The sequence below is a fragment of the Melanerpes formicivorus genome, unplaced genomic scaffold (genome assembly GCF_026170545.1).
Source record: "Melanerpes formicivorus ecotype bairdi unplaced genomic scaffold, bMelFor1.0.p_v2 SCAF_13, whole genome shotgun sequence".
NCBI lineage: Eukaryota > Metazoa > Chordata > Aves > Piciformes > Picidae > Melanerpes > Melanerpes formicivorus.
The window spans coordinates 17986492-18058103 of record NW_027142365.1 but is presented as its reverse complement, the minus strand read 5'-3'; positions in this window follow the sequence as shown (position 1 = coordinate 18058103).

Sequence of the window (71612 nt, the reverse complement as noted above, 5' to 3'; positions counted from 1 at the left end):
TCAGACTCTGCACTCCCCAAAGACAAAAGAGAGCTCTCATTTCTCCAAGCAACGATTAACCAAGCAGAGACTCCTTCCTAGCCTCAGCCCTCCACATAATATTCCCACCAGCTGTTGGAATATGAGCCATTTAGACTGATATCTGTCAGAATGTGGTTCTTGATGGCTCCCCAGTGCATTTGCCTGAAGAGATAGCTCTTCCTGATAAATGATAACATTATCTTATACTCACACTGAACACTGCCAGCCAGACGCGATTGAGCCCACCACAAAAGCCCACGGCTTGGATGGGAGCACACTGTGTTGGGTTAGGAACGGGCTGGAAGGACAAGCCCAGAGAGTGCTGGTGAATGGTGCCACATCCAGCTGGCAGCCAGGCACCAGTGGTGTGCCCCAAGGATCAGTGCTGGGCCCCATCCTCTTTAACATCTTTACTGATGATCTGGATGAAGGCATTGAGTCCATCATCAGTACGTTTGCTGATGACACCAAGCTGGGGGCAGGAGTTGATCTGCTGGAGGGTAGAGAGGCTCTGCAGAGGGACCTCGACAGGCTGGACAGATGGGCAGAGTCCAAGGGCAGGAGATTGAACACATCCAAGTGCCAGGTTCTGCACATTGGCCACAACAACCCCATGCAGTGCTACAGGCTGGGGTCAGAGTGGATGGAGAGCAGCTGTCTCACCATTCAGAGGAGTGTGTCCAGCAGAGCCAGGGAGGTTCTCCTCTCCCTCAGCTATGCCCTGGTGAGACCTCTCCTGAAATATTGCATCCAGATCTGGGCTCCCCAGTTCAGGAGGGACAGGGATCTGCTGGAGAGTGTGCAAGGGAAGGCTACAAGGATGCTGAAGGGACTGCAGCACTGCCTGGGGAGGAGAGGCTGAGAGCCCTGGGGCTGTTTAGTCTGGAGAGGAGAAGACTGAGAGGGATCTGATCAATGTCTATCTGTATCTGAGGGCTGGGGGTCAGGAAGGAAGAGACGGGGACAGGCTCTGCTCACTTCCACCCTTTGATAGGACAAGGGGCAATGGATGTAAACTGCAGCACAGGAGGTTCCACCTCAACATGAGGAGGAACTTCTTCACTGTGAGGGTCACAGAGACCTGGAGCAGGCTGCCCAGAGAGTCCAGTGGAGGGCTACAAGGATGGTGAAGGACTGGAGCACTGCCTGTTGAGGAGAGGCTGAGAGCCCTGGGGCTGTTTAGTCTGGAGAGGAGAAGACTGAGAGGGAATTTAATAAGTACTTATAAATATCTGAGGGCTGGGGGTGAGGAGGGAGGGGACAGGGACAGCCTCTGCTCACTTGTGCCCTGGGGTAGGACAAGGGGCAATGGATGTAAGCTGCAGCACAGGAGGTTCCAACTCAACACAAGGGGGAACTTCTTTACTGTAAGGGTCCCAGAGCCCTGGAGCAGGCTGCCCAGAGAGGTTGTGGAGTCTCCTTCTCTGGAGCCTTGGCAGCCCTGTCTGGATGTGTTCCTGTGTGACCTGTGCTGGATTCTATGCTCCTGCTCTGGCAGGGGGGTTGCACTTGTAGATCTCCAGAAGTCCCTTCCAATCCCTATCACCCTGTGATCCTGTGATCCATCATACCTCTCCACCCTTCAAACTCCTTCCACAGTAATTCTTTTTTTTTTCACCTGTTTCTTTTCTTCTCTAAATTAATTACTTTTGTAGTAACAAAGATATGTGCAATCACCCAAACTCCACCACAGACCAAAAGGCAGGGCTTTAACACTGCCCACCCTACCAGAACAGGCTGTGGAGCATTCAGCTTTCAGGGCCACACTTCAGTTTCCATCATGGCAATCTCAAGACTCTCATCAGCCTCCAGGCTTCTGGAGCTTTGTAGTTGGAATATCAAGTTTCTCCAATCCTGACAAAATCATTTCACAGTCTCACAGTATCACCAAGGTTGGAAGAGACCTCAGAGATCATCAAGTCCAACCTGTCACCACAGACCTCATGACTAAACCATGGCACCAAGTGCCACATCCAATCCCCTCTTGAACACCTCCAGGGACAATGACTCCACCACCTCTCTGGGAAGGGAGGTGCCAGAGGTGGCACATCCATGAAAAGAAGGGGGGCTACAAGAAGGCTGGGGAGGGACTTTTTAGGATATCAGGTAGTGATAGGACTAGGGGGAATGGAATGAAGCTGGAGGTGGGGAGATTCAGGCTGGAGGTGAGGAGGAAGTTCTGCACTGTGAGAGTGGTGAAGCCCTGGAATGAATGAAATGGAATGAAGTCCAGGGAGGTGGTTGAAGCCCCATCCCTGGAGGTGTTTAAGCCCAGGCTGGATGAGGCTGTGGCCAGGCTGATCTAGTGTGGGGTGTCCCTGCCCATGGCAGGGGGATTGGAACTAGATGATCCTTGTGGTCCCTTCCAACCCTGACTGATTCTATGATTTGCCCTATTAAATCAGTTCATTATTTTACAGGAGCCATTGACTCCTAATAGTAAAGCCCCACCACTGGTAGCATCATCTGCTTCAGGAGCAGGGGGTGGCTTGTTTGTCAGACTTGATTGCTCAGTGTGGCTTGAAGGGGGAAAAAAAAAGCTCTGTCCCCATTTTTAATTTGATTGAACTGTTCTTCATCTCTGAGGAGGCTGCTGGCAGTGAAATATGCTGTGTAGCTGCTGTTGCTATTATCTTGCACTCATGTTACCCACTGGGTTATTTTGGTGTCTTTTTTCTTTCAGACTGAAGCTTTAATTTTTATAGACTGCGATCCCAGTATTAATGGCTTAATAAATCAACAAGGAAAAAAATACTCAGGAAAGAAGGCTCAGGACTGCTCAGAGAATGAAAGGAAACACAAGAATAGCTTTTCTTACAGCTGGTCTTTAAAGTGAAAGAGCAGTTGAGATGTTCCCTGCTCAGAGGGCCCATGGCATGAAAGTAGAGTGCATGAATCCTGGACTGCTAGGGGCTGGAAGGGACCTCCAGGATCACCTAGGGCAGGGCACACAGGAGCACATCCAGGTGGGGTTTGATTATTTCCAAACAAGAAGACTTTACTACTGTGTCCAGTTCTGGGCCCCTTAATTGCAGAAGGACATTGAGACACTTGAAGGTGTCCAGAGAAGGGCAAGAAAGCTGGGGAGGGGTCTGGAGCACAGCCCTGTGAGGAGAGGCTGAGGGAGCTGGGGTTGCTTAGCCTGGAGAAGAGGAGGCTCAGGGGAGACCTCATTGCTCTGTACAACTGCCTGAAGGGAGGTTGTAGCCAGGTGGTAGTTGGTCTCTTCTCCCAGGCAACCAGCACCAGAACAAGAGGACACAGTCTCAAGCTGTGCCAGGGGAAGTTCAGGCTGGAGGTGAGGAGAAAGTTCTTCCCAGAAAGAGAGATTGGCCATTGGAATGTGCTGCCCAGGGAGGTGGTGGAGTCCCCATCCCTGGAGGTGTTCAAAAAGGCTTGGATGTGGCACTTGGAGCCATGGTTTAGTTAGTCTTGAGGTATTTGGTAATAGGTTGGACTTGATGACCTCTGGGGTCTTTTCCAACCTTATTGATTCCATGATTCTAAGATTCTATAATGCTACAACCTCTCTGCGCAGCCTGCTTCAGCACTGACACAGTCAATAAGCATTTTCTCCCATGTCACACTGTGCCCTCAGCTGCACCCAAGAGGGCTTCCATCGACTCCAATCAGACCCAGATACCAAAATATTATGGCAGAATTTAACCTCAAGCAACCTTCAGACCAAATTGTGATTTCAGATACAAACACACAGCTCCCAAACGAGCCAGAGGCTGCAGGTGCCTTGAATTTCTCACTTGCTTTCCAGCCCTGCCTTTCCCCACCAGCGACCTCTTCTTGGCTTAAGCCTGAACTTCACTCACAGGCTGCATTTGCAGGCTGCTTAGCACTGCTAAGCCCTCTCTAATCTGCACCTGTGCTGGGTTACACCATCCCGGGGTTGGGTTGTGAGAGCCCTGCCTCCCCCAGGGGACAAAAGAAACCTGATCCAGGTGGATGTGGCTTCTCCTTCCTGGGAGGAGGGGGTCCCCTGGGTCTTAGCCTGGAGAAAAGGAGGCTCAGGGGTGACCTTATTGCTCTCTACAACTACCTGAAGGGAGGTTGTAGACAGGCAGAGGTTGATCTCATCTCCCAGGCACCCAGCACCAGAACAAGAGGACACAGTCTTAGGCTGCACCAGGGGAGCTTTAGGCTGGAGGTTAGGAGGAAGTTCTACAGTGAGAGAGTGATTGCCCATTGGGCTGTGCTGCCTGAGGAGGTGGTGGAATCACCATCACTGGAGGTGTTCAGGAGGAGACTTGATGGGGTGCTTGGTGCCATGGTTTAGTTGATTAGGTGGTGTTGGATGATAGGTTGGACACGATGATCTTGAAGGTCTCTTCAAACCTGGTTTATTCTATTCTATTCCATTCCATTCCTTTCCATTCCATTCCATTCCATTCTATATTGGTCTGTTCTGCTCCCCCTTCCTGTCCAGCAAGGGGGAGGGTGTGCTCCTGCCTTGCCTGTTGGAAAGGACCCACAACTGCTGCCAGCCTCCTGGCTGTGCCATATGGCCAGGGCTGGATCTTCTCTCTGCTGCATCCAGGCTTCTCTAAAGGGCTGAGATCCAGACACACTGAGGGGGATACAAGGCCATCCACATTTGGTTTTGTATATTCACCTATTCACCCTTATTACTCCCCCTTGTGAATCCCCCCTGTTACTGCTAGAGATGTATTGTGTTAAAAAATTTACTTCTACTTCCAAACCAACTCCAGATTATTCTTGGGTAGATTAAACTCCAGTTAAGGCTTGAAGCACCACAGCACCACCTCCAAAATCAGAGCTACACTAAAAAGCTTTCACAAAAGCACACAATGCATCAGGTTGTAGCCAGGTGGGGGTTGGTCTCTTCTCTCAGGCAACCAGTACCAGAACAAGAGGACACAGTCTCAAGCTATGCCAGGGGAGGTTTAGGCTGGAGGTGAGGAGAAAGTTCTTCCCAGAGAGAGTTGTTAGCCACTGGAACGCGCTGCCCAGGGAGGTGGTGGAGTCCCCATCCCTGGAGGTGTTCAAGAGGGGATTGGATGTGGCACTTGGAGCCATGGTTTAGTAGTCAGGAGGTGTTGGGTGACAGGTTGGACTTGATGACCTCTGAAGCCTCTTCCAACCTTACTGATTCTATGGCTCTATTCTATGGTTCTATATTGAGCAATACTGCTCCCAGAACTGACCCCTGAGGGACTTGACTAGACACAGGCCTCCAACTAGACTCTGTCTCATTGACCACAACTCTCTGACTCCTTCTCTTCAACTACATTTTTTTCCTCAGTGGAAAAGCCAAGGGAATATGATTCATTCTTCTTTAAAATTCTCTCTCTGTGTTTCTAAATGTTGCAAAAAGTGAGGGAATCCAGGGGAATTCAGGTAAGTCCTGACACATTCCTGTGTTTATGGCAATGTTTACCTCCTGAGCAAGTCTCATCTCACACAATCACAGAATGTTAGGGGTTGGAAGGGACCTCAAAAGCTCATCCACTCCAACCCCCCTGCCAGAGCAGGAGCACCCAAGGTGAGTCACACAAGAGCACACCCAGACATGTTTTGAATGTGCCCAGAGAAGGAGACTCCACAACCTCTCTGGGCAGCCTGCTCCAGGCCTCCAGCACCTTCACAGGGACAAAGCTTTCCCTTCAGGTCCCACGGCACTTCCTCTGTGCCAGCTTGCCCCCAGTGCCCCTTGTGCTGGCCTTGGACATCCCTGAGCAGAGCCTGGCTCCAGCAAAGAGGAGGCTCAGGGGTGACCTCATTGCCCTCTACAACTGCCTGAAGGGTGGTTGTAGCCAGGAAGGGGTTGGTCTCTTCTCTGTAGCAACCAGCACCAGAACAAGAGGACACAGTCTCAAGCTGTGCCAGGGGAGCTTCAGGCTGGATGTTAAGAACAAATTCTTCCTAGAGAGAGTGATTGGCCATTGGAATGTGCTGCCCAAAGCAGCCTGCACCAGGACCTCAAATGCTGCCATCAGAAGGATATTGTGTCCAGTTCTGGGCCCCTCAGGTCAAGAGAGACAGTGAGCTGCTTGAGAGAGTCCAGCACAGAGCCATGAGGATGATTAGGGGAATGGAACATCTTCTGTACAAGGAGAGCCTGAGGGAGCTGAGGGCTCTTAGGCTTGGAGAGGAGGAGCCTGAGGGTGACCTCCTTGCTGTTGATCAAGATGTGCAGGGGGAGTGCCCAGAGGCTGGAGCCAGGCTCTGCTGGGTGATGCCCAATGCCAGCACAAGGGGCAGTGGTGGAAGCTGAGGCAGAGGAAGTGCCATGGACACAGGAAGAAGAATTTTTTTCCCTGTGATGGTTCTAGAGCCTTGGAACAGGCTGCCCAGGGGGGTTGTGGAGTCTCCCTCTCTGGAGATATTCAAAACCCACCTGGATGTGTTCCTGTGTGACCTGCTCTAGGTGCTCCTGCTCTGGCAGGGGGGTTGGACTGGATGAGCTTTTGTTGTCCCTTCCAGATCCTGAAATTCTGTGATTGTGTGATGCCTATGCTTTTTGGGGATTGGGAGGAGGCACTTGGTGGGACCAGAGTGACTATAGAGTGTTTAGGAGGAAGCACTTGGTGGGACCAGAGTGACTATAGAGTGTTTAGAAGAAAGTCTCCAAGGGGAATATCTGTGTTGCGGGCTTGATGTCAGCCACTGCTCTGCAGAGCTGGCTCCAACCCACGGCAGCTCCTGCCTCCAGCAGCAGTCAGCAGAAGGTGCTTCAGGCCCCATGGAAAGCAGGTATTACATTAGGAGGTTTATGGGGACCTCTAGCAAGTTCTGACACAAACATTTTTGGTTTCCCTGCAGGTTTTGTTGAAATGACTTCCTGGCAGCATGAATGTCCTTTTCTTTCCTGTCCATGCCCTGCCTTGTGGTGGACCTTGGCTGAGAAACTGTTGGCTCTTCAGCAAAAAGTTTTCTCCTGCCTCACTCTGAGATGGATTTTTATGCTGTTTCTTGGGTTTTTGGAGTACCTGCTCAGCCTCCATGAAAAGTAATTACAATAAGGTTAATTGGGTTACTATAGATTTCTACCCTGGTGTAGGAAATGCAGGCATGCAGCCATTGTTTGTCTCCCAGATTTCACTTTTGAGTATTCTGGGGGGGGATGATCTTGGATCATCACTGATCCAGGGCATGTTCATTCTGTCTCTGACCCTGTTTGTTTCAGGAGATTTTCCTTAAAGGAAATAGAATCATAGAATCATAGAACCATAGAATCAACCAGGTTGGAAAAGACCTCAGACATCATCAAGTCCAACCTGTCACTCAGCACCTCATGACTGACTAAACCATGGCTCCAAGTGCCACATCCAAGCCTTTCTGAACATCTCCAGGGATGGGGACTCCACCACCTCCCTGGGCAGCACATTCCAATGGCCAATTGATCTCCTCTGAGCCTCCTCTTCTCCAGGCTAAGCAACCCCAGCTCCCTCAGCCTCTCCTCACAGGGCAGTGCTGCAGACCCCTCCCCAGCCTCATTGCCCTTCTCTGGACATCTTCAAGAGTCTCAATGTCCTTCTTGATGTTTATAAACATCTGAAGGCTGGGTGTTAAGGTGAAGGTGCCAATCTCTTTCCAGTGGTGCCCTGTAATAGGATGAGGGGCAACAGGTACAAACTGGCAGACAGGAAGTTCCACCTTACCATCAGGAAAATCTCCTTTCCTGTGAGGGTCCCAGAGCCCTGGAGCAGGCTGCCCAGAGAGGTTGTGGAGTCTCCTGCTCTGGAGGCTTTCAAAACTTGCCTAGACTTGCTCCTGTGTGGCTTGCTCCAGGTGATCCTCTTCTAACAGGAGGTTTGGACCTAATCTCTGCAGATACCTTCCCAACCTTACCATTCTATGTTAATTCAGGGGTTTGTGAGGGGGTACAAACTTTATTGGGCCCTATTCTATGCCCAGCAATTGGATATTTTTGCCCAGAACTCAAGTCCAGGAGCACCCTCAGTTTCCATAGACCCTGATGGGAGCTGAAGGTCTTTTCAGCCCTGCAACTATCATAGAATCATAGTATCATAGTATCATAGTATCATTCAGGGTTGGAAGGGACCACAAGGATCATCTAGTTCCAACCCCCCTGCCATGGGCAGGGACACCCCACACTAGATCAGCCTGGCCACAGCCTCATCCAGCCTGGCCTTAAACACCTCCAGGGACAGGGCCTCAACCACCTCCCTGGACAACCCATTCCAGGGCTTCACCACTCTCATGGGGAAGAACTTCCTCCTCACCTCCAGCCTGAATCTCCCTACCTCCAGCTTCATTCCATTCCCCCTAGTCCTATCACTCCCTGAGATCCTGAGCAGTCCCTCCCCAGCCTTCCTGTAGCCCCTTTCAGATACTGGAAGGCCACAATGAGGTCACCTGGGAGCCTTCTCTTCTCCAGGCTGAACAGCCCCAACTCCTTCAGTCTGTGAAGAAACCATCTGAAGTGGCTGCAGGTTTGGTGTCTCAGGCCTCACAATGTTTCTAGAAGCTTCTGAAAGCACCAGAGTAAGCATGCTGGCTTCTGGGCATGATCCAAGACTGCAACCCAAACCCTTCTGCACCTTCTCAATCTCCCTCTCCTTATAGACATGAAAACTGTCAGCACTCAGGCAAACATATGCATCACAATGTGGCCTTGAAGTACTCAGTCCTCCTAAGGTATTCCTCTAGGACTATGGAATTGTGTGCATATTGCTCTGCAACCTCACATCACTGTTTGCAGCTCTGCTTGTGTCAGGCAAACACAGGCATGGAGACCCTAGTGAGAGAATTAGGTAGAACTTCACAGCAATATGTAATTAAATATTAGAATCATCAAATAATTAAGGTTGGAACAGACCTCCAAGACCTTCCAGTCCAGCCAGCAACCCAACACCACCATGGCCATTAAACCACGTCCCCAAGTGCCATGTCTACACATTTCTTGAACACCTTCTGGGATGGGGACTCCACCACCTGCCTGGGCAGCCTGTTCCAATGCCTGACCACTGCTTGCACATTTGAAGGCTGTCTGTAGCCCACAGTAATTTTCAGGCTTGCTGTCATGTGCAGTGGCTTTTTCTGCTCACAAACTCAGGACAGCCTTGTGTGCAGTTAGTCTTGGAGGATAGCTCCTCACAGAGCTCTCAGGAGCTGCAGCAGGTACTGTGTGACCTGAAAAAGGTTTCACAGAATCACAGAGCATTAGGGGCTGGAAGGGACCTCCAAAGCTCATTCAGTCCAACCCCCTGCCAGAGCAGGAGCACCTAGAGCAGCTTACACAGGAACACATCCAGGCAGGGTTTGAATATCTCCAGAGAGGGAGACTCCACAACCCCCCTGGGCAGCCTGCTCCAGGGCTCTAGAACCCTCACAGGGGGAAAAATTCTTCCTCCTGTTTCCATGGCACTTCCTCTGCCTCAGCTTCCACCACTGCCCCTGGTGCTGGCATTGGGCAGCACCCAGCAGAGCCTGGCTCCAGCCTCTGGGCACTCCCCCTGCACATCTTGAGCAACAGCAAGGAGGTGTGAGGGGGGCAGTAGTGAATGTGAATACATTTTCCAGTCAAGATGAGCTTGTGCCTTGTTGTGGGTTTGTGTTGGGAAACTGTCATTGTTGGCTTCAGGTTGACTCCTTCTGGAATTCCTAATGATTGATGTTTCTAGCAATGCTGTTTGGAACACCAGCCATAATTCTTCTGTCTAGACATGCTTGAACAGAGCTACTTGTGTAGAGCTCTGAGCTCAGGGCTCAAAACATCACAGAATTGTTTTGGTTGGAAAAGACCTCTGAGTTCATCCAGTCCAACCATTCTCTAACTCTGCCAAGGCTGGGGCTAAACCATGGCCCTCAGCACCACATCTCTGCCTCTTGGAAACACCTCCAGGGATGGGGATTCAGCCACCTCCCTGGGCAGCCTGTGCCAGGGAAAAGCTTTTTTCTAATCTCCAACCTAAACCTCCCCATGTGCAATTGGCACCACTTCCTCTCCTCTTATCACTTCTTACTTGGGAGAAGAGGTCAACACCCACCTGGCTCAAATCTCCTTTCAGGGAGTTGCAGAGAGACAGAAGGTCTCCTCTCAGCATCCTCTTCTCCAGACTAAACACCCCCAGGTCCCTCAGCTGTTCCTCACCAGCCCTGCTCTCCAGATCTTTCATCAGCTTTGTTGCCTTTCTCTGCATAATGCTCAAGCCTCTCAATGTCCTTGCAGTGTGGGCCTTAACCCTGTTTCAGTGAGTTCAAGAGGGCAAGAAGGTCTTCACTTAGTCTCAGTAAATTTGCAGACAACACCAAGCTGGGGGCAGGAGTTGATCTGCTGGAGGGTAGAGAGGCTCTGCAGAGAGACCTCGACAGGCTGGACAGATGGGCAGAGTCCAAGGGCAGGAGATGGAACACATCCAAGTGCCAGGTTCTGCACATTGGCCACAGCAACCCCAGGCAGTGCTACAGGCTGGGGTCAGAGTGGCTGAGAGCAGCCAGGCAGAGAGGGACCTGGGGGTGCTGGTTGATGGTAGGCTGAACATGAGCCTGCAGTGTGCCCAGGCAGCCAAGAGGGCCAATGGCATCCTGGCCTGCATCAGGAAGAGTGTGGCCAGCAGGAGCAGGGAGGTCATTCTGCCCCTGTACACTGCACTGGTTAGGCCACACCTTGAGTCCTGTGTCCAGTTCTGGGCTCCTCAGTTTAGGAAGGAGGTTGACTTGCTGGAACGAGTCCAGAGAAGGGCAACAAAGCTGGGGAGGGGTCTGGAGCACAGCCCTGTGAGGAGAGGCTGAGGTTGCTGGGGTTGCTTAGCCTGGAGAAGAGGAGACTCAGGGGAGACCTTCTTGCTCTCTGCAACTCCCTGAAGGGAGGTTGGAGCCAGGAGGAGGTTGGTCTTTTCTCCCAGGCAGCCAGCACCAGAACAAGAGGACACAGTCTCAGGCTGTGCCAGGGGAGGTTTAGGCTCGAGGTTAGGAAAAAATTCTTCATAAAGAGAGTGATTGCCCATTGCAATCTGCTGCCCAGGGAGGTGGTGGAGTCACCATCACTGGAGGTGTTCAGGAGGAGACTTGATAGGGTGCTTGGTGCCATGGTTTAGTTGATCAGATGGTGTTGGATGATAGGTTGGGCATGATGATCTTGAAGGTCTCTTCCAACCTGGTCTATTCTATTACTATTCTATTCTATTCTATTCTATTCTATTCTATTCTATTCTATTCTATTCTATTCTATTCTATTCTACTCTTCTCTCCAGAGAATTTTATACTGCAACATCCTTGGGTTTTCCATTAAAAAAAAATAAATAAATTCTATTTTTTCCCCCCTCCATTCTATTTTTTTCCACAGAATTGTCAGGGTTCAAAGGGACCTCAAGGCTCAGCCAGTTCCAACCCCTCTGCCATGGGCAGGGACACCTCACACTACAGCAGGTTGCTCACAGCCACATCCACCCTGGCTGCAAACACCTCCAGGCATGAGGCTTCCACCACCTCCCTGGGCAACCTGTGCCAGGCTCTCACCACCCTCATGGGGAACAACTTCTTCCTCACATCCAATCTGAATCTCCCCATTTCTAGTTTAGCTCCTTTCCCCCAAGGCCTATCACTCTCTGACACCCTCAAAAGTCCCTCCCCAGCTTTCTTGGAGCCTTCTTCAGATACTGGAAGGCCACAATTAGGTCTCCTCAGAGCCTTCTCCTTTCAAGAATGCACAACCCCAACTCTCTCAGTCTGTCTCCAGAGCAGAGCAGCTCCAGCCCTCTGTTCATCCTCGTGGCCCTTCTCTGGACACCTTCCAGCACCTCCAGAGCCTTCCTGGCACAGAGGCTCCAGAACTGGCCCCAGAGCTCCAGCTGTGGTCTCAGCAGAGTGGAGCAGAGGGGCAGAATCCCCTCCCTGGCCCTGCTGGCCACACTTCTCTTGCTGCAGCCAGGCTCTGCTTGGCTCTCTGGGCTGCAAGTGCTCACTGCTGGCTCCTCTTGAGCTTCTCATCCCCCAGCCCCCCCAAGGCCTTTTCTTCAGGGCTGCTCTCCAGCCAGTCCCTGCCCAGCCTATATCAGTGCCTGGGATTGCCCTGACCCAGCTGCAGGACCTTGCCCTTGGTCTTGTTGAACCTCCTGAGGATGGCTTGGGCTCAGCTCTGCAGCCTGCCCAGGTTCCCCTGGATGGCCTCACTGATAATGTTATCACTGTATTGACATTTCCCAGAGATTAAAGAAAGAGGGAAGGGTCTCTGCTGCCTGTCACACTGTCAGCAACAAGAAACACAACACATTTTACAGTGATTCATGGTGAGAGGTTAAACATTCATTTTAACAGATGTTTAAGCACTGTATTTAATGGGAAGAAGGCTGTGGAGGATGTCTGCTTTTTTTTTCAATGCCTTCTCAGGGGTAAAAAGGAAAAACCTAATAAGTAAATACGGGATAAATTATTCCTGACATCTCAGTTCTCAGCAGAATTCTGTTGTGTGTAGGAAAAGCTGTGCAATATCTGCAGCTTATTAGAAGCTGTGTGGTGACCTGTGCATGTGGCTAGGAAATAGTGCTGACAAGTGCTTTCCTCTAAGCAGAGAATGGTCCTGGCAGCCTGGAGAGGTGGAATTGCTAGGCTGCAGCCAGTGCTGGGTCTCAGGCTCTGTTCAGCCTCTAAGAGGTGATGGCTGTAATGTAAAAAAGGCCTAAAGGGAGATTTTTTTGTCAAACCTGGGGGGCAGGGCAGTGGAAATGGTGTGCATGGATGAGGATAGGGGGAAAGGGGTAGGAAAATCAGAGAGCAAGTGGCTGTCACTTTGTGGTTTTCCTCAGAACTTTTGTGCTGGTGTGGGAAAGGTTCAGAAGTGGTGTCCCAAGAGGAAAGAATGCTTAGGTTGGATATTAAGAGAAACTTCTTCCCTGAAAGGATTCTCAAGCACTGCCACAGGCTGCCCAAGGAGGTGGTTGAGTCCCCATCCCTAGAGGTGTTTGCAAGAGGAACTGAGGAACATGGTTAGCCCCAGCCTTGGTAGAGTTGGAGAATGGTTGGCTGGATGACCTTAAAGGTCTTTTCTGACCAAAATGGTTCGATGATTCTAGAGCAGTTAACCTGATGAAGTCCTCTCTGCTCCCTGCTTGTGTGAAGACTCTCACTGCTAGGTCTTGGGAGCAGACCTGGCTGCAGAGCTGTGAGCTGGAGCCCAGCCTGCTGACTGCACAGAGCTGGGCACTGTGCAGTGGAAGTCTGTCACCAAACAGTTTAATCTTAGGTGCTTCTCTCTTGCCACCCACTCCAGCTGCTGCAGAAGGGAACTTTGCATTTCTTGACTCAAGTTATCTGTTGTCACTTGAATTCTTAGTGAATGGAATCTCTCTGCAGTGGATGTCCCACTCACAATAAATATGGAATCATAGAATCACAGAATTGTCAGGGTTGGAAGGGACCTCAAGGATCAGCCAGTTCCAACCCCCTGCCATGGCCAGGGACACCTCACACTACAGCAGGTTGCTCACAGCCACATCCAGCCTGGATGCAAACACCTCCAGGCAGGAGGCTTCCACCACCTCCCTGGGCAACCTGTGCCAGGCTCTCACCACCCTCATGGGGAACTTCTTCCTAACATCCAGTCTGAATCTCCCCATTTCTAGTTCCACACCCCGCAGTCTTTTCACTCCCTGACGCCCTCAAAAGTCCCTCCCCAGCTTTCTTGCAGTCCCCCTTCAGATCCTTGCCTAACAAGAGTCATGCTCTGTGGGAAGACATGAGGCTTGCCCTCATTGAATGAACAGTGTGTTCAGTTATGTTTTTAACACCAGGGCTTGCTGTGAGCAGGGAAAAACTTTCAGTAGCAAAAGCAGGAAGAGATTGAGATGAGAACTAAGGGAATCTTGGGCAGGAGTCCTGTGTCACATCAGAGGGGCTGCTGGAAGTCCTTTTCCTTACTCTAAAGCTGGTTAGTGGGAAGAAGCATCTAAGAAGGAATAAGCTCTATGTTATTTCTCACACTGATTACAAAACCTTCAGCACTTCCTAATGCATAGGGAGTCCCAAGATCTCATTCTTTCTATCTCAAAGACCATGTCTGATTTCCACTGTGCTCCTACTACCCCAGCTCTTACAGAAGTGCCTCTCAAACTCTTGCTGCTCTCTTTGCTCCAGATCTACCCTCTTTCCTCTGTCTGTTTCTGAAACACACAGCTCCTCCTAACCCTTTGTGTTTCTCCAGGGTTTCCCCACAGAACAGCCTCCTACTGAAGTCCTTTTGGCCACCTCAGCCTTCTCTCCTCAGCACCTATCACTGTGCCTTCTGCTGACTGTACCCAGTTTGCTAGCTGGTACCTCCTGAGGTAGCTGATTTTGCATATGGAGGGGGACAGGAAGAAGCATCTCCATCCAGCCCGGAAGCAGACTGCAGACTTATTTTTAGACAAAAAACAACCCATTTAGAAGAGACCCTGGGGACACACATAGGGAGGTGCAGACATATGGTAATCCCAGACACAGCTGTGGAGTCCCCAGGACTTGGGAAGCCACATGGAAAGCCCAGAGCACAACAGCTGTTGGAGAGAGAAGAGCGAGAGCAAGGTTGCTGTGACCAATATTTTCCTACCCACTTCTCATCTCTTGCTGTGGGCAGCTCAGCTTGCTAGGGTGAATCACAACCCTGTTTCCAAAGGAAGAGTGTAAATCTGTTAACATGTTTGGCTTGGGGTTTTTATTGCTTTTTGTTGGGAAAGAGAAATCTTAGACCTGGTGAGGCCCAGTATTCATCCAAAGGAACATCACATAACACTTAGAATCATTAAGGTTTGAAAAGACCTCTAAGATCAAGTCCAACCACCAACCCAACACCAGTGTGGACACTAAACCATGTCCCCAAGTGCCATCTCCAGACAGTATTTGAACACCTCCAGGGGTGGTGGCTTCACCACCTTCCTGTGCAGCCTGTTCCAATCCCTGACCTTACTCTTGCAGCAAAAAAATTTGTCCTAATCTCAGACCTAAACCTGTCCTGGTGCGAACTAGATGATCCTTGTGGTCCCTTCCAACCCTGATTGATACTATGATACTATGAACCTGAGGCCATTTCATCTCCTCTCATCCTTTGTTACCTGGGAGGAGAGACCAACACCTGCCTGGCTCCAACCTCCTTTGGGGGAATTGTAGAGAGTCAGAAGGTTTCCCCTCAGCCTCCTTTTCTCCAGACTAAACAACCCCAGTCCTTCAGCTTCTCCTCACCAGACCTGTTCTTCAGATTCTTCATCAGCTTTGCTGCTCTTCTCTGGACATGTTCCAGCACCTCAATGTCCTTGTAGTGAAGCCCTAAACCTGACCCCAGTATTGGAGTTGGGACTTCACAGAGTCTTACAAAGTTAATTTGTGTTCCAGAAGAGGCCTCTTTATTTTTAACATGTTCTCCTCTATCACAGGGCCAAGCCCTGGAGCATATCCAATGCAGCTGACCTACTGAATGACACACACTCAACTGTTCCTCAGTTGGCCATGGGGAGGAATAGAATAGAATAGAATAGAATAGAATAGAATAGAATAGAATAGAATAGAATAGAATAGAATAGAATAGAATAGAATAGACCAGGTTGGAAAAGATCTTTGAGATTATCCAGTCCAACCTATCACCCAGCACCATCTAATCAACTAAACCATGGCACCAAGTGCCTCATCCAGGCTCTTTCTAAACACCTCCAGGGATGGTGACTCCACCACCTCCCTGGGCAGCACATTCCAATGGCCAAGCTCTCTTGCAGGGAAGAAGTTCTTCCTCACCTCAAGCTTAAACCTCCCCTGGCACAGCTTGAGACTGTGTCCTCTTGTTCTGGTGCTGGTTGCCTGGGAGATGAGACCAACCCAACCCCCACCTGGCTACAACCTCCCTTCAGGGAGTTGGAGAGAGCAAAAAGGTCTCCCCTGAGTCTCCTCTTCTCCAGGCTAAGCAACCCCAGCTCCCTCAGCCTCTCCTCACAGGGCTGTGCTCCAGACCCCTCCCCAGCTTTGTTGCCCTTCTCTGGACTCGTTCCAGTATCTCAACATCTTTCCTAAATTGGGGAGCCCAGAACTGGACACAGGACTCAAGGTGTGGCCTAACCAGTGCTGAGCACAGGGCACAATGACTTCCCTGCTCCTGCTGGCCACACTCTGCCTGATGCAGGCCAGGATGCCATTGGCCCTCTTGGCTGCCTGGGCACACTGCTGGCTCATGTTCAGCCTACCATCAACCAGCACCCCCAGGTCCCTCTCTGCCTGGCTGCTCTCAGCCACTCTGACCCCAGCCTGTAGCCCTGCATGGGGTTGCTGTGGCCAATGTGCAGAACCTGGCACTTGGATGTGTTCAATCTCCTGCCCTTGGACTCTACCCATCTGTTCAGCCTAGCAAGGTCCCTCTGCAGAGCTCTCCTACCTTGCAGCAGATCAACTCCTGCCCCCAGCTTGGTGTCACCTGCAAAGTTACTGGTGATGGACTCAATGCCCTCATCCAGATCATCAATGAAGATGTTAAAGAGGCTGGGGCCCAGCACTGATCCCTGGGGCACACCACTGGTGCCTGGCTGCCAGCTGGCTGTGGCACCATTCACCACCACTCTCTGGGCTCTCTGGTGTCAGACTGTCTGGCTATCCAAACTTGGTAACAGACCAGCTTATCCTGGTAGGCTGTAAGTTAACCTTGGGCTAGATATAAAAGGAAATGATCAATATTTACATGGAGGTTTTTAATTCTTGTGGGTGAGGATTTCTACCCTTGGTTTTGTTTCACTTCAGCTTACAGCCTGGGTGGGGGTGTGCTGTCAAACCACTAACAGGGTGTGGAGAGCATGGAATCATTTTGGTTGGAAAAGTCCTCTAAGATCATCAAGTCCAGCTATTCTATTCTATTCTATTCTATTCTATTCTATTCTATTCTATTCTATTCTATTCTATTCTATTCTATTCTCTAATTCACTGTATAACTAACTAAGGTTGGAAGAGACCTCGAGGATCATCAAGTCCCACCTGTAATTCCACCAGGTCTGGAGCTAAACCATGTTCCCTCAGCACCACATGGCTGCATCTGGCATGCCTGGACTGTTTTCAGGTCCAGGCTGATGCTTTCATGCAGCCTGATGCTCTGTTTATACACTCTTCCCAAATCCTGGGGTTTGGAGACCTCTGTGCCAAGTGCCCTGGCACAGGTGCTCCTGAGGAATAACAGAAAGGCTTGAAGTTGAGTCCTGGGGCAAGGTTCAGCCCCATTAGTCATGAGCTCCATTTGCACAGCATTGGAGAACTCTCTGAGAATAAACAATCTCTGCTATCCTCGAGTCAGAAAGAAACTTCCTCTCCAGGGTGTGTCATGATATGTTTGTCTTGTGTTTCCTTCTCAAGCAGGTGGAGCTCCTATTGTTAGAGCAGGATATCAGCCTAGACAGCCCCAGGGCAATGTGTGCTCCTTTGTTCCCCTTCTTTCTGCCTCGGAGGCAGCTGGAGGTGGTGGAGTACCTGTTTTCTCTCCTCTCCTGGAGCCTGGGAAATGTCTGTAGCACATAGAATATTACAGAATCACAGAATGTTAGGGGTTGGAAGGGAGCTCCAGAGATTTTCTGCTTCAACTTCCCTGCCAAAGCAGGATCACTTGCAGCCCAGGAAGCCAACCACATCCTGGGCTGTAGCAAGAGAAGTGTGGCCAGCAGGTTGAAGGAAGTGATTCTCCCCATCTACTCTACTCCACTCTGCTGAGACCACACCTGGAGTACTGCATCCAGTTTTGAAGCCTCTGTGCCAGGAAGGATCTGGAGATGCTGGAAGGTGTCCAGAGAAGGGCCACGAGGATGAGCAGAGGGCTGGAGCTGATCTGCTCTGAGGACAGACTGAGAGAGTTGGGGTTGTGCAGTCTGGAGAGGAGAAGGCTCAGAGGAGACTTAATTGTGGCCTTCCAGGATCTGAAGGGGACTACAAGAAAGCTGGGGAGAGACCTTTGAGGGTGTCAGGGAGGGATAGGACTGGGGGGAATGGAGCAAAACTAAAAGTGGGGAGATTCAGATTGGCTGTGAGGAAGAAGTTGTTCCCCATGAGGGTGCTGAGAGCCTGGCACAGGTTGCCCAGGGAGGTGGTGGAAGCCTCCTGCCTGGAGGTGTTTGCAGCCAGGCTGGATGTGGCTGTGAGCAACCTGCTGTAGTGTGAGGTGTCCCTGGCCATGGCAGGGGGGTTGGAACAGGATCATTCTTGAGGTCCTTTTGAACCCTGATTATTCTGTGATTCTATGATCACCTAAGGCAGGCAATAAGGGAATTTGGCCAGGTTGGCTTTGAAAGTCTCCAGAGAAGGAGACTCCACAACCTCTCTGGGCAGCCACTTGCTTGTCCCTGCAGTAGGCTTCCTTAATTGTGCTGCACACTAGCCTTGGATTCTTGTGAAGGGTGTTGGAAGAGGAGCTGTAAGAATTTGTAGTGTGATGTGACCAGCTGAGCAGAAAGACTTTAGGTGACATTGGTCTCCTCAGGGCATTGCAGTGTGCAGGGAGAGTGACCAAGCACATCAAAGCAGCTGAGACAGAACATTTTTAGGAAAGATGTTGAGTTGCTGGAAGGTGTCCAGAGAAGGGCAACAAAGCTGGGGAGGGGTCTGGAGCACAGCCCTGTGAGGAGAGGCTGAGGGAGCTGGGGTTGCTTAGCCTGGAGAAGAGGAGGCTCAGGGGAGACCCTCTTGCTCTCTACAATTCCCTGAAGGGAGGTTGTAGCCAGGTGGGGGTTGGTCTCTTCTCCCAGGCAGCCAGCACCAGAACAAGAGGACACAGTCTCAAGCTGTGCCAGGGGAGGTTCAGGCAGGATGTTAGGAAGAAATTCTTCCCAGCAAGAGAGATTGGCCATTGGGATGTGCTGCCCAGGGAGGTGGTGGAGTCACCATCACTGGAGGTGTTTAGGAAGAGCCTGGATGAGGCACTTGGTGCCATGGTTTAGTTGATTAGATGGTGCTGGGTGATAGGCTGGACTTGATGATCTCAAAGATCTTTTCCAACCTGGTTAATTCTATTCTATTATATTCTATTCTGTTCTATTCTATTCTATTCTATTCTATTCTATTCTATTCCATTCCATTCCACTCCACTCCATTCCATTCCACTCCACTCCACTCCACTCTATTCCATTCTGGGAAGGGGAGAAACTCACTGAGGTCTTTTCTCAACCTGGTCTATTCTATTCTATTCTATTCTATTCTATTCTATTCTATTCTATTCTATTCTATTCTATTCTATTCTATTCTAGGAAGGGGAGAAACTGTTTTAATGGGAGGAAGAAAAGCACAGTGGTCTCCCAGGTGGGAAGGGAGAGGCTCAGGGAGGGCCTGGGCTGTGCTTCTGCATCTGCTTGACTTGCAAGCTTTCATCTTCATGCATGTCTGAACACGTGGATGTTCTTCCAGCCAAATGCACGACCCTTCCACCTGCCAGAACCTGTGTGGCCACCCTCAGAGAGGCCAGGGCTGGGGTGCTGTGTGTCATTGCACTGCAGTCCTGCACAGAACAAGGCCATTGGACCCGAGGCCACACACAGGTTTGGTCCAGAATTCCCTCCGGAGTGCAAACCTGCATTACTGAGCCTTAATTCTGTTGGCACTTATCATCTCCAGCTGTTCCAGCCTGCAGACCTCCCTCTTTTATTAAGAGCAGCTGCACCAAATTGCAGAGGCAATGTTCTCGTTAATTTTGCCTGAAGCAGACTCTGCAAGGCTTCAAATGCCTCCAATCAATTTATGTGCATTGAATATCTGGGTTACCATTCAGCAACAGCAGTGAAGACCAGAATTATGCTCAAATACAGAGAAATAAGAAGATACTAAGAAGCCAGCTTACCTCTAGCTGTTATCTTTCTCCTACTGTATTTGTTTTGGAGTTTATGAACATCATAAATTCCAGGGACTAAGTGGAGTCTATTCACTCTATTAAGGTTCATTTTCTTTTAATACTCTAATCCCCTCAGGATGCCATTTGCAGTAATTGTTTCTTGAATGATCCTCCAGTGTTTAAGCTTCAGCCTCTGACTCATAAGCTGTTCTGCATACACTTGTGGCTCCCTGCAAAGAAAAATGGGACACAAGGCATCTGTTTCACATTTGCTTCTCTTTACTGTGCCCTTTGTATGCTTATCAGCCTCCCAGAACAACAAGAAGAAGGAGGCAGTGCATTTGGCATTAACTACACTGTTGAAGATGTTTGCTATATATATACACACCAAAATTAAATCCCCTCACTTTGTGTTTTTATAGCCTATAAACTCAGGGGGGTTAGGGTTTCTTCTCCTACCTTTTCTGTCCTTGGAGCAATAGTACTGCCCTTAGCCTGAACTTTTACAAACCTCAGGCAGGATCATGAAGCTGTGGGGGCCAGAATGAGAGATTTCACTGAGGGCAGAGTGCAGCCACACTGCCCTTTCCCCACTCACAACTACTTGGGACTCATGGATTGAATGTTACCTATATCTCCACATTCAGCTCTTTTAACATCCATGGAATCATAGAATGGTTTGGGTTGGAAGGGACCTCCAAAGGTCATGCAGGCCAAGCCCCTCTGCAGTCAGCAGGGACATCCTCCACTAGATCAGGTTGCCCAGAGCCCTGTCCAGCCTCACCTTGATGACAGAGCCCTGGAGCAGGCTCCCGGGAGAGGTTGTGGAGTCTCATTCCCTGGGGACTTTGAAGAGCCACTTGGGAGCATTCCTGTGTGACCTGCCCTAGGTGATGCTGCTTTAGCAGGGGAGTTGGACTTGTTGATCCCCAAAGGTCACTTCCAACCCCTACCACTCTGTGATGTTATGATCTGGGGGTATGTGTATGGCTGACTCGTCCCTTTCTCAGGCTCGTTTCTCCTCACCACCCTCTTTTCCTACAGGGTGTGTGTGTGTGTTATGCCCTGAATCCCTTCCCTGACAGCAGAGGAGAAGGCTCTGTGCCTGCTCACACAGTGGGGGCTGGTCAGAGGCAGTTTATCAGAGTGCAAGTGGTGCAGCAGCTGTGGGGCTGTCATCAGTGAAACAGGCAGCAGGGAGTGAGTGGAGTGGAAAATAAGGTTCTGGCACATTGCTTTTGCAGCCACACACCTTAGCCTGCAATTGTTCAGTTTGCTGAGTCTATGGGGAAGTCTCCAGCTTCTGGATGCATAATTTTCTCCCTGCTGCTCTCAGCTGACAAATTTCTCTGGTGGTGGGTAGGTGAAACCTGATAGAGTGGTTGGCCTTAATGGGAATGCTCTGCTGGCCAGAGGCTGCACCTGGGCTTCCCAGCAACCCAGAGGCATACTTCAGCTGAGCACCAGACCCGGTTCTCTGTGCCTTGCTCTGCCTTGCACAGGATTCAATCAAGGCTTATGTCTCAGTATCCCTGAGCCTTTTTCTCTATTACTCTGGAGAAAATTGATTGTTGTAGCTTAAAAAAATGTGGGTCAGGAATGTATGTCCTCTTCCCTTCTCCTTGAAGTGACACATTTAGACCATTAATCTCTGTGCTCTCCATTTCCACCTTCGGCTTCCCAGCAGAGAATGTCAGAGGAAGTGGGACATGCATTCTTTAAACTAAGGAGCATGAGGCAGCAGCCAGATAAATAAACATCTTTCACCTTCAGAGCTCTAATAAAAACAGCATTACAATGAGAGGTGTGTGAGCTCCCAGGGATTAAACCGCGGTGAGTAAATACAAGGCACCTGCTGGGAAAGCTTTGTGACTGATGGCAAGAGCTTGCCTAGGCAGCTCTGCAAAGTGAGCAGCAGCACTTTGTGGGCAGTGCCTGAAACCTTTGTTATGGAGGGCTGGGGGGGTGAATGCAGATAAAGAAGAGTAACACCTAAGTGATAAGGAAAGGTGGTTTGCAAGCAGTATGCTGAAGGCTAACTAGTGATGGAAGTCCAGAGAGCAGAAAAAACCCCACAAGAAACCTTTTACTCATCAAGCCAGGAAAGCAGACATAGCAGCTGGGGGGGGGGGGGGGAAGCAATATTGCTGGTGATCAGTTGTCTTTACAAGAGAGGTCAGCCATCACATTGTGAGGTGCTTAGTGTATGAGGGGAGTGCAGCTGGTGGGTGAAAACAATCACAGAATTGTTAGGGCTGGAAGGGACCTCAAGGATCAGCCAGTTCCAACCCCCTGCCATGGCCAGGGACACCTCACACTACAGCAGGTTGCTCACAGCCACATCCAGCCTGGCTGCAAAAACCTCCAGGCAGGAGGCTTCCACCACCTCCCTGGGCAACCTGTGCCAGTCTCTCACCACCCTCATGGGGAATAACTTCTTCCTAACATCCAATCTCAGTCTCCCCACTTCTAGTTTTGCTCCATCCCCCCGTGACCTATCACTCCCTGACACCCTCAAAAGTCCCTCCCCAGCTTTCTTGCAGCCCTCTGCAGATACTGGAAGGCCACAACCAGGTCTTTTGGGAGCCTTCTCTCCAGACTGAACAGCCCCAACTCTCTCACTCTGTCCCCACAGCAGAGTAGCTCCTCTTCCTAGATACTCAGCACTGTGTCCCAGCTGCTGTATAGCTTGAAAACCTTTGGACCTTGTTCAGTTATGCAGGGAACTTTCAGTTCAAGTCCACTCAGGAATTTACAGAATTCTCTTTCAAAATTCCTTTGGAGCATAAAAGTTTCTTTTGGGAGCAGCTTTCCCAAGACACTGCTGGGGTTAAACTCTTAATTCCTATTGACTCTTAATATGAGTTAGACATCTGCCTTCCCTTTATGCCTTTGAAAAACTCCTTGCTAATCTTCACAGTCCAGGGTTTGCTCTCTGAGGCTGCTGTCTCTGAAATAAATAAGCTCTGATCCTCCTGAGGGTTTGCAGGGCTGTCCATCTTGCAAAACTCCCCCCCCCCCTCCCCCAGGAATGCAATATATATGGCAAGGGGGATTTGTTGTCAGCTCTGTTGCTCAGGCCAATTTAATAGAATTCATAGAACACCAGGCTGGAAAGGACCTCAAGGATCATCTAGTGCAACCTTTGGAAGTCCCAGGTTATGCAGTCTCATGCATAAACCAGAGAGTCAAATGAACATATCAGTTCACCACCAGCTCAACTGATGACTGAAAGGAAAAGTGCAGAGCAAAGTCTCTCTGGCTTGTGGTCTGCTGTGGTAAGACCAAAGCTGACTCACTCTGGTTGTGTTTAATACCTGACTCACAGGCTGCTGTTCTTTACTGGCACAACCCAGGCAGAAAATCTGTGCTTCAAGCCCCACAAACCGAGCTCCTGCTCATGGTTCCTGCTTAAAGAGAAGCTGAGCAGGGAGATGCCTTCCTCCAAAGATCACAAATTATGAAGGACCTCTTCCACTGTCTCTTTTGAGACTTGGAAAGCCACAAATGCTTCTGTAGTTTTGAGATAAGCAGCACTACTTGAGCTCATGGCCTGGAACTCTCATCTGCAAACATCTTTGCTGCTCCAACAATTCACAGTGGTTCATGATCTCCAAGGTGCATTACATTACTCACGACTTGATTAGTGGCCATATCACATTCCCAGCTACCCTCATCCCTCACTAAACCATGAACAGATGTGTGTGCTCCACACCCACTTGTTAGAGACTTTTCCCTTCACATTAGGAATCAGAGCAAGAGCAGGTTCGAGGCAATGCATGGACACAGAACAAAGAAGACTGAAGCACCAAGGGAGGAAGCAAGCCTGTAAAGTAAGGGCTGATTTCCTGCAACACCCAGACACCAGCAGGTCCAAAGGTAATTCAAACTCCTAAAGTTAGGTAATAGGTTGGACTTGATGATCTCAGAAGTCGTTTCCAACCTAGCTGATCCTGTGAGCTGTCCTCTCTGAAGCCAGTGAAACAAGCTTCTCTACAATGTCTGAGTCATAACCAAAATCTGTGAATCCCCAAGCAGTCCAGATTCAGTGAAAGAGATTCAGACCAACTGTCCCAAACACAGCCAGGCCAACTTTGAGCTGAGATCAAGGGTGCCTTTTTATCAAACAAAATCGAACTGATAAGAGAAAGAGCAGGTACATAGAATCACAGAATAGCTTGGGTTGGAAGGGACCTTAGCAAGCCCCCTGCCATGGGCAGGGACATTTTCCACTAGACCAGGTAGCTTAAGGCCTTGTCCAACCTGGCCTTGAACATGAGAAGTGTGGCCAGCAGGGCAAGGGAGGTGATTCTCCCCCTCTGCTCAGCTCTGGGGAGACCCCACCTGGAGTACTGCCTCCAGTTCTGGAGCCCCTATTCCAAGAGGGATCTGGAGGTGCTGGAAGGTGTCCAGAGAAGGGCCAGGAGGATGAGCAGAGGGCTGGAGCACCTCTCCTATGAGGACAGACTGAAGGAGTTGGGGCTGTTCAGTCTGGAGAAGAGAAGGCTCCCAGGTGACCTCATTGTGGCCTTCCAGTATCTGAAGGGGGCTACAGGAAGGCTGGGGAGGGACTGCTCAGGATCTCAGGTAGTGATAGGACTAGGGGGAATGGAATGAAGCTGGAGGTGGGGAGATTGAAGCTGGAGGTGAGGAGATTGAAGCTGGAGGTGAGGAGGAAGTTCTTCCCCATGAGAGTGGTGAAGCCCTGGAATGGGTTGTCCAGGGAGGTGGTTGGGGCCCTGTCCCTGGAGGTGTTTAAGGCCAGGCTGGATGAGGCTGTGGCCAGGCTGATCTAGTGTGGGGTGTCCCTGCCCATGGCAGGGGGGTTGGAACTAGATGATCCTTGTGGTCCCTTCCAACCCTGAGTGATACTATGATACTACGCTGCTGCTGTCAGCACAGTAACTCTCTGTGTGCTGCGGGTAAGTATCCTGCTCACCCTGCACGCCTTGAGTTGGTGAGATGAGTTTACTTACAGTTTTGGGAGCTCTCACTACAAGAAAGATATTGTTGCCCTTCTCTGGACCTGCTCCAGCACCTCAAAGCTGAGGAAGGGTCTCAAGAACAGAGCTGATGAGGAGCAGCTGGGGATGTTTAGTCTGGAGAAGAGGAGGCTGAGGCGAGATCTCATTGCTCTCTACAACTACCTGAAAGGAGTTTGGAGTCAGGTAGGGGTTGGTCTTTTGTGCCTAGTAACAAGTGATAGCAAAAGAGGAAATGGCCTCAAGGTGTGCCAGGGGATGCTTAGGTTGGAGATTAGAAGAAAACTCTTTCCTGGAAGGGTCCTTAACCGCTGGCACAGGCTGCCCAGGGAGGTGGCTGAATCCCCATCCCTGGAGGTGTTTCAGAGAGGCAGAGATGTGGTGCTGAGGGACATGGCTTAGCCCCAGCCTTGGCAGGGTTAGAGAATGAAGAGTCTGGACAAGGCTGCTCTCAACCTACTCTGCACCCAGCACCATGAGGCACTTAGTTGATTAGATGGTGTTGGGTGATAGGTTGGACTTGATGATCTCTGAGGTCTTTTCCAATCTGGTTAATTCTAATTCTAACGGTTGGACTAGGTGAACTCAAAAGTCTTTTCCATCCAAAGTGATTCTGTGTGACATCACTGGTACAGTGAGACGGTCACCATGGATGTGGTGTTCAGAGGGAGCTGATTTCCACTGCTGAAGCACCAGTGGATCTGCATCCTATCTGGAAAATGCTGAGTGATAATTGATGTTTTCTGCAGTGGTTGCCACACACAAAGATCATCTTCTGTTGGCAGCTACCAGAGAGCAAGGAGTGCCTGGCATGCTGGGCTGTAGCAATTGTGACTGTGATAGCCACTGCTGTGCATGGTTAATTTAATGTCATCTCCAGCCCTGAATACAGCTGAAGAGCTGTCAGGTTGTAGCAAACTTGGCAAAAGTGAAAAACTAGGGAGTGAAGAAGTGTTTTGCTGCAGTGGGATACTAAATCTACATCAGTGGAGCATCTTTTGCCTATTCCTACCCTTGCTAGTTGATTTTGGCCCTTGTAAGAGGACTGTTAGGGCTCTGTTTGAGTTTTGCTTCAAAGGCTGCTAGAGGTAGCTGGCTTCTCAGAGTGCCTACAGCTGCAGTTAGAGCTGAGGCTGAAAATCCTTTTGATCAGAGAAGGGAAGGGTCTTTCTTCTGCTTTCTGGGAGACATGTTGAGTGTACAGTTAGGAGCTTACTGCCATTTAGGTTTCATCTACCAGCTGGAACCAGATCTTATGCTGCCTGCCAATAGCTGTGGTCATAGAGCCCAGAGGCATGGTTCAGATCACCACAGAGGCTTCACTGTAATTTTCCATTTGCACACTCACAACCTCATTTTATTCCTTAGAAAGGAAGACTTCATTTTGGATTAGGGTCTCCTCAGCTGTGCAGGCCACACCTAGAATCCTGGGTTCATTTTTGGGATCCTCACTATTAAAAGACAAGGAAGTGCTGGAGCAGGTCCAGGGAAGGGCAGCAGAGCTGGTGTAGGGTCTGGAGAACAGGGCTGGTGAGGAGCAGCTGAGGGAAGCGGGATTGGTCAGTCTGGAGAAGGGCAGACTGAGAGGGGATCAGATCAATGCTGATCAATAACTAAAGACCGAGTATCAGGAGGATGAGCCAGGCTCTTCTTAATGGTGTCCAGTGACAGGACAAGGGGGCAATGGACACCAATTGGAACACAGAAGGGAAAAGTTCCTGTGAAAGCATCAGAGCCCTGGAGCAGGCTGTCCACCCTTACTAAGTTTGCAGATGGCACCAAGCTGGGGGCAGGAGTTGGTCTGTTAGAGGGTAGGAGAGCTCTGCAGAAGGACCTTGCCAGGCTGGACAGATAGGCAGGGTACAACAGGATGGCATCGAACAAGTCCAAGTACCAGATGCTGCACTTTGGCCACAACAACTCCAGGCAGTGCTACAGGCTGGGGTCAGAGTGCCTGGAGAGCAGCCAGGCAGAAAGGGACCTGGGGGTACTGGTGGAGAGTAGATGGGGAGAAGAGACCATCCCCCATGTTTGATAGAGTGTAGATTTGATCAGTGCATTTTCTGTTTCATTTGTGACAGAAAAAACAGGGAGGTGGGAGAAAAACTTGTGCTTTGGGAGGCCTTACACTAGCTCTCCAGGGTTTCAGGGAGACAAGTGTGGTTTGCTTATGCAAGAATCATAGAATGGGCTGGGCTGGAAGGGGCCTCCTAAGATCATCTAGTCCAACTCCCCTGCAGTCAGTAGGTTCATCCTCAACTAGATCAGGTTGCCCAGAGCCCTGTCCAGCCTTACCTTGAATATCTCCAGGGATGGGGCTTCAACCACCTCCCTGAGCAAACTGTTCCAGTGTTCCACCACCCTCATAGGAAAGAACCTGTTCCAATCTCAATCTGCTCTGCTCTAGTTTGAAGCCATTGCCCCTGGTCCTGTCCCTGCAGGCCTTTGCAAACAGTCTCTCTCCAGCCTTCTTGTAGCACCCTCCAGGTCCTGGCAGGCTGCTCTTAGGTCTCCCTGGAGCCTTCTCTTCTCCAGGCTGAACACCCCCAGCTCCCTCAGCCTGACCTCATAGCAGAGCTGCTCCAACCCCCTGACTATTTTCATGTCCCTCTTCTGGACCCTCTCCATCAGCTCCATGTCCTTCCTATACTGAGGGCTCCAGACCTGTACACAGTACTGCAGGTGAGGTCTCAGCAGAGCAAAGTGTCAGAATCACCTCTCTGGATTTCTGGCAATGTTACCTTGGATGCAGCCCAGGCTGCCATTGGCCTTCTGTGCTGCAAACTCACACTGCCTGCTCCTGTCCAGTTTCTCATCCATCAGCACCCCCAAGTCCTTTTCCTCAGGGCTGCTCTCTATCACCTCCTCCCCCAGCCTGTATTGATAGTGAGGATTGTTCTGGCCCAGGGGCAGAACCCTGCACTTGCTCTTGTTGAACCTCATGAGATTCACCTGGATCACCTCTCCAGCCTGTCCAGGTCCCTCTGGATGCCATCCTGTCCCCCTGGAGCATCAACATACAACTGGAATGTCTGTGATGACTTTTACAAAGCAAGAACCCTTGCATGAATAGTTCAGGAAGTGGTAGCTGGTAGGAATTGAATGAGTAAACTGCTTGAAGGAAATGTATCTCTTGCTCTCTTCTTTGAATGCCTTACATCAGCACCCTGGTTTACTTAATTCCTGAGGGGATGTTTGTGAAAGCTTCAGTTTTATGCTCATGATGATTTTATTTCCCAGAGTGGCTGTGTCTGGGGGTCTGAAGGAAAAGGAACAGCAGCAGTTTGGATGAAACTGTGTCCCTAGAAGCTGAAGAGAGGCATTTTGGAGGAATGCCATTTTCCCTTCCTTAGCTCTGACTGTGAGACTAAACCATCAGCTTTGTTTTCTGTTTCAGTCCCACGTTAACCTTTTTCCCTTCCCTCTCTCTGTCTCAGTCAGCAGGAGTTTGACCTCTCTCTGGACTGGGGGGAATTGTGTTACAGACCACGTTTTGTCTCCTGAATTGCTATGCCAGCCCGAAGGAATATTAAGAGCTACTGCCACAGGAGTGCTGCTCTTCTCCTCAGCTTTGCAATGTGTCAGGTTCCACAGATTTTGAGGCTTCAATAACAAGCAAACCAAAGCAGCACTTCCCTCCCTGCTTCCTCCCCTAAAAACCAACCCAACCCCCCCAAAGCAAAGAAACAAAACAACACACAAAAGAAAACCAAACCAAGCCACCAACAATAACAACAACAAACTCCATAAATACCCTTTGGGTTTGCTCTGTGGACTTCTCCCTCCCACAGATGAGGCCGAGATGCTGTTCCTCCCCCATGGTGTGCAATGTTGTCCCCTGCAGCAGTGGCAGCGGTAACCAAAGCCCAGGAGTCAGCGTGGGGTAAAACAGAAGGAAGCTGTTCCAGCTCAGCAGGAGCTGGGCTCTGAAGCTGTCCTACACCTGAGCTCAGCAGGCTTGGGAAGTCATTCCAGCTCTGTGGCAATAGCCAAAATCAGGAAGTGAGTACAGATTAGTCTCTGAGTTTGGGTACAAAGAGAACTTCTGAAGTTACTCTCCCACTGAGCTCTCTAAGGCTCCCGCAGAAGCCTGGCTTCCCGCAGGCTGTGGGGCTGGTGCAGCTGCGACCATAGCAGCTCAGGGTGTTCTGAGGGGGTTGGAAAGCTGGAGAGTCAGTCCATGCATGGAAGCAAGATTTTATCCCCTTCTGTGTTGTGGCTTCTGTAAAGTCAGAATTTTCACAGAACAACTCAGGTGGGTTGAAATTTCCACACACCCCCCACACCTCCACCATTAAGTTTGCCAGCCCAGCCCAGTTGGAAGCAAAAGAAACTGTATTGACAAGCAAAACTACAATCTACAATGGAATGCAATGAATACCTGAAGGGAGGTTGTAGCCAGGAGGGGGTTGGTCTTTTCTCTCAAGCAACCAGCACCAGAAAAAGAGGACACAATCCCAAGCTGTGCCAGGGGAAGTTTAGGCTTGAGGTGAAGAGAAAGTTCTTCACTGAGAGAGTTGTTATCCATTGGAATGTGCTGCCCATGGAGGTGGTGGAGTCACCATCCCTGGAGGTGTTCAAGAGGGGACTGGATGTGGCACTTGGTGCCATGGTTTAGTAGTCATGAGGTGTTGGGTGACAGGTTGGACTTGATGATCTTTGAGGTCTTTTCCAACCTTGGTGATTCTGTGATTAGGTACAAAATATGCACTACTTACAGCTATTTACAATTGATAAACAGCACAAGAATCCCCGTGGCCAGAAACCAGGGGAGCTAATAGTCTCTCCCTCCTTGCCCACCCTCCTTACTACCTTGGACACAAAGGGACAAGACAGAAGAGCAGATGGTTAGAACTTAGCCAAAACAATGCAGCCAAGGTCAAGGTCAACAAGGAAAAGACCTCAGAGATCATCAAGTCCAACCTGCCACCCAACACTTCATGGCTAACTAAACTCCAAGTGCCACATCCAAGCCTCTTTTGAACACCTCCAGGGATGGTGACTCCACCACCTTCCTGGGCAGCACATTCCAATGGCCAATTGCTCTCTATGGGAAGCACTTTCTCCTCATTTCCAGCCTAAACTTCCCCTGGCACAGCTTGAGACTGTGTCCTCTTGTTCTGGTGCTGCTTGCCTGGGAGAAGAGACCAACCCCTTCCTGTCTACAGCCTCCCTTCAGGTAGTTGTAGAGAGCAATGAGGTCACCCCTGAGCCTCCTCTTCTCCAGGCTAAGCAACCCCAGCTCCCTCAGCCTCTCCTCACAGGGCTGTGCTCCAGACCCCTCCCCAGCTTTGTTGCCCTTCTCTGGACACATTCAAGTGTCTCAATGTCCTTCTTAAACTGAGGGGCCCAGAACTGGACACAGGACTCAAGGTGTGGCCTAACCAGTGCTGAGCGAAGGGCACAATGACTTCCCTGCTCCTGCTGGCCACACTGTTCCTGATGCAGGCCAGGATGCCATTGGCCCTCTTGGCCCCTGGGCACACTGCTGGCTCATGTTCAGCTGCTCTCAACCACTACTCCCAGGTCCCTTTCTGCCTGGCTGCTCTCCAGCCAAAAAGAAGCCCAAAGAGAGAACTATTGTTTACCACACTAATTCTCATGGTAGATCTCTTGCCAATGGATTGTTCAGAACTCATCATTATTTTCCTTTTTACAACCAATAGTGACTTGTTTACATTTTTTGCCACCTTTCTGCTCAAGATCTGTGGGAAATTTTACAGGTGCAGCCTAAAACCACCACAACAACCCACATTGAGTTGCAGCAAACACTCCTAATGGAGTCTTTAGCTCTTAGAAGTTGCAATCTGTTGGTCTTACAACAAAAAAACTCTCACACATTTCTACTTCAGAGAGAGACTCTGCTCCTCACTCTTGTCAGCCCCTAATCTGTTTATTCCACCACACTTCTCTTTTGAGCACACTTTTGGAGTATTTTTAAAGTCTCTTCCTTTGCAGGTTGTCTCTAGAGGCTAGGAATGGGATAGGATACTTACAGACAAGAGCTTTAGCTGTCATCTTTCAGGTTTGTTCCCAATTATTTGCATGTGAGAAAGCATTGAATTACCTTCTTGGTTTTTTCTTCCTCCCACCCCCCCTCTCTTTCTAAAGCTGGCATTGAATCAAACTCTTCCAAGGCATACAGAAAGCACTGGACTATAAATAATAGCCAGTGGCTAGTGGAGTCCCTCAGGGATCAGTCCTGGGACCTGTCTTGTTCAACATCTTTGTGGGTGCCATGGACAGTGGCACTGAGTGCACCCTCAGCAGGTTTGCTGATGACACCAAGCTGTGTGGTGCAGCAGACAGCTGGAGGGAAGGGATCCATCCAGAGGGACCTGGACAGGCTGGAGAGGTGGGCACAAGCCAGCCTCAGGAGGTTCAACAAGACCAAGGGCAGGGTCCTGCATCTGGGTCGAGGCAATCCCAGGCACAAATCCAGGCTGGGCAGTGACTGGCTGGAAAGCAGCCCTGAGGAGAGAGACTTGGGGGTGCTGGGGGAGGAGAAGCTCAACAGGAGCTCTCAGTGTGCACTTGCAGCCCAGAAAGCCAATCAGATCCTGGGCTGCATCAGGAGAAGTGTGGCCAGCAGGGCAAGGGAGGTGATTCTCCCCCTCTGCTCTGCTCTGCTGAGACCTCACCTGGAGTACTGCCTCCAGTTCTGGAGCCCCTATGACAAGAGGGATCTGGAGGTGCTGGAAGGTGTCCAGAGAAGGGCCACGAGGATGAGCAGAGGGCTGGAGCACCTCTCCTATGAGGACAGACTGAAGGAGTTGGGGCTGTTCAGTCTGCAGAAGAGAAGGCTCCCAGGTGACCTCATTGTGGCCTTCCAGGATCTGAAGGGGGCTACAGGAAGGCTGGGGAGGGACTGCTCAGGATCTCAGGCAGTGATAGGACTAGGGGGAATGGAATGAAGCTGGAGGTGGGGAGATTGAGGCTGGAGGTGAGGAGGAAGTTCTTCCCCATGAGAGTGGTGAAGCCCTGGAATGGGTTGTCCAGGGAGGTGGTTGGGGCCCTGTCCCTGGAGGTGTTTAAGCCCAGGCTGGATGAGGCTGTGGCCAGGCTGATCTAGTGTGGGGTCTCCCTGCCCATGGCAGGGGGGTTGGAACTAGATGATCCTTGTGGTCCCTTCCAGTCCTGACTGATTCTATGATTCTAATCAGAACTCTTAATGTATGGACTTACAAGTAGTCCTACCTGCTACAGCATTATCCTGTGAAATAGGAATTTAACACTTGAAGAACAAAACAAGAAGGATAAATAGCAAATTTCTAATGTTAATGATGCTTTTCCACCTCTAGCTTCTATGATTTCATTTAGCCTGGAGAGGGGAAAGCTTCAGGGAGACCTAATAATGACCTTCCAGTACCTGAAGGGGGCTACAAGAAGGATGGAGAGTGACTGTTTGCAAAGGCCTGCAGGGACAAGACCAGGGGCAATGGCTTCAGGCTAGAGCAGAGCAGATTGAGATTGGGTGTGAGGAACAGGTTCTGCACCATGAGGGTGGTGGAACACTGGAACACGTTGCCCAGGGAGGTGGTTGAGACCCCATCTGTGGGAAATATTCAAGGTGAGGCTGGACAGGGCTCTGGGCAACCTGATCTAGTGGAGGATGTCCCTGCTGACTGCAGAGGGGCTTGGCCTGCATGACTTTTGGAGGTCCCTTCCAACCCAAACCATTCCATGATTCTATGAATGTCATAAGAGCTGAATGTGGAGGTATAGGTAACATTCAATCCACAAGTCCCAAGTGGTTGTGAGTGGGGAAAGGGCAGTGTGGCTGCACTCTGCCCTCAGTGAAATCTCTCATTCTGGCCCCCACAGCTTCATGATCCTGCCTGAGGTTTGTAAAAGGTCAGGCTAAGGGCAGTACTATTGCTCCAAAGACAGAAAAGGTAGGAGAAGAAACCCTAACCCCCCTGAGTTTATAGGCTATAAAAACCCAAAGTGAGGGGATTTAATTTAAGTAAAAGTTCTTGGTTTCTCATCCTGCAGCCAGTGTGTGGAGTGGATTCCATGAGTTGGTTTACAGTAATTGTAGACTGATAGAACTTTCCTTGGCTTTCCTGCAGGCTGGAGCAATGACAGCTGGGCACTGCACAGGAAACAGGATGAGCAGCATGCTGTTATTAGCCTCTCGTGTTTGTTTGTTGTTTTGGCTTTGTTGTGGGCTTTTTTTTACCCCAGCTGTATCTCCTGAGTTAATTGTGGGTAGTCTTGGTGGCAGAATCCAATCTTTGTCCTGATCTTCCTTGGTCTTGCTGGAAAGTTTTGTATTCAGATGTGCTTCCTGATGTTGGGTCCCCAGGGCAGATGCCTTTCACCCAGGTGCCACGTGCTGGTTACACAGACAGGAGTCGCTCCTGGGACCATGCAGCAGGCACAATCCAGGCAAAGGCTTCCTCTTCTCCAAGGCTTTTAATAAAACTCATAAGATGTTGAGTCCTGTGTCTGGTTCTGGGCTCCTCAGTTTAAGAAGGACATTGAGACCCTTGAACAGGTCCAGAGGAGGGCAACGAGGCTGGGGAGAGGCCTTGAGCACAGCCCTGTGAGGAGAGGCTGAGGGAGTTGGGGGTGTTTAGCCTGGAGAAGAGGCGGCTCAGGGGAGACCTTCTTGCTCTCTACAACTACCTGAAGGGAGGTTGTAGCCAGGAGAGATTTGGTCTCTTCTCCCAGGCAAGCAGCACCAGAACAAGAGGACACAGTCTCAAGCTGCACCAGGGAAAGTTTAGGCTGGAGGTGAGGAGAAAGTTGTTTCCAGAAAGAGTAATTGGCCACTGGAACGTGCTGCCCAGGGAGGTGGTGGAGTCACCATCCCTGGAGGTGTTCAAAAAAGCTTGGATGTGGCACTTGGAGTTTAGTTAGAGTTAGTCCTGAGGTGCTGGGTGACAGGTTGGACTTGATGATCTCTGAGGTCTTTTCCAACCTTATTGATTCTATGATTCTTCCCTGGAGGTGTTCAAGACGGGGTTGGATGTGACACTTGGAGCCATGGTTTAGTTGTCAGGAGGTGTTAGGTAATAGGTTGGACTTGATGATCTCTGAGGTGTTTTCCAACCTGGCCTGATTCTATGATTATGTTAATAGAACAGAGTTTCATCTTTGAGGTTGTAGAAGAGCCCCAACTTGTACTGCCATTGAGCAAAGGTCATTGCAGTGAAGAAACTGTGGGAAAAGCATAAGCAGAGGGCACATTATTACCCCACTTGGACACCTACCCATGCTAGCACTGAGTCTGCACTCATGTTACATGGTGCTTTACCTAAGGGCTGTTGGGGTAAGCGAAGGAAAAGTTTGGTTGGCAGTAGCTAGCAACAGGTATTGAGATATTTATGATATACTTGGTGGCTTTGTTAGTCAGCAAACCTCAACAACTGTGTGGTTAGTGGTGTGGTGCTTTGAAACACAGACTACAGTCACTTCTTTCTCCATCATCTGTTTGGAGTGACAGACCTGGTGCTAAGACCTTCATTAGGCAGTTCTGCTCAGCCAAGCCTGTCTGCTTGCTGCTGTCAGGCTTCCTCTCAGCTGTGTTTCCTCTCAGCTCTGTTTCCTCTCATCCACTTGGGTCTGGTGAGCAGCTCCCTTGAAAGGTTCAAGCTTGCATGAAACCTGATGTCTGATTTAAAACAACCCCAAACAATCAGGAGTGAACTTCACTGAGAATTTCTTGAGCTAGGGAGGGAAAAGCATTTGCCTACCTGCTGAACATTAATGGATGAGTCACCAAAACCTTTGGGATTGCTGGCAAAAGACAGAAGCACCTTTCAGCATGATGGTTGCACCAGTGTTCTTCTTACCTTCCCTGTGAAAAGGACACAATTCATCTCTTTACATCCATCTCTGCTTATACTATATCCCAGTTCAAGAGGAACAGGGATGTACTAGACAGAGCCTGACAGAGGCTACGAGGATGATTAAAGGACTAGAACATATCTGTTGAGGAAAGGCTGAGAGCCCTGGGGCTGTTCAGCCTGGAGAGGAGAAGGCTGAGAAGGGTCCTTATTCCTGTTTCTAAATGTCTGAAGGGTGGCTGTCAAGAAGAAAGGGCCAGTCCCTTTTTTAATGGTGTCCTGTGACAGGACAAGGAGCAGTGGATGAAAACTGGACACAGGAAGCTTCACCTCAGCATGAGGTTGATGGAGCCCTGAAGCAGGCTGCCCAGAGAGACTGAGGAATCTCCTCCTCTGGATGAGCTCCTGTGACCTAGGTGCTCCTGCTCTGGCAGGGAGCTTGGACTTGATGATCTCCAGAGGTCCCTTCCAAGCCTTCCCATTCCATGATTCGTATCTAGATTCAGAACACATTTCCTAGTGAAATTAAATGGCTGAGCACAATGAGAGAGGGAATAAAAATCCCATTTGTTTTTCATCCAAGCTCATCTTTGTTTTATTCTCTGCCCTCTTTCACTCCATTATTTAAAACAAACATTAGCAGGATTATGGCTCTAATTCTCATTTTCCTTATGGATGGCTTGGAGGCACTGCCTCATCCTAGCCTAGAGCATTGGCCACCTGCACACACAAACATGCCAGACTGGGCCAGAGCATGGGTTTTGATTTTGATCTGCTTCCCTGCAGTCCTTCCTTTGCATTACCAGGGAGGACAAGACCACAGGTACATGGGAAGCACATACATGGAGAACTGGGATGTACAGGCTGGCATTTCTTAGGAGAGTGTTTGGATTGAGCGGTCAGGGGAGGTTCTCCCCCTCTACTCTGCCCTGTTGAGGCCTCATCTGGATTACTGTGCCCAGTTCTGGGCTCCCTAATTCAAGAAGGACAAGGAACTACTAAAGAGAGTCCAACAGAGAGCCACCAGGATGATTTGGGGACTGGAACTTCTACATTATGAGGAAACACTCAGAGAGTTGGGGCGGTCTAGCCTGGAGGAGACCAAGAGGGGATCTCATCAGTGCTTATCAACATATAAAAGGTGAGTGTCAGGAGGATGGAGCCAGTCTGCTCTCAGTGGTGTCCAGCAGCAGGAAAAGGGGCAGTGGGCACAAACTGGCACACAGGAGGTTCCATGTAAAACATAGGGAAAAAAAATCTTCACTTAGAAGGTGGCAGAGCATTGGAAGAGGCTGCACAGAGAGGTTGTGGAGTCTTTGTCTCTGGAGGCACTCCAGACCTACCTGGATGTGTTCCTGGATGATTTTCTCCAGGTGATCCTGCTCTAGCAGGGGAAGTTGGACTAGATGATCTCTGGAGGTCCCTTCCAACCCCTACCACTCTGTGATTCCAGGCCACAGAGGCATCCTGTGGTCCCAAGGACACAAAGGACCATGTGAGGATGGTGTGCAACCACAAGAGAATATGGTAGGACATGTGGTCAAGACAAGGATGCCAGCAGAGCACAGTTCAGACTCAGCTCACATTTTTCATCTCCATCCCTGATGCTCCCACTGAAGAGCAATTACTGTACAGCTCAACTGATTCTTCTGCTGTAGGCTCTTCGATGAAAAAAGAAAAGGTGTCAAGTTCTCTGCACTCACAGGTATGATGTGGGTGGAAACAGCTTCCCATGAGGGAGTGAAGAAATAATCCAGAGAAGTGGGATTGTTGGCACTGTGGAGAACTCAGGTCCTGGCTGTCCAGGTAGAAGAGGTATCCCAAAGAGCATTAGGCACTGCATGCACAAGGATGCAATGCCACAAGCTCTGGACCTGTCTCTCTACTCAGTCTGTCATTAAAGGAGTACATCTAACATGGTTTCCTGATCCTGTTTCACTGATCAGGCTGCCCAGGGGGGTTGTGGAGTCTCCCTCTCTGGAGATATTCAAGACCTGCCTGGATGTGTTCCTGTGTGAGCTGCTCTGGGTGCTCCTGCTCTGGCAGGGGGGTTGGACTGATAAGATTTTGAGGTCCCTTCTAGCCCCTAACATTCTGTGACGTGGTTCTGTGATGTGAATTCTGTTTCAATAATGAGGCCTAACATTTTGGATTGATGTGTGGGCTAAGGCAAAAACTATATCCAGTATGCATAAACCCCTTGAAATAGCTCTAGGGGGGATAAATTCCAGCTGCTTCATACCAGCAGAAAACTAAAAGACTGGACAGTCCACCTCCACCAAGCTCCTGGAACATCCAGGCATGGGGTCAGAGTGGCTGGAGAGCTCCCAAACAGAGGGGTGCTGATCGACAGCCGCCTAAACATGAGCCAGCAGTGTGCCCAGGTGGCCAAGAAGGCCAATGGCATCCTGGCCTGTATCAGGAAGAGTGTGGCCAGCAGGAGCAGGGAAGTCATTGTGCCCCTGGATTCTGCTTTGGTTAGGCCACACCTTGAGTCCTGTGTCCAGTTCTGGGCTCCTCAGTTCAGGAAGGACATTGAGAGACTTGAAGGTGTCCAGAGAAGGGCAACAAGGCTGGGGAGAGGCCTTGAGCACAGCCCTGTGAGGAGAGGCTGAGGGCGCTGGGGTTGCTTAGCCTGGAGAAGTGGAGGCTCAGGGGAGACCTCATTGCCCTCTATAACTACCTGAAAGGTGGTTGTAGCCAGGTGGGGGTTGGTCTCTTCTCCCAGACAACCAGCATCAGAACAAGAGGACAGAGTCTCAAGCTGCGCCAGGGGAGGTTTAGACTCGAGGTGAGGAGAAAGTTCTTCATTGAGCGAGTCATTTGTCATTGGAATGTGCTGCCCAGGGAGGTGGTGGAGTCACCATCCCTGGAGGCATTCAAGAGGGGATTGGATGTGGCACTTGGTGCCATGGTCTAGTCATGGGGTCTATGTTGATAGTTTGGACTCGATGATCCTCGAGGTCCTTTCCAACCTAAGTTATACTGTGATACTGTGATACTGTGATACTGTGATACTGTAATTGCCTGCAGCCCTTGGGAATGCTGATTGCTGGATGAAGATGTATGCTGCCCATGCAGAGGAGACATGGGCAGCTCTTTTCCTAGAGAATCCAAGAGACAGAGGGCAACTAGAGGAGAGAAAGGACCATGTGGGAACACCACTAGTGACAGGCCACCAACTGGTTTTAACTCCATTCTTCACCACTATTTGGGCCTGGCTGTCCATCCTATTTCTTATCAAGGAAACCATCCACCCACCTTAGCCCTGAGCAGCCAGTTTCTCCAGGAGGAAGCTGTGGGAGACAGTGTCAAAGGCTTCACTGAAGTCTAGGTAAACAACATCCACAGCCTTTCCCTCACCCACTAAGCAAGCCACCTTGTCCTAGAAGGAAATCAGATTTGTCAAGCAGGACCCTTGATGAACCTGTGCTGACGCAGCCTGATCACCTGGTTGTCCTGCATGTGCTCCATAATGGCACTTCAGGTGATCTGCTCCATTGGCATTGAGGGCAGACTGACAGTAGGTGGTTGAATCCCCATCCCTGGAGGTGTTTCAGAGAGGCAGAGATGTGGTGTTGAGGGGACATGGTTTAGCCCCAGACTGAGTAGTGTCAGAGAATGGTTGGACTGGATGATCTTACAGGGCTTTTCCAACTGAAGTTGGGGGGTTGGTCACTCCACCACCTCCCTGGGCAGCACATTCCAATCCCTGACCACTCTTGCTGGGAATTGTTTTTTCCCCTACTGTCCAGCCTAAACCTGCCCTGTTGCAGCTTGAGGCCATTCCCTCTTGTTCTGTCACTAATTACCTGTGAGAAGAGACCAGCACCAACCTCTCCACAATGTCCTTTCAGGTAGTTGTAGACAGCAATGAGGTCACAGGATCATCAAGGCTGGAAGAGACCTCAAAGATCATCGAGTCCAACCTGTCACCACAGACCTCATGACTAGACCATGGCACCAAGTGCCACATCCAATCCCCTCTTGAACACCTCCAGGGATGGGGACTCCACCACCTCCCTGGGCAGCACATTCCCATGGCTAACAACTCTCTCAGTGAAGAACTTTCTCCTCACTTCGAGCCTAAACTTCCCCTGGCACAGCTTGAGTCTGTGTCCTCTTGTTCTGGTGCTGGTTGCCTGGGAGAAGAGACCAACCCCCACCTGGCTACAACCTTCCTTCAGGGAGTTGTAGAGTGCAAGAAGGTCTCCCCTGAGCCTCCTCTTCTCCAGGCTAAACAACCCCATCTCCCTCAGCCTCTCCTGATAGGGCTGTGCTCAAGGGCTGTCACCAGCCTCATATCATGTGCTGTCCTTACCCCTTCCTCATGATGATTATATCTGTGAGTAAAGTTAGGCCCAGGCAGTTGTGAGGATTTTTGGTAGCAGCTGAAGTGCAACTTGAAAACATGTGAGCCTCTTTCTCCTAGGTTAGAAAGTGCTAAGCAAATTAGCCATGAGGGCATGCCGAAAGAAATGGCTCAGGCAAGTAAAGACTAAGAAAAAAAACAGCAGGAGTGGAAAGGACAGCTAAAAGCAGGAAGGTTTTCAGTTTAATGAGAGTGGTGAGAGTGTGAAACACAAGCTCAGGCTGTGCAGTAGTATTGTTAGAAGTGTGTTTTCAGAGGCACTACTGAGGGAAAAACTTTGCCTGAATTCTAGTGGGAAAAGTGAATTCAAGAAAGAAGTTGTGATGCTGGAAGGTGTCCAGAGAAGGGCAACGAGGCTGGGGAGGGGTCTGGAGCACAGCCCTGTGAGGAGAGGCTGAGGGAGCTGGGGTTGCTTAGCCTGGAGAAGAGGAGGCTCAGGAGAGACCTTATTGCTCTCTACAACTACCTGGAGGGAGCTTGTAGCCAGGAGGGGGTTGGTCTCTTCTTCCAGGCAATCAGCACCATAACAAGAGGACACAGTCTCAAGCTGTGCCAGGGGAGGTTTAGGCTGCATGTTAGGAAGAAATTCTTCCCAGAAAGAGAGATTGGCCGTTGGGATGTGCTGCCCAGGGAGGTGGTGGAGTCACCATCACTGGAGGTGTTTAGGAAAAGCCTAGATGAGGCACTTAGTGCCATGGTTTAGTTGATTAGCTGGTATTGGGTGACAGCTTGGACTTGATCTCAAAGGTCTTTTCCAACCTGGTTAATTCTATTCTATCCTAAGTGACTTTTATGTGATGAAGAGACTCGCATTTTTCTGCAGACTTTGGGAATTTCACTATGAAGGCTTAACAAAAACCTCCCAGGTGAAAGATTGGTTGTATTTGAAGAGAGAGCTGAGAGGAAAATGAGGCTTTCTAGGCATCCTTAACAAATCCCAAGAGCTCCTTTTGCTGTTGAATTGGTTTCTGTGGAGTGAGTGAGAAAATGCTTTGCTTAATGATACAAGAGAGGCTGAGAGGACAGAGCTGGCCAAGCAAGGAAGGAGCTGAGCTGCTTGATCTGACAAAACCCCCACTCTTCACACTTGACAAAAGTTTACTTAAACTTTCAGCATCTAAGAAGAAAGAGTCTCTGAGAAGAAAGAAGTGAGTGGAAAAGAGAGAGTGCTTGTGAAAGGTAAAGCTGTCCTATTATTTGGGGACGTGGTGTTTGTGAGCTCATCCATAACCTTCAGTCCAAAAATGACAACAAGAGACTCTATTGATTATAGAAGTGATGAGAAAATATTACTACTTTAAACACTTATGGCCCTTTAAGAAAGCCTCTGTCCATCTGAGACAGTCATGGCAGGTGAGCAGATTGCACCTTACATTTAAAGCCAGTCTCCTAAACTGCCCTTGTGCTCAGCACTGGTCAGGCCACACCTTGAGTCCTGTGTCCAGTTCTGGGCTCCTCAGGTTAGGAAAGATGTTGAGATGCTGGAAGGTGTCCAGAGAAGGGCAACAAAGCTGGGGAGGGGTCTGGAGCACAGCCCTGTGAGGAGAGGATGAGGGAGCTGGGGTTGCTCAGCCTGGAGAAGAAGAGGCTCAGGGGAGACCTTCTTGCTCTCTACAACTCCCTGGAGGGACGTTGTAGCCAGGTGGGGGTTGGTCTCTTCTCCCTGGCAACCAGCATCAGAACAAGAGGACACAGTCTCAAGCTGTGCCAGGGGAAGTTTAGGCTCAAGGTGAGGAAGAAATTCTTCCCAGCAAGAGAGATTGGCCATTGGGATGTGCTGCCCAGGGAGGTGGTGGAGTCACCATCACTGGAGGTGTTTAGGATGAGCCTGGATGAGGCACTTGGTGCCACGGTTTAGTTGATTAGATGGTGCTGGGTAATAGGTTGGATTTGATGACCTCAAAGGTCTTTTCCAAACTGGTCTATTCTATTCTATTCCATTCCATTCCATTCCAAACCAGGACATTTTACTTTCTTCTCATTGTCATAGTAAGTAGCAAAGGAATTTCCTTTGTATCATAGCTTTGGATTGGAAGGGACCCTAAAGATCATCTCGTTCCAACATCCCTGCCATGGGCAAGGACACCTCCTACTAGAGCAGGTTGCCTCAAGGTTCTGCCCAGCCTCAACCACCTCCAGGGAGGTGTGTTTCCATTCCAGGAAGGTATAATTCCACTAATTTTAATACAAGAGAGCTTTGCATCTTCAGAGTGTTGGACTTGATGATGACAGTTGGTGAACTCAGAGGTCTTTTGAAACCTTAAAGATTCAACCATTCTAAGATGCTGGCTCAGTTAGAGAGGATATATTGCAGTTTGGAAACAGAGAGAGAACTCCTATACATTTCTTTCAGCAGCATACTGACTGTAGTGAAGTGGCTGCAGTCACAGAGCTGTCCTGACCATGCTTGCATGAATTATTTAAGAGGCATCAAACAGCTTAGAGCCTCTTCCTTCTCACTTGTTACTGAATTGTATCCTGAAAACTGTAGGTGACTGCTTAATTGGGCTTGGGGTGGCCAAACAGAGTCCTCAAGCTTAGTGCTTCAGCTGCTGAGGGGAGCTGGGACACAGCCTTTTGCTCCTGATGGGCTGCCTGAAGAGATTATTTCAGATAAAGGTTCTCACTCTGTTCCTGAAGAGTTCCAAATGCACCTAAGGAGAAATTCAGTAAAGCACACTGTCTATTGCTTATCAGCTAACAGTATCAGATAGGTGAGCAAAATGGCTTTGCAGATGCTTTCAAAGGACCCTAGGGGGAAAGAACAAAATATAAATGGAGTGTCTGCCAGCCAGAAAGTTCCAGCAAAGCTATTTCTGAAGTGCCAGGTGTGAATTAGGTTTGATTTAGAGACATTGAGAGGAAAGAGTGGAGTAGATGTGCTTTTAAAACCTGACTACTCACACCTTGACTAAGGAGCTAGCCCAGAGAAGGATGTTTAGTGGGGAAGGTGTTGCTGTCCACATGTTCCACAGCATGATTAAATTGCCAGGTAATGAAGAAATGAGATGACTTCTTTGCTTCAATGTAGAAACTTCCAGGAAAGGAAGAGTATTGCCAACACTGAGAGCATTTTTATAAAGGGGAAAATGAGGCCCAGGGAATAGAATAGAATAGAATAGAATAGAATAGAATAGAATAGAATAGAATAGAATAGAATAGAATAGAATAGAATAGAATAGAATAGAATAGCACAGCACAGCTTTAATCAGGTTGGAAAGGACCTTCCAGATCATCCAGTCCAACCTACCACCCAACACCATCTAATCAACTAAACCATGGCACCAAGTGCCTCATCCAGGCTCCTCTTAAACACCTCCAGGGATGGTGACTCCACCACCTCCCTGGGCAGCACATTCCAATGGCCAATCTCTCTCTCTGGGAAGAACTTTCTCCTCACCTCAAGCCTAAATCTTCCCTGGCACAGCTTGAGACTGTGTCCTCTTGTTCTGGTGCTGGCTGCCTGGGAGAAGAGACCAACCCCCACCTGGCTACAACCTCCCTTCAGGGAGTTGGAGAGAGCAAGAAGGTCTCCCCTGAGCCTCCTCTTCTCCAGGCTAAGCAACCCCAGCTCCCTCAGCCTCTCCTGCTGCAGAGACACAAAGGCAAATGCTCACACTGATACCATCTTTGGTAAGTCATGGCAGACAGAAGAGGTGCCTAGGGATTGGAGGAGGGCAAATATCACTCCAGGCTTCAACAAGAGTAAGAAGGAGGACCCAGGTAACTCTAGACCGGTCAGCCTCACCTCCAGCCCTGGAAAGGTGATGGAGCAACCTTACCCTCAGCACTGTCATTAGGTATATCAAGGACCAGAGGGTCATTAGGAGCAGTCAGCATGGTTTTACCAAAGGGAAGTCGTGTCTGACCACCCTGATAGCCTTTTATGAGGATGTAACCAGGTGAAGAGATGATGGCAGAGCAGTGGATATGCTTTGTCTGATTTCAGTAAGACATTTGTCACTGTCTCCCACAGCATCCTTTCAGCTAAACTGAGGCAGTGTGGTCTGGATGATCAGGGAGTGAGGTGGATTGAGAGCTGGTTGAAGGAAAGAAGTCAGAGTTGTGGTCAATGAGACAGAGTCTAGTTGGAGGCCTGTGTCTAGTGGCATCCCTCAGGGGTCAGTACTGGGAGCAGTACTGTTCAATATATTCATCAATGACCTGGATGTGAGGGGACTGAGTGCACCCTCAGAGGGTTTGCTGATGCTATAAACTGGTGGGGATGGCTGACACCTGTCAGACTGTGCTGCCACCCAGTGAGATCTGTGCAGCCTGGAGAACTGGGTGAAGGGGAACCTCATGAAGGTCACTAAGGACAAGTGCAGGGCCCTGCATCATTACAGGCACCAGTATAGGCTAGGGGTCGTCCTGCTGGAAAGCACCTCCCTGGAGAAAGACCTTGGAGTGCTGATGGGCAGAAAGTTCTGCGTGGGACAGCAATGTGCCCTGGTGGCCAAGAGAGCCAATGGCATCCTGGGGTGCAGCAAGAAAAGTGTGGCCAGCAGGGCTGGGGAGGTTCTCCTCCCCCTCTGCTCTGCCCTGCTGAGACCACAGCTGCAATCCTGTGTCCAGTTCTGGGCTCCCAGTTCAAGAGTGACAGAGACCTGCTGGAGGATGATTAGGGGACTTGAATATCTCTGCTCTGAAAAGAGACTGAGAGCCCTGGGGCTGTTTAGTCTGGAGAGGAGAAGGCTGAGAGGGATCTGATCAATGTCTATCAATAGCTGAGAGGTCAATGTGCAACTGCAATGGTTTTCATTCCATGCATGGCACCTCTGTCATTACAGGATGTCACTGCTGCCAAAGGAGACATTCCAAGAGGAAAACCTCTCATAATGAACAGCAGAGGAGAAACATTGCTGCCTTCAAAAGCCTGACTTTTCACAGTATCACAGTATCACAGTATCACTTAGGTTGGAAAGGACCTCGAGGATCATCGAGTCCAACCTATCAACACAGACCCCATGACTAGACCATGGCACCAAGTGCCACGTCCAATCTCCCCTTGAACGCCTCCAGGGTCGATGACTCAACCACCTCCCTGGGCAACCGGTTCCAATGACGAATGACTCGCTCAGTGAAGAATTTCCTCCTCACCTCGAGTCTGAACCTCCCCTGGCGCAGCTTCAGACTGTGTCCTCTTGTTCTGGTGCTGGTTGCCTGGGAGAAGAGGCCAACCCCCTCCTGGCTACAACCACCTTTCAGGTAGTTGTAGAGGGCAATGAGGTCACCCCTGAGCCTCCTCTTCTCCAGGCTAAACAATCCCAGCTCCCTCAGCCTCTCCTCATAGGGCTTATGTTCAAGGCCTCTCCCCAGCCTTGTTGCCCTTCTCTGGACACGCTCAAGTGTCTCAATGTCCTTCTTAAACTGAGGAGCCCAGAACTGGACACAGTACTCAAGGTGCGGCCTAACCAGAGCAGAGTACAGGGGCACTATGACCTCCCTGCTCCTGCTGGCCACACTATTCCTAATGCAGGCCAGGATGCCATTGGCCCTCCTGGCCACCTGGGCACACTGCTGGCTCATATTCAGGTGGCTGTCGATCAGCACACCCAGGTCCCTTCCTTCCTACCTGGTTGCTTCACTTAGTGTGGAGTCAAGGTTATTGTGACTCCTGGTGTGTGATATTTCCTCTGTTTATGAGCTGTAGCCAGTGCTCTTACAAGTCATTGCTTTACTCCTGGGAACTTTCTGCACCTACAAAACCACTTTGCTTCGTGAAATGGCTCAGGGTTTGTTTTCCATTGTGAGCTAGTCACAAAAGAAACAGTTCTAATGGGGCAGGCAATAATTAGTGTTCATTAACCACACAATCACAGAATGATGGAGGTTGGAAGGGGCCCCCAAAGACCATCTATTCCAGAGTAGGATCACCCCGAGGAAATCACACAGGAACACATCCAGGTAGGTGCTGAATGCCTCCAGAGATGGATGGAGGCTGCACAACCAATCTGGGCAGCCTGGTCCAGGGCTCTGACACTCTCACAAGAAAGAACTTTCTCCTTATGTTTAAGTGAGACTCTCTGTGTTCCAGTTTGTGTTCATTGCCCCTTGCCCTGTCCCTGGGCACCACTGAATAAAGCCTGGCTCCATCTTCCTGACACTGCATGTTGCTGCATGTTGGATTTTATGAGCAGCAGAACAGTATTTTGGAGTAGATTCCCTCCTGAATGTTAATGTGACAGCAAGAGTCTGGTGCTGGTTTATTAGGGGTGTGGCTTGAGCTAACAGTTGGAACAGAAAGGAGGGAGGTGGAGGGATGTAAAAACCTTGCATGGAGAGCCCTACCCCGCGCACAGCCCAGCCCTGGTTTTAGGTTCTGAAACTGAGCTTAAACAGGTTCTGTTTTTACAAGTCACTGTTTTGGGGTTCTGTTCCTGTTGTTACAGACAGTGAACATTTATTGAGTCGAGAAATGTTTGCCATATCATTACCTGCCAGGATCTTCTGCTTGGTGGCCCTTTGGGGTTTTTTTTCCTCCCTCTTTCTGTGTGAGGAAAGGAATTGAAGAAAGCTGTAGGAAAAGATTTCCTAGTCGAAAAAAGAGGTCTCCTTGGGTATGTAAATCAAATAGAATAATGTGAAGATGTTGTTTCTAAAGCCCAAAATTTGAGCTGCAGCTACTTGGTAGACATTCTGGAACCCTAACAAATCAAAGCTGAGTGTCCTACTTCTTTGTCTATGCATTTCCTTCTGTTAACTGCAAAACAAAGAATGTGCTGCCCAGGGAGGTGGTGGAGTCACTGACCCTGGAGGTGTTCAAGAGGGGAATGGATGTGGCACTTGGTGCCATGGTGTAGTAGAATAGAATAGAATAGAATAGAATAGAATAGAATAGAATAGAATAGACCAGACCAGACCAGACCAGACCAGGTTGGAAGAGACCTTCAAAATCATCGCGTCCAACCTATCATCCAACACCACCTAATCAACTAACCCATGGCACCAAGCACCCTGTCAAGTCTCCTCCTGAACACCTCCAGTGTAGTCATGAGGTCTTGGGTGACAGGTTGGACTTGATGATTCTTTGAGGTCTTTTCCAATCTTATTGATTCTATGATTCTATGACACTTGCCCTTAGTTACTGATCATCATTGATGTGTTCCCCACCTCAGGCTGCTCTTCTCTGGGCTAAGCAGCCCCATGTCTCTCAGCCTTTCCTCATAAGGCAGATGTTCCAGTCCCCTCAGCACCTTAGTGGGTAACCCTAGATAAAGAAAGCAATATCTTAAACTGGAATTGTCATCTCTCTGATTTTTAGATTGAAGTGGAAGGAATTCTATCTTCCACAGACTACCCAGCAGCTGCAGCAGGCAGACGAGCGAGGTGGAGTGCAAGAGATCTTTTGTCACTGTTATTAATGACAGCCTGCACTGGCTGGAGCATCTTTTATCAGTCTCCAAGACTGATCTCTGCTATTACTGAACGTGGTTTATACTTTTCCATCCCTTTTGGTGAAGGCTGCTTGAGTGTGAAGCCATGGCCAACATCAATTATATTTAATAATTATGCTAAATGTGCATCCAAATTGGCCACACAAACAGAAGTATCCTCAAAAGGATTTAAAAGCACTATTAACACATTCACAGGCTCACAGGGTGTTAGGGGCTGGAAGGGACCTGTGGAGATCTTCCAGTCCAACCCCACCGCCAGAGCAGGAGCAGAGAATCCAGCACAGGTCACACAGGAACACATCCAGACAGGGCTGCAAAGGCTCCACAGAAGGAGACTCCACAACCTCTCTGGGCAGCCTGCTCCAGGGCCCTGGGACCCTTACAGTAAAGAGGTGGAACCTCCTGTGTTGTGGTTTCCATCCATTGCCCCTTGGCCTATCCCAGGGCACAAGAAAGAGAGCAGAGCCTCTCCCTGTCCCTTCCTTCCTGACTCTCAGCCCTCAAATATTGAAAGACATTGATCAGATCCCTCTCAGTCTTCTCTCCAGACTGAACAGCCCCAGGGCTCTCAGCCTCTCCTCTTGTAGCTCAAGTTAATGTATAGGCAGACAGCTCCCAGCAGGTTTGAATGACATTTGTGCCCAATCATTTTTTCAGCAGTGATGCCATTGCCTTGCAATTTGTTTCCTCCAGAAACAACCAAAGGAAAACACAGAACTACTGTCATGCTTGCCAGCAAAACACAAATTCTTCTGTGAAGAGCAGAGGACTCTCCCCAAACACCTTGCACACTCTATCTGCCTTATTTTTGCCCCAGGTAAAACTGCCTTGTTTAGAAACCTCTGGCTTTCAGCTGCCCTGAGGACAGGTTGTCCCTTCCTTCCTGACTAGACTGCATTTGTTAATATGATATGTTATTAACTTATTCCAAAATGTCATAGAATCAACAAGGTTGGAAAAGACCTCAGAGATCATCAAGTCCAACCTGTCACCCAACACCTCATGACTAAATAAACTCCAAGTGCCACATCCAATCCTCTTTTGAACACCTCCAGGGACAGGAACTCCACCACCTCCCTGGGCAGCCCATTCCAATGGCCAATCTCTCTTGCTGGGAAGAACTTTCTCCTCACTTCCAGCCTAATCTTCCCCTGGCACAGCTTGAGACTGTGTCCTCTTGCTCTGGTTCTGGGCGCATGGGAGAAGAGACCAACCCCCACCTAGATACAACCTCCCTTCAGGTAGCTGTAGAAAGCAAGAAGGTTTCTCCTGAGCCTCCTCTTCTCCAGGCTAAGCAACCCCAGCTCCCTCAGCCTCTCCTCACAGGGCTGTGCTCCAGACCCCTCCCCAACTTTGTTGCCCTTCTCTGGACACCTTCCAGCAGCTCAACATCTTTCCTGAACTGAGGAGCCCAGAACTGGACACAGGACTCAAGGTGTGGCCTAACCAGTGCTGAGTCCAGAGCACAATGACTTCCCTGCTCCTGCTGGCCACACTGTTCCTGATACAGGCCAGGATGCCATTGGCCTTCTTGGCCCCCTGGGCACACTGCTGGCTCATGTTCAGCTGCTGTCAACCACTACCCCCTGGTCCCTTTCTACTTCAGGTTAAAAATGCTGCGTGAAGAAATCCTGAAAGATTTGCTAAGCCCCAGGAAAAAGGTTTCTAAAATGATGAGAGGTAGAATGAGAATTATAGCTTTGCCTCCCCAGATTGCTGGGTATGAGATCCTTTGCCCATGAGATATGAGCACCAAATCCTCTGATGCACCCAGGAGGAGGAAATGAGCAAGAGTGATCAAGTTAGAGTCTGGCAAAGGTAAATATGAATATTTATGAGATCTCTGGAAGCAGGAAATAGCCTTGTGATGGAAACCAGCATTGCTTGGTACTTTAATGGGGCAGGATTTGTTGATTGCTGTCATTTTGGTGGGTCTTGTCACTTGCCTGTTGAGTGCACAGTTGTCTGGAGAGGACAGATTGTCCCTGTCACAAGAAGAGGAGGATCTGCTGCCTTGGCAGATACATTTCTCACAGATGAACTCTGCAGCCCCCACGCTGGCATGCTTTATGGCCACAGCTCAAAGGAGCAGGGAAAATTTACAGCCCTAGAGAAGAGGTGACTCAGGAGCAGGAAGAAAGGCTTTCTCTCTCCAAACTGCATCAGAGACTAAGTCAAAAAAATCACAGATGGGGAATTATTTCTCCAAACAGTTCATCCCTAACAAGGGTAACTATAGCCTGAGTGTAGTTTTGTCTTAGTAGCATCATGGAAATCACTGGTGTGGAACTGCTGCCCTGCCTGCAATTATTCCTCCCTGTGACAGATTCCAGACCTGGTTTTGCTCTGAGACAGCATCTCTCTAGCCACTGCTGGTGATTTTAACTTCAAAATGCTTTTAGAATTATCTTGGATTAGGGCAACAACTCTTGAGCAGTGAGGTATTCCTAAGAGTAATGTTTACACTGGAAGTCTTGGACCTGAGACTTCAGCTCCAAGTTTTGCAGTATTTATTAGAACCATCTGTGAGTGTTTTTGCTACAGGAATCTGGTATGGGATGCCTGCTCCTGACAGTAGCCCGAAGCTGACAATTTAGAGGGGACTGTGAAGATCTCCAAGTTGTTATTGTGCTCATGATCTCCTCATAGCCTCATCTCAGGCCTTCCTCACCAGCAATCACAGAATCACAGAAAACATCCAGATGGAAGAGCTCTCCAAGCTCATCCAATCCAACCCTCCACCCAGCACAGCAGGGTCAACACTAAACCATGTCCCTAAGCACCAGCTCCACACACTGCTTCAACACCTCCAGGGATGGGGACTCCAGCACTGCCCTGGGCACAACATGCCAAGGCCTCAGAACCCTTCCAGGCAAGAAAGATTTCCTAGCATCCAGCCTGAACCTCCCCTGGGGCAGCTTGCAACCATTGCCCCTGCTCCTGGCCCTTGACACCAAGGAGCAGAGGCTGTCCCCTCCTCACTGCAACCTCCCTTCAGGGAGCTGCAGAGAGCAAGGAGGTCTCCCTCAGCCTCCTCTTCTCCAGCCTCAACACCCCCAGCTCCCTCAGCCCCTCCTCTAGCCCAGGGGCTCCAGGCCCTTCTCCAGCCTGGCTGCCCTGCTCTGGACAGGCTCCAGCCCCTCAATGTCCTTCCTGCAGTAGGGGCCCAGAGCTGAACACAGCACTCCAGGGGTGGCCTCAGCAGTGACTGGGTGCCAGCCAGCTTTAACCCCAGTCACAGCACTGCCCCACAGTAGTGTCCCATTGCTCTCCTGGAGGTGGTAACTTGCTGTGAACAGCAGATGTTGCCTCACCTGAGAAGCCTAACTCCAGAATTTCTGTATCTTATGCCTTTATATGCCTCCTCTAACAACAAGGAAATATTTCACTGACAGATTTTATCATAGAATCATAGAATGGTCTGGGTTGGAAGGGACCTCCAGAGGTCATGCAGTTGGAAAAGACCTTTCAGATCATCAAGTCCAACTGGTCTGGAGTGGCTCCAGAGGAGGCCACAAAGATGATCAGAGGGCTGGAGCACCTCTGCTATGAAGACAGGCTGAGAGTTGGGGCTGTTCAGCCTGGAGAAGAGAAGGCTCAGGAGGACCCTAGAACAGCCTCCCAGTAACTGAATGGGGCCTACAAGAAAGCTGAGGAAGGGCTGTTTAGAAGGGCTTGCAGTGACAGGCTGAGGGGCAGTGGTTTGAAGCTGGAGCAGGGCAGATTTGGGTTGGATGTTATGAGGAAGCACTTTGCAATGAGGGTGGGGAGATACTGGAACAAGTTGTCCAGATAAGAGAGAATCTGACATCAGAATGCCCACTTCTGAAGGCCTGTGTTTAATAGCTCTGGAGTATTTTTCTTCCTCCTCCTTGCTTTGTCACTTTTGCCCACCCTTGTCTTTTATTCTGTGTGGACTGTGGTTTTTTTATAGGCTACTTCAAGGGTTATCCCAGGTCTCATATTTGGGTGAAAGTGAGCTCAGTAAAATACTTAACCACTTGAAATTGCCCTTCTGCATGTGACTGTAGGAGCTATGAGGAGAGGTTGAGGGAGCTGGGGTTGCTTAGCCTGGAGAAGAGGAGGCTCAGGGGAGACCTTCTTGCTCTCTACAACTCCCTGAAGGGAGGTTGTAGCCAGGTGGGGGTTGGTCTCTTCTCCCAGGCAACCAGCACCAGAACAAGAGGACACAGTCTCAAGCTGCACCAGGGGAAGTTTAGGCTGGAGGTGAGGAGAAAGTTCTTCCCAGAAAGAGAGATTGGCCACTGGAATGTGCTGCCCCGGGAGGTGGTGGAGTCACCATCCCTGGAGGTGTTCAAAAAAGGCTTGGCTGTGGCACTTGGAGCCATGGTTTAGTTGTCAGGAGGAGTTGGGTGCTAGGTTGGACTTGATGATCTCTGAGGTCTTTTCCAACCTTGTTGATTCTATGGTTCTATGATTCAAGATCTGACTTGCTGTGGCCCTGAGCAGCCTTATCTAGTTGGAGGTGTCCCTCCTCAGTGCAGGAGGGTTTGGACAAGACGACCTTTGAGGCTTCCTTCCAACCTGATGTTTCTCTGTGATTAACTCTACCAAGGCTGGGGCTAAACCATGTCCCTCAGCACCACATCTCTGTCTCTTTTTAACACCTCCAGGGATGGGGTTAGCCACAGGACTGATTTTGTTTCAAGGAACTCCACTGCAGACCAGATTAGTGCAGCCTGCAGTGGTGGGTTAAGTGAGTGCTCCAGCTGGCATTTGCACCCACACCTCTCTCTGTCTGCACCACCTGATTTGTGATTGATACTCCAGCTAATGCCTGGAGCAAAGCAGCCAAATTGACAGCTGGGGAAGCACAAACAGATAAAATTCACAGAACCAACCAGGTTGGAAAAGATCTGAGAGCTCATCAAGTCCAACCTATTACCTAACACCTAACACCTCCTGACAACTAAACCATGGCTCCAAGTGCCACATCCAAGCCTTTTTTGAATGCCTCCTGGGATGGGGACTCCACCACCTCCCTGGGCAAATTGAATCTTGACTTTTTTAAGCTGAGGCAACTCTGATCTCCCAAGCCATAGGGTATAAACCTTGAGTTATTCCTTGTCATAACCAACTAGTTAGGACGGACTAGAACAGCATAGTAAATTCCCACTCCCCATCCCCTCCCACCAACTGTCTCTGCTGTTGTGGTTTCTCCTGGGCCTCCATGTGAACAATATTCATTTTTCTTTTCATTCTCTCTCTCTGCACACCAAAGTTCCTGATTTTCACCAAGGCAACAAAGGATGACAGAAAAGAAAAGACATAAAGCTGAAATATTGCCTTGCTTAACTTCTTTAGAGTGCTCAGGATTGTGCAGGAGGAGAAAAAAAAAGCCCCATCACTCACAGCCCTTAGGAGGCTTAAACCCAGCATTGACTTCTTGCCAGAGGTTTCTAAGACCATAGCATTTGCTTCTGGACAGAGCCTGAGGTCAGCAATGTTTTCTTCATTTCAGCTGATTTCCTGTATTCCAGTAATTTCACTTCTGATTCCAGTTAATGCCAGAAAACAGTTGTGCAATGTGCAAAGGAGTTTAGCTGTGCTCTCTCTAGCTCCACAATAGCACTGGCTAGGCCACACCTTCAGTACTGTGTCCAACACTGGGCTCCTCAGCTTAAGAAGGACATTGAGACACTTGAAGGTGTCCAGAGAAGGGCAACAAGGCTGGGGAGGGGTCTGGAGCACAGCCCTGTGAGGAGAGGCTGAGGGAGCTGGGGTTGCTTAGCCTGGAGAAGAGGAGGCTCAGGGGAGACCTTCTTGCTGTCTACAACTCCCTGAAGGGAGGTTGTAGCCAGGTGGGGGTTGGTCTCTTCTCCCAGGCACCCAGCACCAGAACAGGAGGATCCAGGGGACCTGTTCGCCTCCTCTCCTCCCTCCCTCCCTCCCTCCCTCTATCCCTCCCTCCCTCCCTCCCTCTATCCCTCCCTCCCATTACTTCACACAGTGGTCAAATCAGAGATCTCCTGCAAGGCCATGGGAGAGAGAGAGGAAAGCTGCAAGAAGCATCAGAGAGAAATGCTTGTGCCTCAGCTCTGTATTCCAATTAGTAGTCCAATGAATTCTACAGACCTTAACATTGTTTACTTTTACATCCAATGGTAATTCATTTTCAGTCTTTGAAGTCAGGGACTAGGCTAAAGTTCTCCCTTCATAAAATCATAGAACTGTCAGGGTTGGAAGGGACCCCAAGGCTCAGCCAGTTCCAACCCCCCTGCCATGGCCAGGGACACCTCACACTACAGCAGGTTGCTCACAGCCACAGCCAGTCTGGCTGCAAACACCTCCAGGCAGGAGGCTTCCACCACCTCCCTGGGCAACCTGTGCCAGGCTCTCACCACCCTCATGGGGAACAACTTCTTCCTCACATCCAATCTCAATCTCCCCATTTCTAGTTTTGCTCCATTCCTCCTATCACTCCCTGACACCCTCAGAAGTCCCTTCCCAGCTTTCTTGTAGCCCCCTTCAGATACTGGAAGGCCACAAGAAGGTCTGCTTGGAGCCTTCTCCTCTCCAGACTGCACAACCCCAACTCTCTCAGGCTGTCCTCACAGCAGAGGAGCTCCAGCCCTCTGCTCATCCTCATGGCCCTTCTCTGGACACCATCCAGCACCTCCAGAGCCTTCCTGGAACAGAGGCTCCAGAACTGGCCCCAGAGCTCCAGCTGTGGTCTCAGCAGAGTGGAGCAGAGGGGCAGAATCCCCTCCCTGGCCCTGCTGGCCACACTTCTCTTGCTGCAGCCCAGGCTCTGCTTGGCTCTCTGGGCTGCAAGTGCTCCCTGCTGGCTCCTGTTGAGCTTCTCCTCCCCCAGCACCCCCAAGGCCTTTTCTTCAGGGCTGCTCTCAAGCCAGTCCCTGCCCAGCCTGTATTGGTGCTTGGGATTGCCCAGACCCAGCTGCAGGACCTTGAATCTGCAACAGATCCATAATTCACTGCCATCACACCTGTACCCACAGATCTTTCTAATTTAAGCCTATGCTTTCTTTGCCACCACCATGGCACACCTAGGAGGGTTTGTCAGAGAACTACAGAACTGTTTTGGTTGGAAAAGACCTTTAAGTTCAACTCTCACCATTCCCTACCTCTATTAAGTCTGGTGCTAACTCATGTCCCCCAGCACCACATCTTTTTGACACTCCTAGAGGCTGATTGCTGCTTAAAAATAATTGTATATATATATATAAGTAGCTAGAGATGAGGAGAAAGTTCTTCCCAGAGAGAGTTGTTAGCCTTTGGAATGTGCTGCCCAGGGAGGTGGTGGAGTCACCATCCCTGGTGGTTTTCATGAGGGGATTGGATGTGGCACTTGGTGCCATGGTTTAGTCATGAGGTCTGTGGTGACAGGTTGGACTTGATGATCTTTGAGGTCCCTTCCAACCTTTGTGACTCTGTGATACTGTGAGTCCCCATCCCTGGAGGTGCTCAAGAGGGGATTGGACATTGCACTTGGTGCCATGGTTCAGTGAGTCATGAGGTGTTGGGTGACAGGTTGGACTCGATGATCTTTGAGGTCTCTTCCAACCTTATTGATTCTATGGTTCTATATTTATTCTATCTGGAAAATTTGGCTTCTGAGAGCAGAACACATGAACTAGAGGCAGAGAACATTACTGCCCATGTCCAGAAATGTCTGTCATCTGGCAGGCAATTAAGGAGATCATTAGAAAAACAATAACACAAAGCCATCTGATCTGCTGCAAATAGGATTTGCAGGGTAGGTTGCCAGTCTCACAGAATGAGGCCACTGGAGCATAGCTGCTTAGGGAAATTGACTGACATAACACTAGTGGAATTTAACAGAACAGTGTGTTCTCCTTCCCAGTTTACCTGCTCCGTGTGGAGATGAGGCCAGGCCAAATTGGTTTTATTAAACAATAGCTTTGTTAAAAATCAAGGACTCCCTGATCTGTCAGTCAGGTCCCTCCAGTGGAAAAGCTTGTCAAGAACATTTGTAAAACCAGCAGCTGGACTAAAATGAAACAAATGGCTGCCTGGGCTCTGGGTATAGAAGATTCATCTCTCACAATGCTGCATTTCTGAGCTGCTGAGATGGGCAGAGTTGAGTTGCACAGAGTACACCCCCTGAACACCTGACAAAGGTGTAAAGACTAGATCTCTTTTCAAAAGAAGACAGTTCCTACACACAGCTTTTGTGGCAATCCACAGAATCACAGAAACATTCAGGTTGGATGAGACCCTCAGGATCATCAAGTCCAACCCAGAACCCTACTCTACAAGGATCACCCCTAAACCAGAGCCCCAAGCACCACATCCAAACCACCTTTAAACACAGCCAGGCTTGGGGACTCCACCCCCTCCCTGGGCAGCACATGCCAATCCCTGACCACTCTTGCTGGGTACAAGTGTTTCCTACTGTCCAGTCTAAACCTCTCCAGTCACAGCTTGAGGCCATTCCCTCTTGTTCTGTCACTAATGACCTGGGAGAAGAGACCAGCACCAACCTCTCCACAAGCTCCTCTCAGGGAGATGTAGACAGCCAGGAGGTCTGCCCTCAGCCTCCTCTCTTTCACACTAACCATCCCCAGCTCCTTCAGTCATTCTTCATCAGGTTTCTTCTCCAGGCCCTTCCCAGCTTCCTTGCCCTCCTCTGCCCTGGCTCCAGCACCTCCACATCTCTCTGGCATTGAGCTGCCCAACTCTGGACACAATACTGCAGCTGTGGCCTCCCCAGAGCTGAGTCCCAGGGGACAATCCCCTCCCTGCTCCTGCTGGACACAGCATTGCTGATCCCAGCCAGGAGGCCTTTGGCTTTCTTGGCCCCCTGGGCACACTGCTGGCTCCTCTTCAGCTGCTTGTCCATCAGCACCTCCAGGTCCCTTTCTGCCAGCAGCTTTCAGCCACACTGCCCCAAGCCTGTAGCCTTGCTTGGGGTTGTTGTGCCCCAAGGGCAGGACCTGGCACTTGGCCTTGTTGAAGCTCCTCCTGTTGATGTTGGCCATGGATCCAACCTATTCAAGTCCCTCTGCAGAGCCTCCCTGCCCTGGTGCAGATCAACTCTCCACCTAACTTGGTGCCACCTGTGAGCTTCCTGCTGACACACTCTGTGTCTTCATCAAGGGCATCAAGAAAGATGTTAAATTCATGCAGGTCTAACATGGCAGAAGAGAATCAGTGAGGATACAGGGAACAGGTAGCTGGTGTCAGCTGGAGCAAGAGGAGAGTAATAGAAGCCAAATTTTTGCATGCTCCAAGGGGACCCTGTGTCATTTACCTTCTGTGTCACACATTTATACAATACCTATGTCTTTCTGAAGTCTGGCAGAGTGCTTCAGGATAAGCAAGAGATGGTGATGGAGGATGTTAACCAAAAAGCAAGCCTACACAGAAATTCTAGAGCTAGCTCTTACTGTAAAGAGGGTCTGGGTATAATCCATATGGGTTCAATTATCCTCAGTGCCTCTGGTAGATGTCCACCTCATCTGGACATCAGGGGAACTATCAGCATGATTCAGCTCATCTAAGCAGTGGGAATTAGGGCCATGAAAATCATCAGGGGCTTGGAGCAGCTCTGCTATGAGGACAGGCTGAGGGAGTTGGGGGTGTTCAGCCTGGAGAAGAGAAGGCTCCAGGGAGACCTAATAACAACCTGAGAGGACCTGAAGGGGCTACAAGAAGGCTGCAGAGAGACTGTTTGCAAAGGCCTGCAGGGACAGGAGCAGGGGCAATGGCTTCAAACTAGAGCAGAGTGGATTGAGATTGGATGTGAGGAACAAGTGGTGGAACACTGGCACAGGTTGCCCAGGGAGGTGGTTGAGGCTCCATCCCTGGAGATATTCAAGGTGAGGCTGGACAGGGCTCTGGGCAACCTGATCTAGTGGAGGATGTCCCTGCTGAGTGCAGAGGGGGTTGGAGTGGATGGCATTCAGAGGTCCCTTCCAACTCAGACCATTCTGTGATTCTGTGATCATTATCCTTTGAACGCAAGGTGTCATAGCTCAGCTTCTTGAGGGTGATTGCATCCATCTGTTGGGTGAAAGCAGGTCCTCATGCCTACCTGGAAACTGTTCTTTATCCATACCACCATGGTCACATCAGCAACCCTGGCACTTCCCACCTGAAGACACAGCCCATGTGAGAGTGGTCACACTCATAGCCTCCTAATGATGAAACTGTCTCCCAAGGGAATTGACACAAATCAAAAATCCTACAAATCTGGTGTTAACTTTCATTTCTTTAGCATAGAAATGACACCTAAGTCACTCCTGGAAATAGGTCATAGGCTCCCACCTTATTTCGTGCCCTAAAAATGATTTTGACTTGCCTTCAGGATCCATTTTTCCAAAGTCACTAAGACAGAACATTTGTTCAGCACTGCTCTCTCCAGCATTCTGACAAATGAAGGCTGTCTGCTGCTCTGTTGCCTTTTTTGCCTCCCAAGTGCAGCAGTTCCCTCTCGTGCAGCTCTCTCTACCAAACCCGGCCCCATCAGGCTGGACAGGAGTTTAACAGTCACTAATTGCTCACATCATGTTTGGTGTTTCCATGCAGCAGAGCCCCAGATGACCCTGTTTGCAGTACCTGCTCCCTTTGGTTTGCTGCCTTCTGAACTCTCTTGTAATGGTGTGGTGGATTGAAGTCACCCCCCCAGCTAATTTGGAGCAAACTCCCCCCCAGAATAAATGGCCAGACTTAGCTCAGTTGGGGATGGAAGCAAATGGAGCTCTAGTTACAGGCAAACTACAGTCTAGAAAGGCAATGAATGTGTACAAACTATACAATAGATGTACAGCGTAGAAACATTTACAACTCATAAACAGCACAGAAACTCCTCAGACCCTCCCTGAATGGATTCTGGGGGGGATCATTCACTTCCACCCCCACTCCCTCCCTCCTCTTATCTCATACAGCAGTCGAAAGAGAGATCCCCTGGCAAGGACACAGAAGAGAGAGAGAAGTTGCAAGCAGAACAGACAGAAGAAGAAAAGAGAGAGCAAGAACTGTTTGTGCCACTACTTTACATCCCCAGTAGCAAGCCAATGAATTCTATAGACCTTAGCATCGTGTTCCTTCTGTATCTAACTGTAAGAATTTCACTTTCAGTCTTTGCAGTCAGGCTCTAGGCTCAAGTTCCCCCTTCAAACTCTCACAGATGGCAAATTTGTAATAAATACCTATCCTTGTGCAGAGACATCCTCCAGAAGCTTTTTTTTGGGGGAGAATTAACTCTGTGTATCATAGAGCCAGAATGGTTTGTGTTGGATGGGACCTTAAAGGTCGCCTGGCTCCAACCCCCTGCCATGCTAATCACATCCTGGGCTGCATCAAGAGAAGCATGACCAGCAGGGCAAGGGAGTTGTTACGGTTGGAATGGACCTCAAGGCTCAGCCAGTTCCAACCCCCCTGCCATGGCCAGGGACACCTCACACTACAGCAGGTTGCTCACAGCCACAGCCAGCCTGGCTGCAAACACCTCCAGGCAGGAGGCTTCCACCACCTCCCTGGGCAACCTCTGCCAGGCTCTCACCACCCTCATGGGGAACAACTTCTTCCTAACATCCAATCTGAATCTCTCCATTTCTAGTTTTGCTCCATTCCCCCCCCAGTCCTATCACTCCCTGACACCCTCAAAAGTCCCTCCCCAGCTTTCTTGGAGCCCCCTGCAGATCCTGGAAGGCCACAAGAAAGTCTCCTTGGAGCCTTCTCCTCTCCAGACTGCACAACCCCAACTCTCTCAGGCTGTCCTCACAGCAGAGCAGCTCCAGCCCTCTGATCATCCTTGTGACCCTTCTCTGGACACCTTCCAGCAAATCCAGATCCTTCCTGGCACAGAGGCTCCAGAACTGGACCCAGAGCTCCAGCTGTGGTCTCAGCAGAGTGCAGCAGAGGAGGAGAAACACTTCCCTGGCCCTGCTGGCCACATTTCTCTTGCTGCAGCCCAGGCTCTGCTTGCCCTTCTGGGCTGCAAGTGCTCCCTGCTGGCTCCTGTTGAGCTTCTCCTCCCCCAGCACCCTCAAGGTCTTCTATTCAGGGCTGCTCTCCAGCCTTTCCCTGCCCAGCCTATATCAGTGCTTGGGATTGCCCTATTCACAGGATCTGAAAAGAACTACACTAGCTTCTTCAAAAGACACATGCATGAGGTAATTAGATTTGATAGTCTCCTCCACACAAGAGTATTCTGTCTGTATTTTATAGGAGGCAACCTTCAATATTATGGAATCGCTCAATTTATGTCTCTCTCGTGGCAGGAACAGGGCATTCACCAGCATTATCCTTCACTTCAAGGTGTGCCCCTGTTTAATATACCTCTGCTCACTCCCTAATGCTCTTTCAACCACCAAAGGGTGTGAAGAAGCAGGTGAGAGGTAGAGAGCATAATGGCTTTTTTTCTACATGGAGGACATCCTGTCTGCTCATTAACTCCACGGCAAAGTGACCCTACAAATCGCTCCCCATGCAGCTGGAGTCTGAGGATGCCTTAGTATGCAGCCTTGAGATTTCTGTCAAAAGCAAAGGGGCTTAATCTGTGTGGTTGTGTATTTACTTCCCAGCCCAAGAGACACATTGGCATTGATTTGCAGTTGTTTGCAAGGCAATCCTGCGCTAGCTGCCAAGCCACTAAAAACCTTACAGCCCTCAATCATCATTTTTAAGAGCATTTCTTTGTGTACTTTTCGTTGTCCCAGAGGTGATTAGCTGTTTTGCTAGAAGGTTACTTTCTTACTCTGCTGCCAGGTTCTGGAATGAACTTCAGATGGGATTAGAAATTCCACTGCAGCCACCAGCAGCGCTTTGCAGCCTTGCTTGTGTGCAAGCAGATGACAGCATCTGAGCTTGGCATCAGTCCTGGCAATCCCTCTTGCACCCTCTTTTCACATGCTCCCATCAGCAAAATTTCATCAGACTTCACTGACTGGCCATAAGAAGCAACAGGCTGAGCCATTCCCTTCCACCTCAGCTCAGCAGCTGAGGACTTCTGAAGAGTAAATCCAAAAGGTCTGCAGCTTTGCCTGTGAAACACCATTTACTTCCCACCATTTACTTCAGGAACACAGAAACAGAGGATTGTTAGGGTGGGAAGGGACCTCAAGGATCAGCCAGTTCCAACCCCCCTGCCATGGCCAGGTACGCCTGTGATGGGTTGGGGCAGACCCCCTCCCCACCACGCACAGGAATAACGACTCAAACTGATTGCAGAAGTGATGGAAAGTTTAGAGAACAGTGAGTGTGTGCAGAGAGCTAGAAACACAGTGACAAGGGGAACACCAAAACAGACCCAGAAAGATCTCATCCCCACCTGAGGGTGCACCCAAAACCCCCAGGGCTCCTCCTTCCCCCCCCCCCCCCCCCCCCCCCCCCCCCCGCCACTGCTAGGCTAGTCTCAGCTGGCCAGATCTGAGACTGCCCATCCCCCGTGGCCTTGGGGCTAGCCAGGCCCATGGCCAGGAGATCTCTCCCCCAGTTACCGGGTGGCAAAGAGGAAAGGAAAGAGGAAGTGCCAGACCCCACTGTAAAATTTATAGTGGTGCAAGGGATCATGGTAGAAATAGCTAATTTCCTGTGTCCACCCACTGGGCTGGACTTCTGGACACAGGAAACACCCCTTCAGCAGAGGGCACCCAGCCCAAATTACGACAACGTCTAACACTACAGCAGGTTGCTCACAGCCACATCCAGCCTGGCTGCAAATACCTCCAGGCAGGAGGCTTCCACCACCTCCCTGGGCAACCTGTGCCAGGCTCTCACCACCCTCATGGGGAAAAGCTTCTTCCTCACATCCAATCTCAATCTCCCCACTTCTAGTTTTGCTCCATCCCCCCCAGTCCTATCACTCCCTGACACCCTCAAAAGTCCCTCCCCAGCTTTCTGTAGCCCCCTGCAGATACTGAAGGCCCCAATTAGGTCTCCCTGGAGCCTTCTCCTCTCCAGACTGCAGAACCCCAACTCAGTCTGTCTCCAGCACAGAGCAGCTCCAGCCTTCTGCTCATCCTTGTGACCCTTCTCTGGACACCTTCCAGAACACGACTGGGTAGCACAGAGAAAATGAAACAGGAATACATCATTTCTTCTGTTTCATTTTAAAATCAGAGCTGAGAGATTAAAGAGCCAATCCAAACCCATTGCTGTGCCTCAAATCACCCATTCCCCAGACTTCAGTACGATCACCACTTTGTATTCTGCCCATACCCTGTACGAGTAAATGCATCTAGAGCCCAAAACTAAGCAGCAATTCATTTTGTACAGGCACACAAAAATATATTTGCTCATCCAAACCATTATTCACTTCAGAAAATCAAGTCAGGGCCCTGTTCTACTCTGAAGTGAGCAAATTGGGCTGAAAACCTTGGGAGAGAAGGTGTTCTTCTATTTTATGGTTCCAGTTGTGTTGAAAGAGGCCAGGAGCAGCTATGATGAGAAGTCAGCCAAGCTCCAAGAGAACTGAAGTGATTTTCTAGATGAAGGCTTTTATTTCATGTTCAGTCTTTGAGATATTCAGTTCATATACTCAGTATGCACAGGTGCTCCAACAACCTCCGCTTCAAGCACTCTGAGATGGCTACATTTACGACCCTTCGAACCAATACTCTTGCAGCATTTTCTCTCCAAACCTGTGCAGAGACAGTGAAAAATATCACAGTATCACAAAGGTTGGAAGAGACCTCAAAGATTATCAAGCCCAACTTGTCCCCACAGACATCATGACTAGACCATGGCACCAAGTGCTACATCCAAGCCCCTCTTGAACACCTCCAGGGATGGGGACTCCACCACCTCACTGGGCAGCACATTCCAGTGGTTAACAACTCTCTCAGTGAAGAACTTTCTCCTCACCTCCAGCCTAAACTTCCCCTGGCACAGCTTGAGACTGTGTTGTCTTGTTCAGGTGCTGGTTGCCTGAGAGAAGAGACCAACCTGGCTACAACCTCCCTGCAGGTAGCTGTAGAGAGCAATGAGGTCTCCCCTGAGCCTCCTCTTCTCCAGGCTAAGCAACCCCAGCTCCCTCAGCTTCTCCTCACAGGGCTGTGCTCAAGGCCTCTCGCCAGCCCTGTTGCCCTTCTCTGGACACATTCAAAAGTCTCAATGTCCTTCCTAAACTGAGGGGCCCAGAACTGGACACAAGACTCAAGGTGTGGCCTGACCAATGCAGAGTCCAGGGCACAATGACTTCCCTGCTCCTGCTGGCCACACTCTTCCTAATGCAGGCCAGGATGCCATTGGCCTTCTTGGCCACCTGGGCACACTGCTGGCTCAATTATTAATTATATTAATGCCTTTTAGATATAGTATATAATGTCTTTTAGATATAGAATAGAATAGACCAGACCAGGTTGGAAAAGACCTGTGCGATCGTCGTGTCCAACCTATCACCCAACACCATCTAATCAACTAAACCATGGCACCAAGCACCCCATCCAGTCTCTTCTTAAAGACCTTCAGTGATGGTGACTCCACCACCTCCCTGGGCAGCACATCCCAATAGCAAATTACTCTTTCTGGGAAGAATTTCTTCCTCACCTCCAGCCTAAACCTTCCCTGGCACAGCTTGAGACTGTGTCCTCTTGTTCTGGTGCTGGTTGCTTGGGAGAAGAGACCAGCCCCTTCCTGTCTACAACCTCCCTTCAGGTAGTTGTGGAGATCTCACAGATGAATAACCTCCTTGGGCAACCTGTTCCAGTGTTCCATACTCATTGTGCAGAACTTGTTCCTTACATCCAATCTAAATCTCCTCTGCTCTAGTTTGAAGCCATTTTCCCTGCGCCTTTCACTTCTTTAACACCACCAGTCCCCTAGCTCCTCATTAAGCTGAACTACATTTGGCTGGGGAGGCTGTTTTCTTTTGTTACAGGCAACAACAATGTACTTAGAATCACAGAATCCTCAGGGTTGGAAGGAACCTCAAGGATCACCCAGTTCCAACCCACCTGCCACGAGCAGGGACACCTCACACTAGATCAGATTTTTCAGAGCCACATCCAGCCTGGCCTTAAAAACATCCAGGGATGTGGTTCCCACCAGTTCGTTGAGCAACCTGTTCCAGTGTCTCAACACCATCATGGTGAAGAACTTCTTCCTAATATTCAATCTCAATGAAACCTTCCAGGTTACATAGAATCATAGAAGTGTCAGGGTTGGAAGGGCCCTCAAGGATCAGCCAGTTCCAACCCCCCTGCCATGGACAGGGACATAGTTCATAGTTCATACAATCAATAAGTTTGGAAAAGGCCTCAGAGATCATCAAGTCCAACCTGTCACCCAACACCTCCTGACTAACTAAACCATGGCTCCAAGTGCCATATCCAATCCCTTTTTGAACACCTCCAGGGATGGCGACTCCACCACCTCCCTGGGCAGCACAATCCCATGGCCAATCTCACTTGCTGGGAAGAATTTCTTCCTAACATCCAGCCTGAACTGCAAAATTGTTTTAGGATCATAGAATTGTTAGAGACCTCGAGGATCAGCCAGTTCCAACCCCCCTGCCATGGGCAGGGACACCTCACACTACAGCAGGTTGCTCACAGCCACAGCCAGCCTGGCTGCAAAAACCTCCAGTCATGAGCTGCCACCACCTCCCTGGGCAACCTGTGCCAGGCTCTCACCACCCTCATGGGGAACAACTTCTTCCTAATATACAATCTGAATCTTCCCTCCTCTAGCTTGGATTCTTTCCTCCCAGTCCTTTCACTCCCTGACACCCTCAAAAGTCCCTCCTTCAACATCCCATGTGAGGGAAACCTTCCAGGTTACATAAAACCTCCCAGGCAGCAAAAACTCCATGCCTTACACAGTCTAGGAATCACCTCATTTATTACCACACCACAGCCCTATCCATTGAAAGCAACCTCTGCAGCTTTTCCTTAGAAAAGTGTTTCATTGTGAAGAGGACAAACAAAAATGTTTGCTCTGAAAGACAGCCATCCAATAATTTAGATTGGGCCACTTAATTGAGCAGAAAGGACACGTATTTCGAAGCAAGAGTGTTTACTCTGGAAGAAGTACATCCAATAATTCAGATTGAGCCACTTAATTGAGCAGAAAGCAGCCATGTTTTGAAGCAGATAAGCAGAAATGCTTGCTCTGAAAGAAATATATCAAACAGTTTCAACTGAGCCACCTCATCGAGCAGAAAGGAAACAAATCTTGAAGTGATTTCATCTAAAAGGACTTAGATAAAATTAACCCAAGCCCAGATCCAGAGATCCTTCCTGAGACTGGGAATCAACTCAGTGTTTAAAACTGCAGCAGAGATGAGCCTTAAACCACAGGTAAATGAATGAAGCTGGAGGTGGGGAGATTCAGGCTAGATGTGAGGAGGAGGTTCTTCACCATGAGAGTGGTGAAGCCCTGGAATGGGTTGTCCAGGGAAGTGGTCGAGGCCCTGTCCCTGGAGGTGTTTAAGCCCAGGCTGGATGAGGCTCTGGGCAGGCTGATCTAGTGTAGGGTGTCCCTGCCCATGGCAGGGGGGTTGGAACTAGATGTTCCTTGTGCTCCCTTCCAACCCTGAATGATACTATGATAAACAACATCGCAACCTGAATGGTCTGAGCTAAAGACAAAACAAAGCGAGATCCTCAGCCGGTGGTGAACTCCACTGCTTTTAGCTAATGTTTCATGATTGCTACCAAGCAATCTCCCCTCTCTTTTGTTTGTCCTCTTTCTACTAATCCCCTGCAGATCCAGGAAAAACATGGATTGGATTTTAGTCTACATGCATTTTGCCTCAGAGGAAAGCAAAGACGATTTCAACATCTGCCCCATGGAGATGGGAGGCACAGAGCTGGGAGGGAGTTAGAGACACGTTGCTGATGGCTGACGTAGGAGGATAGGATTCACAGTCCCATACACTATCCGTGTGGAGAGGGAGAAGAGCACCTCAGATTTCAATCCTCCAAAGAAAAGAGTGGAGAAATCCAAGTTCATAGTATCATAATATCATTCAGGGTTGGAAGGGACCACAAGGATCATCTAGTTCCAACCCCCCTGCCATGGGCAGGGACACCCCACACTAGATCAGCCTGGCCACAGCCTCATCCAGCCTGGGCTTAAACACCTCCAGGTGTTAGCTAACAGAGGAACACTGGCCTAAGGTAGAGGTCTCCAATCCCAACCATCTCTGAGGGACAGTATGGTAAGGGTTGGAGATATATATATCTGGAGATATTGAGTCCGACCACCCTGCTAAAGCAGAGTCACCCAGAGCAGGTTGCCCAAGCACAAGATGGAGATCCCACATCCTCTCTGGGCAGCCTGGTCCCAGGCTCCAGCTTCTTCACAGCAGAGATCTTCCTCATGTTTAAGTGAAACATTTTTTGTTCTAGTCTGTGACCACTGGGCCCAGGCCCATCCTCTTGACTGCCACCCTTTAGATCCAGCCTCTCTGCTAAAGTAAGGTCACCCATAGCAGGTTGCACAGAAGTGTGACCAGGCAGGTTTTGAAAGACTCCAGAGAAGGAGACTCCACAACCTCTCTGGGCAGCCCGGTCCAAGGCTCCATCACTCTCACAGGAAAGAAGTTTCTTCTTAAGTTCAATTGAAGCCTCCTGTGTTCTCCTTTGTGCCTGTTGGCCCTTGCACTATCACTGGGCACCACTGAGAATCACAGAATCAACCAGGTTGGAAAAGACCTCAGAGATCATCAAGTCCAACCTAGCACCCAACACCTCCTGACAACTAAACCATGGCTCCAAGTGCCATATCCAAGCCTTTTTTGAACACCTCCAGGGATGGGGACTCCACCACCTCCCTGGGCAGCACATTCTAATGGCCAATTACTCTTTCTGGGAAGAACTTTCTCCTCCCCTCCAGCCTAAATTCCCCCTGGTGCATCTTGAGACTGTGTCCTCTTGTTCTAGTGCTGGTTGCCTGGGAGAAGATCCCATCCCCATTCCCTTGACCCCCACCCTTTAGATATTGATCAGCATTGAGTAGATCCCACCTCAGGCTGCTCTTCTCCAGGCTAAACAGGTCATGGAATCATAGAATCACAGAATTGTCAGGGTTGGAAGGGACCTCAAGGATCATCCAGTTCCAACCTGCCTGCCATGCGCAGGTCTCACTGCTTTTCTCATCAGAGGGACACTTCAGTCCTCTCAGTATCTTTGTGGCCCTGAAGTGGACTCTCTCTCTCAGACTGTAAAGCCAAGAGCTGGACACAATAATCCAGGTGCAGCTTTACTGGAATAGAGGGGGATGAGAACCTCCCTTGACCTGCTGGCCCCACTCTGCTGCACCGCAGCACACTGCTGGCCCTCTTGTCCGTGATGGCACGTTGCTGGCTTCTGGTGGACTTGGAAACATTTCCATAAGATGAGCTTTAGTGATATACCTGAGCCAACTTCACATTTCACTGCCAGCTGCTCCAAGTACTCATTTTATTGCTCAGTTAGGTTTCTGCCAAATTCAGTGAACTCCAGATCCAGTGCAAGGTAAGGGTTGGGAGTGTGCAGACAGACCAGGAGTGGGGAGAGGCAGCAGAATGACTCCTCTTAAAGTACCAAATTATTAGATCAGCTCTGCTTGGCTCATCCTTTTCTGAACTTTGGGAAGAAGCTTTCCTTTGAGCAAGACCCAATGTGCTGAATGCTCAAGTCCACAGATTTGGGTTAAAATGGCTGTTTGGCCAGACTTTGACACATTTTGACTAGTGACTTTCATTGCTGTCGATGCTTAGCCTATATCCAGGGCTAAATCATAGCAGTTACTTTGCCACCTAATGATATCTGTCTAGCACAGAAGGGGAATCAGGAAAAGGAGAGAAGAGCCACAGGATTAAATGAAAGTGGATTTAATGAAAGAGCCTAACTGGTCCCAATGTCCATTTAGAGTGTACAAAGTTATACTCACCCAGCAGAGGTGCAGCAGTCACACTGAACACAGAGGCAGTTATTAAGAGCAGGAGAAGGAAGAGGAGCAGGAGAAGGAAGGGGAGCAGGAGAAGGAAGGGGAGCAGGAGAAGGAAGAGGAAGAGGAGCAGGAAGAGGAGCAGGAAGAGGAGCAGGAAGAGGAGCAGGAAGAGGAGCAGGAGGAGGAGCAGGAGGAGGAGCAGACTGAGGAGCAGCCAAAGCAGAAGACTCTTGCAGGAGGCTCCCCTCTCCTCAAACTCCTCCCTTTCCACTGAGTGTGATGCTGATGTGCTGGGACACACCTGAAGCCAACCCAGCTCAGCTGTGCTGTGCTGGCTGACTCGGAGCTGCTGATGGCCTGCAGCCCATGGCCAGCAAAACCAGAACAATTGTGTATTGTATTCAGACCTCAAACTTCAGACAGCTCAAGGATTAGGCAGCTCCTGAGTGAGATCTCAAGGACTGCAACTTTGGACTTCAAATTTCACAGTCCTAATCTGAACAAGGCATAGTCTGATAGGCAGTAAAAGTTCCAGCTTTATTTCAAGGACACTATCAGAGCCAGTTTTAAATCTACTTGTGTTTCTGAGGCCTTTAGCTGGTCACCACTCCAAGACTACAGTCCCTCAGTGAACCAGGATGCAGCATCTCTCTAGGCAAGCCTGCAGCTACCCACCATAAGCAGAGTGGTTTTGTTTCCACCTCTGTGACATTCTGGTTGTTCGGACAGCACAGCGCTAATGACCTTTTCATCTAACCCATCCAAGGGTAATGAGAGAGACAATGGCCGTGTGATGTGCCAGGTAGGAGTATCTGGAGAGAGAGCAATTGCAGAGCCCCTTCAGAAACACTCTGCATAGGAAAGAGAGAGCTGCAGAAAAGGCAGGAAACAAGTTGGGGGGGATGATTCAGGAAGCATCTGTACCAAAGTTTCCTAACAGCCATGATTTATATCGACTAATTTACTGGCTGAGAATAGAACAGAGCTATCAACAGAGGAAGGACAAGATGACCCTGTATGATCATGTGCTTCTTAAGACATATTTGATTCACTCTGTTGCTCTGCAGAAGGGAATAAAAAACACTGTCCAGAGGCATCACCATCAGTCTTGGGAGGAACACTGAGCATTTACAAAACCCCTAAGTAACTTCAGCTGATTCAGAGAACTCCTGCTGGCCATCTGCCTTGTTGGGAGGACTTCATCACTGCTATCTTCTCTTCTAGGGAAAAGAAATCTAGTACTGCTGCTTGAGAATGTGTCTTTACTCGCTGTATGTGGTGGTGAGTTGCTGTAGGAGTCTCAGCACCTGTCTACAGGATGTGTAAGGGTGTAAAGATGGGAATGTCTGAATAACACAGATTGCATCAGGTTGGAAGGAACCCTCAAAGGTCATCTGGTCCTTCCCCCCTGCAGGCAGCAGGGACACCTCCAACTAGATCAGGCTGCCCAGAGGCACAGCAAGTCTTGTCTTGAATGTCTCCTGAGACAGGTCTTCAACCACAGCCCTGGGCAACTTGTTCCAGCAGTTCACCTCTTTCATTGTAAAGAACTTCTTGATGTCTAGCCTAGATCTGCCCTGCTCCAGTTTCAAACCATTACCCCTTGTCCTATCCCCACAGGCCCTTCTGAATAGTCCCTCTCCAGCCCTCCTGTCGGTCCCTTTCAAATATTGAAATGTAGCTCTAAGGTCTCTCCAGAGCCTTCCCTTCTCCATGCTGAACAACCCCAACTCTTTCAGTCTGTGAGAGGTGAAATATCCAGACAAAAATCCCACCCTGAGGCTCCCTAATCCAGATCATAGTATCATAGTATCACTCAGGGTTGGAAGGGACCACAAGGATCATCTAGTTCCAACCCCCCTGCCATGGGCAGGGACACCCCACACTAGATCAGCCTGGCCACAGCCTCAGCCAGATAAAGAATAATGCAAGTTAGCCCCAAATGAGGACACTGCCTATTGCTCAGCATGTTTAACCTGAGCCATTATTTATTACTGCATTCTCATTAAAAATACCTGGGAGACAATTTTGAAACAAAATATGATAACCAGCAGGTTGAAGGAGGTGATTCTCCCCCTCTACTCTGCTCTGGTGAGACCCCACCTGGAGCTCTGTGTCCAGTTCTGGAGCCCCTATTTCAGAAAGGCTCTGGAGGTGCTGGAAGGTGTCCAGAGAAGGGCCACGAGGATGAGCAGAGGGCTGGAGCTGCTCTGCTATGAAGACAGACTGAGAGAGTTGGGGCTGTTCAGTCTAGAGAAGAGAAGGCTCCAAGGAGACCTTATTGTGGCCTTCCAGTATCTGAAGGGGGCTCCAAGAAAGCTGGGGAGGGACTTTTGAGGGTGTGAGAGAGTGACAGGACTGGGGGGAATGGAGCAAAACTAGAAGTGGGGAGATTCAGATTGACTGTTAGGAAGAAGTTGTTCCCCATGAGGGTGGTGAGAGACTGGCACAGGTTGCCCAGGGAGGTGGTGGAAGCCTCATCCCTGGATGTTTTTGCAGCCAGGCTGGATGTGGCTGTGAGCAACCTGCTGTAGTGTGAGGTGTCCCTGCCCATGGCAGGGGGGTTGGAACTAGATGATCCTTGAGGTCACTTCCAACCCTAACAAGTCTATGATTCTATGATCCAAGTGCAGAGAAACACCCACCTGGAGAGCAGGCACGAGCAGCTGCATGAGCCATCTGCACACACCATATGTTTAGTGCTTGATTTAGGGGGCACTGCTTGTTTTCACACTTCCTTCCATTTAAATCTCCCTTTTATTTTCCCAGGGTGTAATATTTTATTTCCCCTGCCTTATAGATTGGTAGCAGTGAGAGTATAGGAATAAAACCATTATCCAGTCCCAGCCTACTGCAGATCTGATTGCATGACTCCTGTTTCAGACAGTTTGATAAGTTGGCTTATTTCTGAGGCACACCATTTAGTGCAATAGTTTAGTGCTCCTCTACCTCTAAACAGAAGGGGTTTTTATTAAACAGGGAGAAGGATTAGCTAATGCAATGGAGTGCAGCACCCCTTGGCTTCAAGCTGTGCTTCAGTTTACCTGCTGCAAATAGTCCTGAGCCAGTTTTCATAGCACTGGCAGCTCCACTACGAGGTTCCAGAATGCGAGCTCAAGCCTCCCCCAAAAGTTTGGGAGCCACATGTCAAAGCTGGCTCAAACCTCACATGAATGCAGATCAAAAGACTCAAGGACCTGAGAGCACATTTGAAAAAGACCACAAAAACACCAACCAAAACACCCCACCAGCAGCTTTGTGCATCCAGTGGAATTTATTTTGCATGTGGAGATTGGTTTTAAATCCCAAGTGGACTCAGAACTGCCTGAGTATGAACCTGTGTGAACAGAAGCCAATACATTTCCTGTTAGCTTTGGATTCACTCTCTCACACCAAATATCAAACAGGAGTTTGGGGTTGGTTTTTTTCCCTCTTTCTACTTCTGCCAGCCAGGATTGTAGCTTGTTAGCAACATCCTGAGCCCAAGAGATTCCCAAGGGCTGGAGCAGAAACTGCTGCATTTCTTACTCTGCTTGCAAACTAATGTCATATTGTGAACACCTCCAGGGAAAAGAAATCTGGTACTGCTGCTTGAGAATGTGTCTTTACTCGCTGTATGTGGTGGTGAGTTGCTGTAGGAGTCTCAGCACCTGTCTACAGGATGTGGAAGGATGTAAAGATGGGAATGTCTGAATAACACAGATTGCATCAGGTAGGAAGGAACCCTCAAAGGTCATCTTGTCCTTCCCCCCCTGCAGGCAGCAGGGACACCTCCAACTAGATCAGGCTGCCCAGAGGCACAGCAAGTCTTGTCTTGAATGTCTCCTGAGACAGGTCTTCAACCACAGCCCTGGGCAACTTGTTCCAGTAGTTCACCCCTTTCATTGTAAAGAACTTCTTGATGTCCAGCTGTCGTAGTTTGTGCTGGGTGCCCTCTGCTACAGGGGTGTTTCCTGTGTCCAGAAGTCCAGCCCAGTGGGTGGACACAGGAAATTAGGTTATTTCCTACCATGATCCCTTGCACCACTATAAGTTTCGCGGCGGGGTCTGGCACTTCCTCTTTTCTTCCTCCTCCATCAGCCGGTAACATGGGGGAGAGATCTCCTGGCTTTGGGCCTGGCTAGGCCCAAGGCCACGGGGGGGATGGGCAGTCTCAGATCTGGCCAGCTGAGACTAGCCTAGCAGTGGGAGGGGGAAGAAGGAGCCCTGGGGGTCTTGGGTGTACCCTCAGGTAGGGATGGGTTTCTCTGGGTCTGTTTTTGGGTTTCTCTCTCTCGTCACTGTATTTTTAGTTGTTTTTTTTCTGCACGCACTCAATGTTCTATTTAAACTTTCCATCACCTTTGCAATCCGTTTGTCTGAGTCGTTATTTCTGCGCGTGGTGGGGAGGGGGCCTGCCCCAACCCATTACACCAGCCTAGATCTACCCTACTCCAGTTTCAAACCATTACCCCTTGTCCTATCCCCACAGGCCCTTCTGAACAGTCCCTCCCCAGCCCTCCTGTTGGTCCCTTTCAAATATTGAAATGTAGCTCTAAGGTCTCTCCAGAGCCTTCCCTTCTCCATGCTGAACAACCCCAACTCTTTCAGTCTGTCTTCACAGGAGAAGCGAAATATCCAGACAAAAAACACACCCTGAGGCCTGAGGATCCCTAATCCAGATAAAGAATAATGCAAAAGAATAATGGCTAATAATTATGTTATTAGCAACAATAATCCATCTACAAAGCATCTAAAACCTGGCTCCTACAGCACACACAGTACCTATTAATAGGTTTGCAAATCAATAGAACCTCCATTAAAATGCATCAAAACCTAAACCCCCATTCTATTTCTGGCTTAATTGCTGAGTATCAACCCAAAGCAATTAAATGGGACAGCAAAGAGTGTTTAGTAGCCAGGGCTTTGCAAGGTGTTGTTGTTAGCAAGCTACAGCTGTAGCCTGGGGAGGGGAAAGAGCTTAGGGATTGAAAAAACACCAAGAAAGGTATTTGGTGTACAATAAAGAGACTGAAAGCATCTGTCTCTGGGTGTCTAGAGATGTGAGGTCTTGAAAGGTTTGAGAATGTAGATGCCAGAAATGTTCTTACCAGGAATTTTATCAGCAGCTGGTATCAGCCACACAGGGGGGGCAGAGGGTGTGTGTGTGTGGGGGGGGGGGGGGTTGTGTGTGCCTGAATTCTCTGTGTGTGTGTGAGTGAATCCAGCCTGCAGCATCTGTGCTTGACATCTCTTCAGTGCTCCTCCTGAGATCTCTGGCTTGTTGTGGCATGATCTGTAGAATTCTCACCAAATAAAAATGAAAGTTCCAGTCGATTTTCACCATTCTGCAGAGAAGAAGTAGTGCAGCACCAGCTGGTTGTGCTGGGCTGGAATAACATTACTAATGAAACTTTGCAAACTGTGGGGGTTTGGCTGTTGACATCCTTTAAAACTAAACAGCAGTGCGCTCAGGTGGCCAAGAAGGCCAACAGC